This window comes from Clarias gariepinus, chromosome 5, assembly GCF_024256425.1.
Source record: "Clarias gariepinus isolate MV-2021 ecotype Netherlands chromosome 5, CGAR_prim_01v2, whole genome shotgun sequence".
Taxonomy (NCBI): Eukaryota; Metazoa; Chordata; class Actinopteri; order Siluriformes; family Clariidae; genus Clarias; species Clarias gariepinus.
The window spans coordinates 11,914,513-11,986,601 of NC_071104.1; the positions used below are offsets into that span (position 1 = coordinate 11,914,513).

The following is a 72,089-nucleotide window of genomic DNA, read 5'->3' on the forward strand; positions in this document are numbered from 1 at the left end:
ATTGCACTCTCCTACGAGGCGCGTGGGCTCACTTCGCCTCTAGGAAACAGGGCTCATTTAACCAGGGGGATCGCCTCATCTATTGCATTAGCAAGAGGTATTCCCCTGCAGCGAGTGCGAAGCAGGTAGACTCAGTCCACTGCCGAATTGTTTCAGTGCTGGAGTTTCTGCAGGAAAAGTTGTCCTCGGGCTTGTGCTCTAGTACTCTCAGGACGTACGTAACTGCATCCTTACTGAACTATCTTTCGAAAGTTACATAAACCCAACATGCACCCTATTGTTTTTGAAGCCTTCTGTTTACCGCCTTTACAGCTTAGGAGCAGGAGAGACTACACTTACTGTGTTTAGTACGTGCTCTTCATATTTACATTCACCGCATCAGCCAGTGGCGTAAGTCAAAGCAGCCTTTACATGTTTTGGGGCCGTGGGGGGCAGCGGCCACTACACTGGATGAGAGATGCTATTGCCCTCTCCTCTAGGAATCAGGGCTCATTCAACCAGGGGGATCGCCTCATTTATTGCACTAGCAAGAGGTATTCACCTGCAGCAAGTGTGTGACGCGGAGGGTTGGTCCTCTTCGCACACATTTGTTAGATTTATAGTCTGGATGTTCATGCTACTCGGGGCTCATGGGTCCCCGAGTTAGCTGCCCAGGCATAGTTCTGAGACCTCTCGGCCTTGTGCGCACACGCTACACAACCTTGGGGTCCAGATACTTGCAGTGCGGCGGCGTTGGTACTCTCGTTCCCATAGCGTTTTCATGCGGCATCGAGTGTAGCCTTTGAAAGGGAACGTTTCGGGTTACTTTGCTGTAACCCTATTCCCTGAAAAGGCGGGAACGAGATGCTGCGTCCCAATGCCGCACTGCCTAAGTGACCGGACGTCCATTCAGACAAATCAATCTGAGGAATGTTTCCGGCTCACTCCTATTTATAACCTGCAGGTGCGTCTCATCAGATGACGTCACCCGACCGAGGTTATATAAGCCAAAATTTGGCGTGTTTGATACACACATGCTTCACAACCACCAACATGACAAGATGTTCCCATAGCGTTCACGCAGCATCTTGTTCCCGTCTTTTCAGGGAACAGGGTTACAGCAAAGTAACCCAAGACGATTTTCAATAAAATACATTACAACCACTCAGCCACATTTACAATAACCAGTCTTCCAAGTAGCTTAATCACTTTGAAAACAGTACATGCAGATTTACTTCAGGGATTTTGTGAAACAGTACTTAACAGTAAGGTTTTTTCCCCCTCCTTTTGTTAATAACAATAATGTGGTATTATAATGAATTTTCATTTGTGTAATGTGTTACTATTATTATTATTTAGTGACTATTTTGAATGTAATACAGTGGAACCTTGGATTACGAGCATAATTCGTTCAGGAAGTGGGCTTGTATGCCAAAACACTCGTAAACCAAATTAAATTTTCCCATAAAAAATAATGGAAACTTAAATTATTCGTTCTACAGCCCAAAAAATAAACACATAAAAATAATTAATACAAAATATTAAGTAAAAATAAAAAAATTAACCTGCACTTTACCTTTCAAAAAAGTAAAGAAATTAATCCCGGCAGATAAGCGTTTCCCCTTGTGCACGCAGGCGCTGTGTATGTGTGTGTGTGTGAGGCTAGAGTAAGTGGAGACTCTTGCTTTCAGCCCCTCCTGTCTCCCCCTCCTCATCTTACAAATTAAAACTTTCTTCTCTTGTTTAAACAAACTCACACAGACAGTAACGAAAAGACTGTTGTTGTCCTATAAATTATTAAAGCTTCTACACTTTTATTTTAATGTTACTTGCGACAGCGTAACAGCCCGTTAATTCATGCTCGTGTAATGATGAGATGGACAAACTGCTCGATGCCTGTTCCTGTACAAACTTTCGGGTGAATCCTGCACTTAAATCCAACAAAAAAAACTACTGAAGAACAAAACTCAGGCTCTATATCCTAACTTAAATCTCCCATTCGCGTTCTCACACCGGACTGCATTACCCACAATGCACCCCCCGCACTGGATTACACTTCCGTAAACAGCGGTCATAAATCAACGTCTCTCTCCTACTACACTGTTTTATCTAATAAAAATAATTAATAAACATCGCTTATGACTCTCGTGTGAGCGCAAACTAACAATCACTGCTGTAAAGTAAAACAAACAATCAAATGACCCAGCACCTTACCTCTAAAAAGATTTGCGCAGAATTTCTTCGGAGAGCAGAGTGTGTCTCTTGCCTTCATTTCTGTGCGTGCGTGTGTTTTTGTAAATGGGTGGTTTCACACACACACACACACACACACACACAGCCGGCAAGGTGTCTAATTACGCTCGCGCGCGCACACACACACCGCAATAAGAAAGAAAATAGATTTTTAACCTCTGTATTGAGAATTACTTTTGCCTTACTCGCACGCACACACGTGTTATAAGAAACAGTACTCACGCTGTACACACGCGCTTCCGAACACAAGATAAAATGTTTCACACATACACATAGTCACAGTGTTATAGTAAACAGTACAGCCGTGCACAGATGTTGATTATACCAGTAGGAGACGAGCACTACGACCCAGCAGGGGAGACGATTCCGCAGCGCAAGAGAGAGAAAAACTGTTGGCTCAGTTGTGATCTTGTGACGCTCGGCGTCAAAACAAGAAGCGCATGCGTGAAACATGATACTCGGAGCTCGTAAACCAAGACAATGCTCGTTTTTCAAGTAAAATTTATTAAAAATCTTTGCTCGTCTTGCGGAACATTTGTAAACCGCGTTACTCGTGATCCGAGGTTCCACTGTATGAGGAAACCTTTACTTTGAAAGTCTTCAATTGCTTTGCCCTATCGAATCAAATTGTGTGTGCATGTGTTTGCTGAGCATAAAGTGTTTTTGCTAATAAATGTACCCACTATTATATATAACACATTCTTAGATTTTATGCATAAATGTTTAAGTAGAAATGGTAGTAGAAGTAGTAGTAGTCAGAGGTGGGTGGAGCATTAAAAAAATGTACTCAAGTAAGAGTAGCTGTACTTTAAAATAATATTAATATTAAAGTAGAAGTAAAAAGTAGTCACACACACCACACACAATACATATATTATAGTATCATTATAATAATTATATATGCCAACAGTGCAACATTTAATAAAACAGCTAAACTACTGTGACATGTTTCCTCGGGTTAAAAGTTGAGTTTTTATATGTTAAAGTGTGTGCTCTGTAAGAGTAAATCATATCAGTTAGAGTTCATTAATAAAATACTGCACATTCATTTTTTTTTATTCTTTATGATTAAGTTTTTAAAAAAATAAACAAAACACTGAAATGTTATATCTGTTAAAATAAAAATATAAGGAATCAAAATGATGTAATATTAAGTTCAAATAACAACAAAGTTTTTTTTTATTTTTACAATGTTCAGTTCAGGACATCCAAAAACTAAATGAACCAGATGGTGAAATTTAAATCTATATAAATATTTTTGTACAATTTAAATTCTAAAATAAGTTTTTTTTTCCATGTTTTTAAAATCCTTTTAAATAAACTGAGACATTACATTTTTATGTCTTTATTGTATTTATACTTGTTAGTATGTTAATGTGCTGTTAATCTTGGGTGATGATAATATAATAGTGATGGGGTGAAGACCAGAGGTGCAGTAAGTGGAAATTGTAGAGTTCGAAGATAGAACTATTATGGGTGAGTCATCTTTTTCAATAAAAGGTTCACAATTCACGATACCTGTAGAAATAAAATTACAAACAGAACTCCGGAGTGATTTTCACAAAAATGAAACAATGGCTAAAACAGCAACAGCAATGTGAGCATTGAGCAGCTTGGGTTGGATGGTTGGATTCACACTGGTGAAGTTTGCGCTTTCTCACTGCGTCCTGGATGTCCTACACTTTGTATTTGTGACTTGGTATGAAGTTATACAGTATATGTCCATGGTTGCGTAAGTGTATTTTATATTATAAATTATATATAATATAATAATATATAATTTATTTACAGTGGGGCAAAAAAGTATTTAGTCAGCCACCAATTATGCAAGTTAAAAATATAAGAAAGGCCTATAATTTTCATTATAGGTATACCTATACCAAAATAAGAAAAAAAATCTAGAAAATCACATTGTAGGATTTTTAAAGAATTTATTTGGAAATTGTGTTAGAAAATAAGTATTTGGTCACCTACAAACAAGCAAGATTTCTGGCTCTCACAGACCTGTAACTTCTTCTTTAAGAGGCTCGTCTGTCCTCCACTCATTACCTGTATTAATTGCATCTGTTATCAGTATAAAATAGACCTGTCCACAACCTCAAACAGTCACACTTCAAACTCCACTATGGCCAAGACCAAAGATCTGTCAAAGGACACTAGAAACAAAATTGTAGACCTGCACCAGGCTGGAAAGACTGAATCTGCAATAGGTAAGCAGCTTGGTGTGAGTTTGGTTCCCACAACTGTGGGAACAATTATCATAAAATGGAAGACATATAAGACCACTGATAATCTTCCTCGATCTGGGGCTCCACGCAAGATGGAGCCCCATGGGGTCAAAGTGATCACAAGAACTGTGAGCAAAAATCCCAAAACCACACAGGGGAACCTAGTGAATGAGCTGCAAAAAGCTGGGACCAAAGTAACAAAGGCTACAATCAGTAACACACTGCGCCGCCAGGAACTCAAATCCTGCAGTGCCAGACCTGTCCCCCTGCTTAAGCCAGTACATGTCCAGGCCTGTCTGAAGTTTGCTAGAGAGCATTTGGATGATCCAGGAGAGGATTGGGAGAATGTCATATGGTCAGATAAAACCAAAATAGAACTTTCTGTTTGGAGAAGAAAGAATGCTGAGTTGCATCCAAAGAATACCATAGCTACTGTGAAGCATGGGGGTGGAAACATCATGCTTTGGGGCTGTTATTCTGCAAAGAGACCAGGACGACTGATTCGTGTAAACGAAAGAATGAATGGGGCCATGTATCGTGAGATTTTGAGTGAAAACCTCCTTCATCAGCAAAGGCATTGAAGATGAAACGTGGCTGGGTCTTTTAGCATGACAATGATCCCAAACACACCGTCCGGGCAACGAAGGAGTGGCTTCATAAGAAGCATTTCAAGGTCCTGGAGTGGCCTAGCCAGTCTCCAGATCTCAACCCCATAGAAAAGCGCTGGAGGGAGTTGAAAGTCTGTGTTGCCCAGTGACAGCCCCAAAACATCACTGCTCTAGAGGAGATCTGCATGGAGGAATGAGCCAAAATACCAGCAACAGGGTGTGAAAACGTTGTGAAGACTTACAGAAAACTTTCGACCTCTGTCATTGCCAACAAAGGGTATAGAACAAAGTATTAAGATGAAATTTTGTTATTGACCAAATACTTATACAAATACTTATCCACCATAATTTGTGAATAAATTCTTTTAAAATCCTACAATGTGATTTTCTGGATTTCTTTTCTTATTTTGTCTCTCACAGTTAAGGTATACCTATGATAAAACTCATAAGCATCTTTTATCTTTTCAATTGGGAGAATTACATGTATTAAACACATATGTTAAATTGATTATTTGAGATTTATTTATTTTAGCTTTATTGTTTTTATGCAAGCCATTGTTACTGTATTATTATTATTATTATAAAATTTTATCCTATTTAGAAAGTGCCAAATCTAACATAACTGCTGTCCTTTATAAACACAGTGTTTTGTTCTGTTGAGTTCTATCTGAGTCATATTTTCAACATTGTGAGAGGAAGTGATTAGTACATGGACCTACAATGTCATGTGATTAGGTCAAATGAAACCTTAAAATCAGGGCGGGATTACATTTTTGTTTTTCAAAAAAGTGAAAGTGAAACTCTTGTCATTCGGACTAAAGAACAACAACAGCAAAATAAAATGGCTTTAAATTTTTCAGAGGAAGATTTCTCCTGTCCTGTGTGCTCTGGGATCTTTAAGGATCCTGTTCTTCTTAGCTGCAGTCACAGTGTGTGTAAAGTGTGTTTGCAGCGGTTTTGGGAGTCCAAAGAATCCAGGGAATGTCCTATTTGTAAAAGGAATTCGTCTCTGGATCAACCTCCTATAAACCTGGCATTAAAGAACCTCTGTGAGACTTTTATAAGGGAGAAAAAAAAAAGATCTTCATCAGTGTGTGAAACTGTCTGCAGTCTGCACAGTGAGAAACTCAAGTTCTTCTGTCTGGATGATCAGCAGCCAGTGTGTGTGGTGTGTCGGGCTTCAAGAAAACACACAAACCACAAATTTTGTCCCATTGAGAAGCAAGTGACCCAAAGGAAGGTAAACAATGTGTACTGTTGAGATGACATAAAAAAATATATGCGTACATATATAGTATAGATCCTATATGCAATATACAATATCAGTCCATATAGATTTAATGTAAATGGCTATATTAATCATATGTTGTGGGACAGTTGTGACTCAGAGGACTAAGGCAATTAAGTGGCTAAGACTAAGTGAATTACTGATCAGAAGATCGTCGGGTCGATCCCTATGTTGCCACTGGTGGGCCCTTGAGCAAGGCCCTTAACCCTATCTTCTCCAGGGGCGCTTTATTATGGCTGACCCTGCGCTTTGATCCCAGTTATACTGGCATATGCGAAGAAAGAATTTCACTGTGCAGTAATGTATATGTCACAAATAAAGGCTTAACTTAATTACTCTCTAATTAACTTAATTATTTATGTATGTTTCATAAGTGTCTCCTGCATGAACAGGAGCAAATCTTTATTATTAGAATAAAACAGTGTGCACCAATGAACCCACATCCTCTAAGTCTGAGTTAACAATGTGAAAATAAGAGCTGAAACACGGAGTCTTCATGCAGTGTGTTAATTTGTTTCAGGAGGAGCTCAAGACTGCACTGAAGCCACTACAGGAGAAACTAAAGATCTTTAAACGCTGTAAAATAAACTGGAATCAGATTGCAGAACATATAAAGGTTACAATCAATAACATGGTTTTTATAAAATAATTTTTCTTTCATACAGTCATACGTAAACGTTAGTGCCCCCCTTTTTATTCTGGTTTTTGTCTAAAAACATTATAAAAATCAGCTGATCATTTCGAGTCAATATTAGGCAAACAACAACATAACTTTTTTTTATCATGCTATTATTTATTTAACAAAAAGGAAGCCAAAAATAAAAAATGATGCAGGCAATACTACATACCCCTCTTATTCAATAGCTTGTAGATGCACGTTTAGAAGCAATAAGGTTCAATGAGGTTTTTAGGCATTTGTTTATGCACTGTTCTGTTAAGGTCCTACCACAGGGTTTCAATTGGTTTAAGGTCTGGACTTTCCAAAACCTAGAAATTCTGATGTAGATTTACTGTTGTGCTTCAGATTTTCACCCAAGTTTTAGCTGTCGAGCAGCTGCCCTTACATTTGCCTTGAGAATACTCTTGTATACAGAGGACTTTATGGTTGCAAGGTGCCTGCAAGTTGCTGTCATGTTTCTGGTACAAAGGGGTCGGACACAAAAGCAGGTGCAATAACCAAGAGTATTTTTATTAATCTTCTACTAGAAACAAAAAGTCTTTCAAACAAAACTTAGAACGTCTTTGTCCTCTTTGGAAACAAGGATGTGGATTCACTGTCGGTTCACTCCTAAGGAACATGTAAAGGGCTCTTGGTATTAAGGGTTAACTCAGACAGATTCTTACACACTGAACAGTGGACGGAGAAGGAGCTACAGGGTCGACTGGCTCAAATAGGGGAGCACATAAGGGAGACATAGGTGACACTAATTTAGTAATATTAACGAAACACATACACACACAGACACCCCAGGGAGAGACAAAGCAGCGGCTCAGTAGTCCGGAGAGCCTGATCTTCCTCCCTGAGGCTGCGGTGGCACAGGTGTTACAGTTGCTCAGGTCCTGTGGCTGCAAAAACAAACCCAAATCATGACTTCTGTTGGCTTTTTTCTATATATAGGTCTGGGCATTAAGGGCAAACAACTCCACATTTATTATTATGATTATTATTCATTTTTTTTTGTAATTCTCTGAGAATTGCATGGTCTGACCTTCCGTGTTGGAAGTAACACGTAACAAAGTACAAAGTAACGTGTTATAGTACTTGAATTACTTTTTTTGATGTAACGAGTAATCTAACTTGTTAGGTCCGCAATTTAGGTACTATGGTAGTAATTTCTATTTAAGTTTATGTGAATTTACTCACTTTTAGGTACCCATCAGAATATAATGGTCATTTTCTGTAGTCAATTTGAGAAGTGCTTGCCTAGGAATCCAAGCTATACATAGGATGGGGAATTGTACGTGCAAAAACTAACCATATAAGGCCTCCTGGAATGTGCTTGCCCAGGAAGGTGAGGTATACATAGAACGGGGGAATTTAAAGAAACCCACCTGTTGTAAAACATCACTGTATACAGAATCAGCTGCATTGTATGGAGTATTTAAAGGGAAGAGCACTCAAAGATCAGTGTGATCTCTGCAGGCTCCCCCGGCCGTTATTGCATGATAAATAAAGGTCGTTATCTTCTGAAACCAAAGCCTGAGTCTTCAATTAATTTCCACGACATCTTGGCGCTGCGAGCAGGGTGGAAAAGGGGCAAAGGTGTGGCTGATCACCGTGGGCATCCTTGGCAGGCAGCACAAACTGGTGGCCACCTAAAAAAGGTAAGCAACTTTTGCTTATATACTTAGTTTGTGTTGTTTGCTGGGATAACCCGTGGTGGTAAGGACGCCTGATGAATGCCTCTCCAAATTAAGTAGTTTTGGATGGGCTTTGTTTTCAGGAAAGAATGCATGCATCAGCTTACAGTACTAATTGTTATACTGATAGTAATTTGATAAATTAAGCATGCATTGGTCTGTTATGTTGTCAAGAGGGCTTTGATTAGATGGCAGCATGACAAGACAAGTATGAGAGAGCGCATTTGAGCATCTATTTGTGTTAAAGAGAGAGAGTGGCTCGGTATTAATCTGTACCCATTGTCAAGAGGGCCTAGATTGGATGGCAATGGGAAAGAAGCAGTTAATAAGGAATTGCGCTTAATTAGTTATACTGCTTGTGTAAGGGTACACAGCAGCTAAATATTTATAAATAACGTTTATGAGGAACGTACAGATGTATGTCGATAATGTGTAGCCACCGAAAAATTATTGTATGAGGCTGGTGGTGAAGTTTATATAGATAATCTTTTTATGAGCAATATACCGATGTATATGAATTTATATTGATATCTAAGTATGAGGAGCACCGCTGTGTGCCATAAAGTTAAAAAGCAATTGCAATTGGTTGTGTCTAATTGATGTTGTGTCTGTCTAAAGCTGTCTGAGTGCAAGGGAGCTCTTTGTGTGCCTGTGAGAGAGAGAGAGAAAAAGAGAGAGAGAGAGAGAGAGAGAGAGAGAGAGAGAGTGTTTGGTTTAGTGATATTATAAGCTCCGTGTCCAGTGAACAGGGCTTGACCCCTGAGCAGAGGGGGGATAGCTGCTGCCAGACCGGAGACACCTGTGTGTATGAAGGCCTTATTAAAAATAAAATAAAAAATAAAATAAAAAGTAATAAAATAACAAAATAATAAAGAATAAAGAAATAGAAGAAATAAATGAGCCCTTATTAGAAGATAAAAGGGACAAGCATGAATGAATGAGCCCTATTTTCCAGGAAAAAGGGACAAAGTATGGATGTGTAAATAGATAATAAAAAATAGTGTGGAGTTGTCACGGCTAAGTACCAGAGGGCACTATTCGACTCCATTTCTTAGGTTTATGTTCCTTTTGTGTTCAGTTTTGAACTTCATTTCCTAAAATGCACCTCGGTTGGGGGAGCTTCCTCCCAAATTAGGTATTTAACCAGTCAATTATAATTAGCTTTTGTTCTGGTTGCTGTGCATCTGTTGTGTTTAAATGCTGGCTGGTTAAAATTGGTTGTTGAATTTGCTCTGTGTCTGTCTGTTTCATGCTATTTCCACTGTTTCCATGCTATTCAATTAAGTTACTTGAACTGCTTAAATGTTATGCTTTATGTTTTAGTTGTTCTAGTGTTATTTTCTCTTTGTTTCTGAATATAGGTTGCTCAGGTTAAGTTATGATCTTAGGTTATATTTAGGTTCTTGTGTAGATTCAGCTCCTTATTTAGTTCAGCTTCTGGTTGGTTTAGCTCGGGTTCCATTAGCTCCTGGATGATCACGTTCTGTTGCCTTCATTAAGTCCACCTAACCCACCTTGTGATAGGAGGGGTCAAGGTGTCTGATAAAGAGTGGTTATCATTGCTGAGTCTTGGTCTGGAAGGTGGATTGCTCTGTGATTATACCATATTGTGTGTTGTAAGTAAATTTGGTTACGAAAATAAGTGTATAGCATAAGACAAAACAATATATCTAAGTTGTGGTGAATAAGGCTATAAAGCATAATGGCAGCCTCTCCGGTGGATGCATTAGTGTTGAAATATCCCTTGAGTGGAGATCTCATAACTAAGATCTCAAATAAATGGCAAAAGAGAACTAAAGATTTGATTACAAAATGGCCAAGGGAGGGGTCATTTGATCTAGCGTTGTGTCATGAAATGGAGATTTTAGTAAAAAATTACAAGACGGCAGCAAAAGAGAAAAAGTGTGTCCAGAGAGAGTTGAAAAGACAGCAGGAGAGGGTGGTCTTAGATTTGTTTAAGAAAGAAGGAGAGGAACTGGTACGAAAGAAAAAGCAGATGAGGAAAAAGTCAAAAAGGTTAGACAGTGAGGCACGGAATAACCGAGAGGAAGCGTTAGTTACGCCTCCCCCATATGTGCAGACAGAAGGACAATTCCCTATGCTCAAGGGCATGGTGGAAGTTACTGGTGAAATGCAGATGGAAGGGCATGTAGATTTAGAAGAAGACTGCAAAGAGGCAAGTGTAAAGTCAAGAAAGAGGCAGGATAGGAGAATGGATAGAGAGGGCAGCACACCGTTAGATTGTTATAAGGAAGTAAGAGCAGACCTACAGAGAGTAAAGAAGTTATATGGGAAGGGGGATAAAATAGAGGAATCGGAAGATGTGCAGGGATGTGGAGAGAGGTTAGACAGGAATACTAAAACGCCATCACAAGCAAGAAGTAAGATAAATACAACATTAGGAACTGGGGATAGACCTTTGTACAGTGGAGGGGATGACGGTGAGGAGAACTTGTCATTCAATATAGGAAGTTGGAAACAGGGAAGGGACACTGGTAGACTTAGAAACCTAGCTCCACAATTCCCAATTTTAATTAAAGGTGCACGGGGACAATATGTACCATGGGCAACTCAAGATCTCGAGGGGCTTGTCAACCGACTCCCTAACATCCACGAGGGTGCAGGAAAATGGATCAAGGTCCTAGAAGAAGAGACCTCAGGCAGGCTTCTGTCTGTAGGAGATATGAAAGCTTTGTTGGCAAAGATTTTAGGAGGAGGAAAAATGGAAGAAGTCCTCCATTCCTCGGACTTAAGTGAGGCTGTGGATACATATCATATGGATGGAACTGTCTTTGATGCTTATCGTCCTTCTGTGTGGCAAGCCTTGCGTGCAGAATATCCAACTAGAGTCGACCCAAAAGCATTGAAAGGTGATCAGTTGGAAGAAACAGAGAATCCAACACTTTACATTCAAAAGCAGTTAAAGAGGTGGAAGCAAGAAACTGAAAGTGATCCTGAAGGAGATGCACTGTTGTCTACACTGTTCAGACAAACTATAGTAAATGCCATGCCTCAACCGGTGAAAAGTAAACTGGAAGACGTGGTCGGCTTAACCTCCAAATCACACAAAGAATTCTGTGATCATGTCTCACATGCTGTTGAACAGTATAGGAGAAGTGAACAAAAGTTGAAAGCTCAAGAAAAAGAACTGCAAAGAAAGCTGACTCAGTTACAGCTGGAAGAACTAACAAAGAAAAATAAGAGAAAAGTCCAAGCTACCCTGGCAACAGAAGAAGCAGGGCAGATGTCTGTAAGAGGGCCAAATCCTTCACCGAGGATCCAGCCAGCTACAACACCAGCTGCATTTTCCCAAAACCCACACCAGATACCTGCACCTGTCATTAATGTGTTCACTCAGAAACCAGGGCAGAGGGAGTGGAGAGCCAATCAACAACAGAGAGGACAAAGAAATAATCAGTCTAACTTTCCCCTAGGAGTCTGTTGGGGATGTGGACAGGCTGGACATAATCGATCAAGCTGCCAAACGCATCCATGGCCAGTGCCCACGCGGGGTGCGATGGGAGGAGAGTGGCTGCAGCCTCCTCGAGATCAAGTTTCAGGCCCAGTAAACCCATGGGGAGGTCCAAAACAGGGGTATTAGGGGTGCCCAGAGAGTCCTATAGGGGAGAATCAGTTACCAATCTTAACAACTAATGCTGAACAAGAACCCATGTTACACATTGAGGTAGACGGGAAAAATACACCCATGTTAATTGATACAGGAGCAGTTTATACATGCTTAAATTTAAGTCATGCCTCACATCTCCCCTTGTCTGGAAAATTTGCCAAGACAGTAGGATTCTCGGGACAAAAGCAGTTAATTCCTATGACCGCTCCAGTCCGTCTGCAAACTTGCAATAAAAGTGTGACCATACCTGTATTAGTTTCAAGTCAGACGCCAGTTAATTTATTAGGTAGAGATGCATTATGTAAATTAGGACTTCAAATATGGTGTTCCCCAAAAGGTGTGTATGTTGACATGAAAGGTATTCAAAATCAAATGGTAATGACTGAGCCACAAGCAAATGTATATTGGATAGGACAGCTAGAGAGGGACGTAAATCAAATAATTAATAAGTGGGGAAAATTTATTAAAGCGCAGATTCCAGAAGCACAAGTACCCACTGCGGCTTTCCACTGTACAATGATGTATGACCCAACTAAGAATACTGACATAGAACAAACATGGCTGGAAGAAACGAAAGAACACAAGGTTGAATTAATTACACAGCACATCATCATAGGTCGGCAAGGAGCTGCTGTCAGTGTAAATGATTCTGATTTTGTAAAGAGGTGGTTCAATGTAACTAATTCTGTTCCTCATGTGACATTGTATGTAAGTCAAAATAGCAACTCAAAGGATTTAGGCCCAATGATGAAGAAAGCAAAGGAAGTCCAGTGGAAATCAACAACAAATCCGTTAATTTTTCATTCTGAGGATAAAAATTATATCAAGATCTTGTGTGGTAATAGCTTAATTGGTACTCCTCAGGAAGTTGTAGTTAGCCACACGTCACAAACCCAAATGGCATCAGCATCCGAGGTAGTTGAGACGGTCGAAGATGAATTGTTTAGGGAAATGGAGAGTCAGGTCCCACCTGATTTATGGTCTCGTCATGATACAGATGTAGGCCTAATTAAATCTGCCAGCCCGATTCAAGTACAACTTAAATCAAATGTAAAACTGCCCAGAATAAGACAATATCCTTTACGACCTGAGGCAGAGGCAGGCATAAAAACCACTATTGAAGGCCTTGTAAAAGCATCTGTACTAGAAGAAACCATCAGTTGTTGTAATACTCCAATTTTCCCGGTAATTAAGCCAGGTACAAATAAATGGCGTCTTGTGCATGACTTGCGTGCAATTAATAGTATAACAGAGGATTATCCAGCAGATGTTCCAAATCCACACACATTGCTAACCAATGTCCCACCCGAAGCCAAATATTTTACTGTAATTGATCTTTGTTCAGCCTTCTTCAGTATTCCAGTGGCGGAAGAAAGTAGATATTTGTTTGCATTTACATATGCTGGTAAACAATATACGTACCTAAGAATGCCTCAAGGTTACCGCCACGCTCCCCATATATTTAATCAGGTTTTGAAAGCTGATTTAGCAGATTTAATGATAGAAGGTAACCTTCTCCAGTTTATGGATGATTGTTTAATATGCTCGTCATCATTAGAAACCTGTCATAGAGACTCTATTAAAGTACTTAGTAAGTTAGCGCAAGGGGGTCATAAAGTGTCTAAAACTAAACTGCAATATTGTAAACCTCAAGTTGAATATTTAGGGCGGCTAATTTCACATGGTACAATAGCCATAGCGCCTACTCAATTAGAAGGAATAAGTAAAGCACCATTGCCACAAACAGTAAAACAGTTGATGACCTTCCTAGGCTTAACAGGCTTCAGTGCTGACTGGATTGAGGAATATGCAGTAAAAACAGCTCCACTGAGGGAGATAATGAGAGAAGAAGGCATGCAAAATCTAAGTGCTCCATTAAAGTGGAACACAGATGCACGGTTAGCATTTGAATCCATCAAAAAAGAAATGCAGACAGCACCTACTTTAGGTATACCTGATTATACCAAACCGTTCTATTTGTATGTGGCTAATCGAGCTGATGGATATGCCTCAGCTGTGTTGATGCAGGAAACTTGCAGTGGAAGGAGAAAGCAGCCCCTAGCTTACTACAGCACTAAGCTAGATAATGTAGCGCAAGGGTACCCACCATGCCATCAGCAGGGACTTGCAGCAGTACATTATGCATATAACAAAGCATCTACATTGACTATGGGTTATCCAGTAACCATTTATACCCATCATAAAGTTGTAGAACTAATAGAACAAGGGAAATTTGTTCTTACTCAAGCTCGCATTCTAGCATATTCTTCATTGCTTACATATCCCGATATTACTATAAAAAGATGTGACACAGTTAACCCGGCTGATTTAATTTCTTTAGACTATGAAGGAGTGTCTCATGATTGTGTGGCAAATTCATTAGCATTTACTAGGTTACGGCCTGATCTTGAGTCTAAACCGATAGCTGAAGCGGAAGTCATTTACTTTGTGGATGGGTCTAGTTTTAGAGATCACATAGGAAGTCACACAGGCTATGCAGTAATAAGGAAGGATGGAGAAGATTTTAAACTTATCTTATCTCAACACTGTTCACAACCCTGTTCTGCTCAATTGGCCGAGCTAAAAGCTCTCACCGCGGCTTGCCAGCTAGCCAAAGGGCTAGTGGCAAATATATTTACAGATTCAGCCTATTCGCATGGTGTATGTCATCTGTTTGGAGCAGTGTGGAAGCAAAGAGGGTTTAAAAGGAGTGATGGGACTCCCATCCAGCATGCTGAACAGATAAGTAAACTAATGTCTGCTATGATGCTACCAAAACGATTGGCTGTAATTAAATGTCAAGCCCATAAAAAGGGAAATGACTATGTCACTAAAGGTAATAACATAGCAGACTTAGAAGCAAAGCGAGCATCAAAGTGTCAACTGGCAGTACAGGTGCCAATAGTCCTTATAGAACCACAGCCCCAGTTGGAAGATATTATTCGGATTCAACAGCAAGCAGGTCCATACGAGCACTCAATGTGGCTCCAGAGGGGAGCCCAGAAGGATGCACAGGGTATTTGGCGTTCACATGAAGGTCTGATCATAGCATCCACAGCACTGTTGAACATTCTGATTTCAGATGCCCATGGATTTGATCATTGTGCTAGAGGAGAGGTAGTGAGAAAGATCAAGCAACAAGGGTATTGGTCTCCATATCTGCATGCTATGGTTGACGAGTTCCTAGCTTCGTGTGAGATGTGTGCTAAGCATAACGTCAGAAAAGGAACAGCGACACCTATTGGCCATATACCGGTACCAGAAAAACCTTTTAAGCACTTGGTTATGGATTATGTGGACATGATCAAATATGCTCGAGGCAAAAGATACATGCTCGTAATAATTGATAGATTTAGTAGATGGGTAGAAGCAATGCCTTCCGCAAATGAAGGGGCCGGAACAGTTATTAAATTCCTTACAAGGGAAGTGATACCTAGGTTTGGAATTCAGTCATAAATCAGTTCAGATAATGGATCAGCGTTTATTCAGAAAACTGTAAAGCAAGTATTACAACAGTTGAGAATAAAACAAAGATTTGGATGTGTCTATCATCCGCAGTCCCAGGGTATGGTAGAAAGAATAAACGGCACTCTCAAAGCTAAACTTAACAAAATTTGTGCTAGTACAAAACTCAACTGGGTTGATGCTTTACCTCTTGCACTAATGAGCTATCGCATGCAGATTAACCGGAATACACACTTAACCCCGCATGAAATGCTTACGGGTCGACCCATGCCTGTGCCATTCTGTAGAGGACCCTATAAAGGTCCACCGCTAGAACAATTACAATTGGAACTCAGATCATATATGAGGAAACTAACTGCCATACATAAAGCAATCTATGTGCAGGAAAAAAGCAAGGAGACAAAGGAAGAAAAAGACGCTCCGTGTCCCATCACCCCAGGAGATCAGGTCTATCTGCGGGTGTTCAGGAGAAAGTGGCACGAACCCAGGAGGGAGGGACCGTATACAGTTGTAGCTGCCACTCCCACAGCAGTCCAAGTGGAAGGCAAAACCACCTGGTATCATTTAAACCATTGCACAAGAGTCCCTAAAGTAAGTAAGGAAAAAGGTGCAGAAGAAGAGGACCCACCACCTGACGGTGACAACGTACAAGGTCTTGAAATCTGTGTGAAAGGTGGGGTGGAAATAAAGCAAAATTATGGGGAAAATAAAGGGGATAGCATACCTAATGGTCTTTATGTTCCAGATATTAAATCACCCAGTAGTCACCTCACCACTACTCAACTCCAGCCAGACTTCCCAAGAATTGACTTTACAGCAATTGACAGATGATCCAACGGTTCCTAGTACCAAAACTGTTGGCAGGAAAATAAAGGAAAAACTCTTGAACATAGCACACGGTAATGAGTGGTATAAGTGGGCTGCCTACACAGCCAAGGAAAATAAAATAACTAGTTGTTTATTTTGCACCCCATCACCATTAAGGAAAGTTATAGTAGTACCCAACCAATATGACTTTAGACATTGTGCAGAATTTGCCCAGCACTTTTGTCATCTGCATGCCTTCAGAAGACCCCTATGTCCAGCAGAATGTTTAGCAATATTAAGTAGTCCAGATTACTTCAATAGATACCATACACCCGAATGGGGAGAATGGTGTCAGCAATTAGATGTAAGACTAGAGATTAAAAAGATAGAGTTACCTTCGGAGTATGAAATAGATTATACACTTGAGTATGAATGTTTCAATAAAACAAGAGGAAATTACAGCATGGGAGAATTTCAGGGTAATTGCATGATAATGTGGCACCTAGACACGGACTCATTTAGCCGATCTGACGTCCTTAAGAAGACTGTACTTCATGCAACAGCAACAGTGCATGCGAATATAAGTATAACGCATAGATGTAAGAACCAAACATTATTATTTCCACTTAAATTCCGTTACGATGACCAATCAGTACCTGTAGCTGATTTTTTCTGGCTCTGTGGGGGAACACTGTTAAGGGCAACATTACCAAGAGATTGGAAAGGAATCTGTGCTAGAGTACAAATGATTCAAGAAATATCAATAACGAATTGGGATATAGAACAATCTATGAAGAGTGACTTAGAAGCCAATCATAGAGTAAAAAGAGCTTATCAGGCTGATCCCAATGTGTACATAGATTCAGTAGGACAACCCAGAGGTATACCTAATGAATTCAAAGCCAGAGATGAAGTAAAATCTGGATTTGAGTCTATTTTCATATGGATAACTCCTAATAAAAATGCTGAATGGATAAATTATCTTTATTATAACCAACAGCGATTTATTAATTATACTGAAGATGCTTTGGCTGCATTAGGAGAGCAATTAGTAGCTACCAGTACAATGACCTGGCAAAATAGACAAGCATTAAATTGGTTATTGGCTGAAAAAGGAGGTGTGTGCGTCCTGTTCGGTGATCAATGTTGTACATATATACCTAATAATACCGCACCTGATGGATCATTTACCAAAGCCATGAATCAACTGAAAAATCTGAGACGTGAAGTAACTGAAAATGCTGGAAGAGATAATAAAATATGGGACTGGTTAGACCTAAAACTGGGAGCTTGGGGAGCATGGTTTGCTAAATTTGGTATGTTCTTGGGATTTGCTATATTGGTAGGAGGATTATTGTTCTGTTGTGTACTTCCTATATTAAAATCTTTGGTCATAAAAGCTACAGTCCAACAAATGGAGGTATTAAAATGGCAAGATGGAAAAATACCCATAACCAATGATAAAGACATTTACAGCTCTGATGGTGATTCCCAAGAATCAGAAGAGGATTCCGGCACCTCGGACGAGGACGAAGAAGATGATTAATGATGAACCATGCCTTGGGTGAAAGCACTGGCCGGGCCTCTCCCCAAAAGGCGACCCTCTACGATGCGCAAAGTATCTGGGTTGAAGAGTATACTGTATTGCAAGAAGACTGTTAAAAATTAGGTCTACTTTAAAATTGTACTGTGTTATGCATGTTTCATTTTAGATTGTGTACATTATCCAACTAGCATAAGCCGAGAAAGTCACTGTATTAATTGCATTATAAGTCATGTTATAGCTTATGGAAAGTATGATGTCATGGAGGTCAGTCTTTTACTCTTGTCCTAGTTGTCAAAAGTAAGGAAAGAGACGTTTGGCTGATACTCCCCTAGAGTGCGAATACATAGGTTGGGTATTGATAAAATCCAGTGATTTGATTAAATCACCAGATTAGTGTAAGAACAACTAACAAATGGATTTGCACTCTAGATGAAACAATTATTGTGGGACTTGTAAGTCCCAAAGGGGGGATATATGGTAGTAATTTCTATTTAAGTTTATGTGAATTTACTCACTTTTAGGTACCCATCAGAATATAATGGTCATTTTCTGTAGTCAATTTGAGAAGTGCTTGCCTAGGAATCCAAGCTATACATAGGATGGGGAATTGTACGTGCAAAAACTAACCATATAAGGCTCCTGGAATGTTCTTGCCCAGAAAGGTGAGGTATACATAGAACGGGGGAATTTAAAGAAACCCACCTGTTGTAAAACATCACTGTATACGGAATCAGCTGCATTGTATGGAGTATTTAAAGGGAAGAGCACTCAAAGATCAGTGTGATCTCTGCAGGCTCCCCCGGCCGTTATTGCATGATAAATAAAGGTCGTTATCTTCTGAAACCAAAGCCTGAGTCTTCAATTAATTTCCACGACAGTACTCAGTTATTTAGTTCTTTTCTTAAGAATGTAATCCGATATTCAGACAATTTATGTAATCTGTGAGCCAGACAGCAGTCATTCCCAATCCGTTGGTGTGTGTGTGTGTGACAGAGAAAGTTGTCCTACAAGCCTCACCTCCGATAACATGCCCTCCTCTGTTATATCCTGTTATACCCTTATCTCACCTACAGTATGCAGTTTGACTATGCAAAGACCGACCTAATCACAGCATCAAAACTCGCAGTGAATCATGATGAACCATACTTACTGTATGACCATCACGCGAAATTCGGGGTAATAGTAGTTAACAGATTATGGCACGAACTTCGCTGAGTGATAATGGTGGAATAATTATAAAGGTCTTGACTTAAACAACATGCATGAGGAATCACAAAGGAGTTTTTATTTTCTGCAACGGAAAAGTACTCATATTTTTAAGGACATATTTTGGACCTTGTGTTGTTGTATAGTTTATGTATTACTATCAGTAAAATATGCGATGCAGGTATTTCAGATCACATGCTCAGTTTATTCACGGCAGTTGCTACTGGTTCGAAAATTTCCACCTGTGCTGTTGCTTGCAGTGTCCGGGCAATTAACCCTTCAACTGCTTCAGAGTTTTCTAGTGCTTTTAAAGACTCATTGCTGTTCAACGTTGACAATCGTAATTCCAATGTGGAAGAGTTCATTGTCTTATTTGATTGTACATGCACTGGGATATTGGACTCTTTTTAAATTTGATAAACAGATTAGTTCTGTTATAAAAGAAAAATTTTTTCAACTGAGACTGTTGAAAAGTCAAGCCCTACCTTCCATGTAAGGAGTTTGAAAGTGTAATTCATGCTTTTATAATGTCAAGACCAGACTATTGTAACTCTTTATATGTTGGATTGGATCAGTCATCTCTTCAGCGTTTGCAGTTGGTTCAGAATGCGGAAGCTCGGCTCCTAACTGAGACTAAAAAGCGTGAGCTTTACTACACTGGCTTCCTGTCCGTTTCAGGAGTGAGTTTAAGATTTTATTGCTTGTTTTTAAGATTTTAAATGGGTTGGCATCTGTATATTTCAGAGCTTTTACATATCCGCACTCCCGTTATAGCACTAAGGTCGTCTAATTAGTTGCTCTTGGATGTTCCAAGAGCCAGACTGAGCAAGCTTTTTCAGTGGTTGGACCGAAGTTGACGAACGATTTACCTGCTCACATAAGGTCTGTTCAGAGTGTTGAAATTTACTGAAATTTAAGAAGTCATTAATTCAATTCAATTCAATTTTATTTGTATAGCGCTTTTAGCAATTTTCATTGCCGCAAAGCAGCTTTACACAGTCAAAAGAATTATTTAAGTTTGTATGAAATGTGAATTTGTATGAATCAAAAATGGTCAGTTTGTCCCTGGTGAGCAAGCCGAGGGTGACAGTGGCAAGGAAAAACTCCCTGAGATGGTAATAGGAAGAAACCTTGAGAGGAACCAGACTCAACAGGGAACCCATCCTCATTTGGGTGCAACAGAAAGCAGTAAATGATCTGCATTTATACAGTGTGTAGGGTGGGAGGCAGTTCAGCTATAATAGCTGATGTTAATTGATGTTAATATGGAGTCCAAGTAGTTATTGAAGACCCAGGTAGACTTGTAAGAAGTTCCAGTCATGAACTATCGAACTGTCAAGTCCCCAGAGAAACAGTTGCCAACACCAGTCAAGGCCAGAACCGTCTTCTAGGTAGAGAGAACCATCCCCAGACACCAGACGCATCCCAGAGAGGGGCATCCATGTGACGAGATCTTCAGCCAGAAGCGGGGCACCAGGATGGGTCAGACAGGTCCGGAGGGCAGAGGGAGTCTGGATTACTGGCAGCTCAGGAACGACATGTGTAGCTCGACAGAGAGAGAGAAAGAGTGAAAGGGGGAGACAGGAGGAGAGAAGAAAGAGAAAGGGGGGGGGGGAGAAGACGAGGAGAGATGGCAGTTAGGTATGGTCACAGTCACACAATGTATAATGTGAATGTATATTAACTGTAGAGTGCAAGCGGAGACTCCGGCAGAACTAACTATGACAGCATAACTAAAAGGGAGAGCCAGAAGGAAACACAGACATGAGGGCTTCCTGAGATGTAAAGCAAACAATCACCTCACCGTCAGCAAACCTGAGTGATCAACGAGAGTGAGGAAGACAGCATCCAAACATACCAGTTCACCATAATACTCTACGTCCATGAGTCCCCCAGATCTGCTCCTTTACCTATGGAAAATCTATTTATAAAAATGCTTGGCTAAATAAATAGGTTTTTAGCCTGGACTTAAACACTGAGACTGTGTCTGAGTCCCGAACACTATTTGGAAGACTATTCCATAATTTTGGGGCTTTGTAAGAAAAAGCTCTGCCCCCAGCTGTATTTTTCATAATACGCGGTACTGACAAGCAGCCTGCATCCTTTGATCGAAGTAGGCGTGGCGGATCGTAAGACACTAGCAGTTCGCTCAGGTACTGCGGCGCGAACCCATTTAATGCTTTATATGTCAAGAGTAGTATTTTAAAATCAATGCGAAATTTCACAGGGAGCCAATGGAGTGAAGATAAGATAGGGGTGATGTGCTCATATCTTCTGGTTCTAGTGAGGACTCTCGCTGCTGCATTCTGGACTAGCTGAAGCTTATTTATGCATCTAGCTGAACAACCAGACAGTAAGGCATTACAATAGTCCAACCTAGAGGTGATAAAAGCATGAACTAGTTTTTCTGCGTCGTTTAGCGACAATAAATTTCTTATCCTGGCAATATTTCTGAGGTGAAAGAATGCTATCCTGGTAATATTATCTACATGTGCTTCAAATGAAAGGCTGGAATCAATGATCACACCAAGGTCTTTCACTGTTGCATTTGATGGAACAGAAAGGCCATCTAAAGTTACGGTGTGATCTAAAATTTTACTCCTAGCTGTATGCGGTCCTATGACTAGAACTTCTGTCTTATCCGGATTTAGCAGAAGGAAGTTAATTAGCATCCAATTTCTTATGTCCTGCACACATTGCTCAATTTTAGTAAGCTGTTTTTTCTCATCAGGTTTTGCTGAGACATATAACTGTGTATCGTCAGCATAACAATGAAAACTAATACCATGCTTACGGATTATGTTGCCCGTAAGCATGGTATCATTACTTAAGACTCACTTATATTCTTTGGCTTTTATTTTTTATTAGGATGAGTTTTTAAGACATTTTGACAACTTTTAATGTATTGATTGATTGTGTGTGATCTTTTTTTTTGGCATTGTGAAGCACTTTGGTCAACCATGGTTGTTTTTTTAAATGTGCTATATAAATAAATTTAACTAAACTACTCTAACTGTCATGATTCTGTGTAGAAGAATTGGACGCAAAATGCAGGTATAAGTTTGCAAACACACGTGAGTCTTTTATTTAGTCTTTTGTGGGGCAAAAGTCTTCCCACGATTCTCTTCTTATCTTGAAAGAAACAATACCAAAAATTAAACATAAAACAAACGAACAAAAGACAGCCTCCTCAGGCTGGGTCTGCAGGCGGGCACAAAACACTACCAAGCATTAACACCACTGTCACACGGGTCCTGCGCTGCGCTCGGCTGGCGACTTTACCGTGACCTCGCTGCCGGTTCACTACCGGCCTTACCCCGTTCCTGCAGACTCGGCTTACTTCTGAGGAGGAGATGAGGAGAGGGCGGTGAGGTGTGAGTAGCATGTAGCAAACAAAACATGTGAACAACAGTGAACGGACAAGACACTACGGGTTCAGCTGGTTTAAATAAGGACACACAGGGGAGAGACACAGGTGTACGTGATTTGTGATTAAGTGAAGACATACCAACGTAGACACACTAGGGGGAGACAAAGCTTCGGCTCAATAATCCGGGGAACCGGATCTCACTCCCCCGGACTGTGGTGGCACAGATGTGACACTAACTAGTTACTTTTATCAGAAAGTAATGCTGTAATGTACCTGATTTTTTTTTAAAGACAGTAATTTTGTAATGTAATTAGTTACTTTGAAACGTCATCCAACACTGCTGACCTTGGGGTGAATTTCCTGGGACATCCACTGCTGAAAAAAGATCGGCAAATGTCTTAAGTGCTTTTCACAGACTGTTTGGAAATGGTTTTATAACCCTTTCTAGACTGATGTGCAGCAACAATTGCCTCTTTAAGGCAGTTGCTTTTGTCTTTTCCCTTTGGCATTGTGTAAATTTTCACCTGACTTCTCAAGCAAATTGCAAAAAAAAATATTTTTTTAAATTTTTTTTACAGATCTGAATATCTCCCGATAATACGTTAACCGGCTGCTGATGATAAGCAGTACCTGGCAGCAACTTAACTTCTTAAATGCTGTGGAAATAATGCTGTATTTAGTATTGCCTGCATGTCTTATTTTTGGCTTTTTTGGGGGGCAATTTTGCTCAAATAAATAATGACATAGTGAGACAAGCTTTTGCCATATGAATGTGATCAGTTATGTTTTATTTGGTTTTCTCTTTACTGCAGATTCAGGCCCAACACACAGAGTGTCAGATTACTGAGGAGTTTGAGAAGCTTCACCAGTTTCTGCGAGATGAAGAGGCAGCCAGGATCACTGCACTGAGAGAGGAAGAGGAGCAGAAGAGCCAGATGATGAAGAAGAAGATTGAGAGGATAAGCAAAGACATATCATCCCTTTCAAACCCCATCAGAGCCATAGAAGAGGAGATGAGAGCTGAAAACGTCTCATTCTTGCAAGTGAGAATCATTTAGTCAGTATTTATACTGTGAGAAAGAAAATCTTTTTTTCCATCATCAGAAACGTCACATTTCAGTGGTTTAAAAATGTAAATCGTGTCCACTGATGTTTGTCTTATTGTTTTACAGAACTACACGTCCACAGTAAAAAGGTGAGTGATGTGGTTCCTGTCTTTTTTGTTCTCTGTGTTTCTGAATCCAAACCCACAGCAACACTGACTCCTGAATGTTTTTGCAGAGCCCAGTGTACAGTACAGCATCCAGAGGAGATTTCAGGAGCACTGATCCATGTGGCAAGACATCTGTCCAACCTGAAGTTTGAAGTCTGGGAGAAGATGCAGGATGTTGTCCAATACAGTAGGATTTTTTTTTTTTTTTTCATTTCTCTATAATTTTATGCATGTTTTGTAATTGTTTTCTGTTTTTCTCAGCACCTGTAACTTTGGACCCCAACACTGGTCATCCCGAACTTATTGTATCTGATGATCTGACCAGTGTGCGACTAAATGATAAGAAACAGAAGCTGCCAAATAATCCAGAGAGATTTGATGAGTTACTAAGTATCCTGGGCTCTAAAGGATTTAACTCAGGGACACACTGCTGGGATGTTGAAGTTGGAGATTGCACAGTTTGGCTTGTGGGTGTGATGACAGAATCTGCACAGAGGAAGGGAAATGTATACTCCAGCAGTGGAATGTGGTGTGTGTGTTATTATGAAGCTACACATGGAGCATGTTCTATACCAAAGACAGATACCCTCTTCTTAGTAGAACAGAAATTCCAAAGAATCAGAGTGCAGCTAGACTGGGACAGAGGAAAGCTATCGTTCGCCGACCCTCTCTCCAACACACACATATACACTTTTACACACAGATTTACAGATAAATTACTGCCATATCTATTTGTTGGTTGTAGAACATCTCCTTTTAAGATCCTTCCACTGTAGTGCTTCCAATAGATTTAAGGTCAGGCCTCTGTGGTGGTCAATTCATTTGTTCTCATGCTCCCAAAAACACTGTTTTACTATTTAAGTTTTTGCCAATAGTGAAGAAAGAGCCATAGATGTGATAACCTGGTCATTCAATACATTCAGGCTGTCAGCTGTTACGTGGTGCGGTATGGAGAGCCACACAACAAGATGTTTTAATGTGTAATGCAGAGCTTGAAAGGGGTCAATGAAACAGGAGGCTGTGAGAATGCTTATGATAAGAAGGGGAAGACCCTTCCGTTTGGAGATAGCGTGCAGTTATTAATTAGAAACTCAAAAGAAAATAAAAGGAAACTGAAAATACAAAATAAACAGAGCTCTGCCATCTACGCAAGAACACACTGGTAACTGCTAAAAATAAAAACTATATCCTCTCGGGGCTTGTGCCCTTACTGTGGATTTATAGAGAGATTTTGTGTTTTTTGGGTTAAAAATTTATACTTAGCCTGAGAGCGCATGCTTAAAGGACAAAGCACCGCTCTCTCTCTTTTTCTTTCTGTCTGTCTTTCGCCAATGTCTTAGGGAGGCAGACGCTGGGTCTTCGCCTCTGTTTCTCGACTTTCTGCACGCTTGTATTTTCTTTCTGGATACAGTGTCTTTCTTTTCTTTTACTTTCTTTTTTTGACTTGCTTTGTCTTTGGCCCTGATACCTTACCGATGCTACGTAAATCATAGCACAAAGTGCCAAGGTATCAGGACCCTTAAAGGAACATGCCGCCAGGTGAGGTGCGTTCACGTTGATTGCGGCGTTGACTAGCAACCGTGTGTAAAAATGGCCGCGGATTTGCAAAGCATTTTTAAAGTCTAATCTTTTAAGCTTTCTATCAAATTAAACCATTTTTTCTGATTTGTTATTGTGACTGACATGTGACGCAAAGAATCCACGCGCAAAATATTCCATAAAAGCTTGTAATATTTCTTGATCTTTTTTTTTTGGTGACTTTGCTCACTAAACCACAGATCCCTGATCTCATCATACCTTCTTGTCTTACATATTTAAGTGTTCCTTTCTAACACACTTACATGTGTTAATGACCATATTGGTGCAATCTATTTGCAGCATGTCTTTGGGACCATGTAAACTAGACTCCACTTGAAGACATCTTCAATGTACATATTTTTGTATTACATATTTGCAATGTACAGTACTATTGAGGATTTCAATATATTTGTAATACACTAAAGTGTATTTTTTTTCACTGGGGATAGGACAGGAAAAAAATAATGTTGGCCACCTTAGCATTTTAGCTAAGCTAATTATTAAGAAAAAATAAGTTAGCTAGCTTGTGGGAACTGACATGCAGTAGGTAAGCATGTTCCAACCAACAGCCAGGCTTTGTTCATTCTGCTTATTCACCCATGTATGCATAAACCAGGGTTTAGGCGAAGTAAGCTCTGGCTAACATGGCGACAACCAGAGCTTCCACAGTCCCTTCAGTAACCTTATGGGTGATGGGAGTTTGTCAAGTTCTTATACAGCCTATCCGACCCACTTATAAAAAAAAAAACTGCTTAGAAATAAAATTGACATCTGCAGTCTTTATATGGCCGCTAATGCATCATGTTCAGAAATACAATTGTATTGTTAATGCGGACTAAAGATGTATGCACAACAAAAACAAACCCTTGCTATAACAAGAAATTGTGAAATTACAAATCTGCAGTTATGTACATGTATAGCAACCATATTTAAATAAACACTTTTCCAGTGAAAAAAAAAATACACTTTAGTGCATACACAATGAATAAATTTAACAGTTGAAATATACTGTAATGAGAGGTTAATGATATTAAAGCTGCACAACCGTTGTACCTGATTCACATGTTCATGGACTGTTTCATTAATAATTATTAAGCTGTTTAAAAAATGTGAAAAGAATGTCCAATTTATGAGGTTTTCACTATTATGACTGAGTCGACGTTCAGCCCATTGGGAATTAGAGGTTTCTGTTCCCTGTGTTTAAAACTGGAAAAGTGACTTCAACAGCTTCCAGTAATTAAAAATTCAGAAGACTCAGATTCATCACCGGATACATTAGTACCAAAATTTCTATCTGTAGTCAGTGCTTAAATGTACATTCATTAAGATTAGGTCTGTAACAGTCAGATTGATTCAACATTGCAATGATTCCTGCACATGTTTACAAAGCTCCTGTCCACTACTTAAATTGGAGTGTCTGTAAAGAATTCCAGATCAAATGTCAGTTTTTCAAACCAGTGTTTTCAGTGACCTTATAAACTTGTCCAAAGGGTAATCAGATTCCTTTTAACAGGTTAAACGTGTCTATAAACTCCTCCTATTGAGGAAGTGCTGAATCTACTACAGTATGACTGCAGTCCGTCATAAACAGCCTGCTGTGTCCTGCTCTGATAAGGTTAGTTTTATTATCTGTTTCTTTCTTGGAATCACTGTAAAAGGAAGCGATTACTAACTAAACCCACAAAGTCGTGTTTAATTTGAAACAGTCTTGAAATCAGAGTGTGATTTTTCTTTACTGAAAGTGCAATTCTGTGTATTTGGACTGGAAAGAACAACAGCAGTTAAATAAAATGGCTTCAAAGTTTTCAGAGGAGGATTTCTCCTGTCCTGTGTGCTGTGAAATCTTCAAGGATCCTGTTATTCTTCACTGCAGCCACAGTGTGTGTAAAGTGTGTTTGCAGTTGTTCTGGGAGGCCAAAGGATGCAGGGAATGTCCTGTTTGTAGGACGAAGTCGTCTACGGAAACTCCACCTATAAGTCTGACTTTAAAGAACCTGTGTGAGACTTTCTTACAGGAGAGAAGTCAGAGATCTTCATCTGAAACAGTCTGCAGTCTGCACAGTGAGAAACTCAAACTCTTCTGTCTGGATGATCAACATCCAGTGTGTGTGGTGTGTCGGGATTCAAGGAAACCAGCAACCATAGGTTTTGCCCCATCGATGAGGCAGTAACAAATTGTAAGGTAAATAATATGAAACTGTGAGCTCATGTGTCAAATAACAAATAAATGACAGAGAACTTTATTCTGCCTAAAATATATATGGTGTCAATATAAAAATAAGGTGTAATAATTAAGGTATAGTTACTTTTTGATTCGTTTGTTTATATGATAACTACCAAATATGTTATTCTAATATTTCATTAGAGATAGGTGACACATTAGAGTATGAAAACTTTATATATCTGCTGTTTAAATGATCATCTTAAAAAAAGAGAATATAACTATTACATTTATTTTAACTTGCATTCAATACTGTATTTCCAGTCATCTGAGGTAATAATGTGTAAAATAAGAGTGCAGTGTGTTGATTTGTTTCAGGAGGAGCTCAAAACTGCACTCAAGCCACTACAGGATAAACTGAAGATCTTTAACAACTGTAAACTGAACTGGAGTCAGACTGCAGAGCATATAAAGGTTAGAACTAATACCATGGTTTTGATTTTATAATTATATTTTTATAGTTATATTTTATTAGATTTCCTCTTCATTGCAGATTCAGGCCAAATACACAGAGCATCAAATTAAGACAGAGTTTAAGGAGCTTCACCAGTTTCTACAAGATGAAGAGGTAGCCAGGATCGCTGCACTGAGAGAGGAAGAGGAGCAGAAGAGTCAGATGATGAAGAAGGAGATTGAGAAGCTGAGCAGAGACATATCATCTCTTTCAGACACAGTCAGATCCCTAGAAGGGATCTGACTGAGGAGATGAGAGCTGAAGATGTCTCGTTCTTACAAGTGAGGATCATTTAGTCAGTATTTATACTGTAAAAAAGTTAGATTAACTTTTTTCACAAACCAAAACGTCAATGGTGTAAAATGTAAATCGTATCCACTGATGTTTGCTTTGTTGTTTTACAGAACTACAAAGCCACAGTGAAAAGGTGAGTGATGTGATTTCTCTCTCTCTCTCTCTCTCTCTCTCTCTCTCTCTCTCATTCTCTGTGTTTCTGAATCCAAACCCACAGCATCACTGACTCCTGAATGTTTTTGCAGAGCCCAGTGTACACTACAGCATCCAGAGGAGCTTTCAGGAGCACTGATCCATGTGGCAAAACATCTGGCCAACCTGAGGTTCAGAGTCTGGAAGAATATGCAGCACATAGTCCAATTCAGTAAGACTTATTTTGTGTGTGTGTGTGTGTGTGTGTCTCCTTTTTTTTTTCTGGCACTGGTAATAACACTAATGTTGTGTTTATAATGTGTTGTATGTTGTCATATAAAAAGTTATATGTATTGTAGCAAAAAGAACATGTTCCCTTTAAGTAAATCCTCTATGTTTATGCTGTTCTTATTCCTGTTGGCTGTTTTGGTACGTCATTATTATGAGTATGCTCAATGCCATGCAGTTTTATGTAGTCTTTAGGAGAGGTTGCTCGCATGCTCATCGCATGGGTCGGAAATGTTGCCATTCTGTGCCAGAGCAAGAGCACCGTCCATACAAGCTCCCAGCATGCAGTTACTGGATTCACACCGAATAAGCTGATGCTTGGAAGAGAAGTCTTTGGTCCGCAGAGCAGAAGTCTGCAGAGCAGAAGTCAAACAGTTTGAAAATTCCAGATTTTCTGTACTTGGAAAGGGGATTGAAAGAAGCACATGATGTTGCCAGGGAACACCTCCAAACAGTCCAGCAACGCCAAAAAAAGATCTATGATCTCAGAGCCCAGGAGAGGAAGTATGTTGTTGTAGATCCAGTGTATATGTGGGATAGTACAAAGAAAAAAAGTACAAAGCCCGAAACTCTAATCACCTTGGAAAGGTCCCTTTGTGATTTCTACCTGCTGTGTCCCAGTACTTTATGATGTCGCAGTCGTAGGGCTTGAGACGATTGTGATGCATGATTCTCTTGTTTCGTATCCCCTGGACATGATTCCAGCAAGAGTAAAGCATCAAAGGAGCGACATCCTGCAAAAGAGCAAGAATGCCTCTGATGGCTTCATTATACAAGAGCCTCTACAAAAGCCAGAACCACCTGCACCCAAGTGCAGCAGTGAAACAGAATACATTTCTTCTGATTCTAAGCCCCAGGAAAGCGGCAGTCTGCTGCTCGTCGATGTAGAAAAACAAGAAGAGGACTCAAACTTACTGTATGTCAGACAGAACAAGAAACAAACAAGAAAACACATAAAGAAAGGGGGAATCGACGCAACAGTTAAAAAAAAGAAAAAAGTTTTGTGTGTGTTATTAACCTTTTTTTTTGTTTTGTTACATCATTACGCTATGCGCAATGCAAAGCTGTTTTATGTAGTCTTAAGTAGAGGTTGCTCGCATGCTCATCGCACAGTCTGAAAAGCTGCCGTTCTGTGCCGAAGCAAGAGCACCGATCATTCAAGCTGTATGTACTGTATGCAAGTCGTATTGTTGGTGAGTGCACTGTATCATTACGCTGTTCAAAAGTTTAGAAAATGTCTTCTTGTGGTGCATCATTCCGCCCGCATTTCCACACTGACCAACGCATTAAAACCATTGGGGCCAGAGGTAGCTCAGTGGTTAAGGCATTGGACTACGGTTCGGAAGATCCCAGGTTTAAACCCCACAACCACCAAGTTGCCACTGTTGGGCCCTTGAGCAAGGCCCTTAACCCTCAACTGCTCAGATGTATAATGAGATAAAAATGTAAGTCGCTCTGGATAAGAGCGTCTGCTAAATGCCCAAATGTAAATTAAAGCGAAATTAAACTGCACGCACAACAGTATTATTTTTGTTATTAATATTATTATTGTTATTATGCAGTAAACAGATGTGTTCACCTTTAATTTTAAACCCGTGTAATGTGAGGGGGCTTTTATTATGTATTGCTTTGATTGGTGTCAGACTGTTCAGTGTTTGAAGTGTCAGACTGAGTGAAAAATGAAGTGTTTTGGTTTACAAAAGCTTTAGAGTTACAATTATTATAAATATTGTTTATATTTGTATTTTAAGAATATACTGAAAATGGGCATAAAGCATGTTATTAGGTTATACATGATTATTCATTAATTTTCGTCTAAGTTATTATTTCTGTTTAAGTTAGCTAGTGCCATGCTTACATAATGTAAACTTTAACCCAGCCCCGTTCGATTGAAGCTCTCGACTTGCCCATTTTAAAACAATCGGTGTGTGTGTGTGTGTGTGTGTGTTTTCAGCACCTGTAACTCTGGACCCCAACACTGCTAGTCCTAAACTCATTGTATCTGATGATCTGACCAGTGTGAGACTCAGTGATGACGAACAGAAACTTCCTGATAATCCGGAGAGATTTGATGATCGTTGTTGTATCCTGGGCTCTGAGAGCTTTAACTCAGGGATACACTGCTGGGATGTTGAAGTTGGAGACTGCACACGATGGATTGTGGGTGTGATGACAGAATTTGCTCAGAGGAAAGGAGACATAAACTCCAGAAATGAAATCTGGCGTGTGGGGTATTATAAAGGCAAATATGGAGCAGGTTCTACGCCACAGACAAGCACTTTCCTCTCAGTAGCACAGAAACTCCAGAGGATCCGAGTAAAGCTGGACTGGGAAAGAGGAAAACTTTCATTCTCTGACCCTCTCACTGAAACACACCTACACACTTTTACACACAAATTTACTGACAAGTTACGGCCAATCCTAAATGTTGCTGGTAAAGAATCTTCTGTAAAGCTCCTCCCACTTCAGTGCTCTGTAAGAGTGAATAAGTTCATTTAGAGTTCATTAATAAAATATTAAATTTAAAGTTATTAATTTTAATTTAAAGGGATCATCCAGACACATTTTTCATTAAATGTTAATGATCTTTAGGGTCCTAATGAAAAGGTTGTTATATATTTAATTAAAAATTCTCAATGGTTGTGTAAAAAAAACACTACTTTTAACTGGTAAAAACTAGCTCTGTTCTCAGCAACCTGTTTCAGTGCATGTTCCTTTAAATGCTTATGATCTCTGCTGAGACCGCCCCCCCAGTTCTGTGGGGCGTGTCTTCACAACACACGTGGGGTATAGCCACGGGAGTGTAGTCCAGTGCGGGCAATGCTTTGGACTGCATTACCCACAAAGCATTGCCCACACGGGCAATGCTTTGTGGGTAATGCAGTCCAAACTGAAAAACGCTGGAATATAGAGCCTGAGCCTAAGTCGTTTTTGGTTTAATTTAAGTACGGAATCTATGCGGAAGTTTGTAATATCGCCTGACAACGCAAAAATTAAAAGAATGGACATGCATCGACTCGATTTGTCTTTTTCATCACTGCATGGGCATAAATAAACGGGCTGTTGCGCTGCCGCGAGCAACAACAACAAAAGCAGAGAAGCTTAATGAGAGAGATACAAATGCGATGTGTTTACTGATGTGTTTACATGACTTCTTAATCTTCGACAGACATCGTTATAAACCATCTAACGTTACAAAGGTAAGCATAATAGTTTTCCGACTACGTACACAGTTTGCAACTAGACAATCACCTTAATGCGTTGTTTATTATAAACGTGCGATTAGGAATTATATAGAGCCGGATGTACACAGAGAAGAAGCCATAACCATGTTCTATGAGAGTATAAGTTAACTTACACTCCGCATTCATCGTGATTATTAGAAAAGGCGATCTGCAAAGATTCATAGAAAAAGAAATTACTCACTGAGCCTGGTGAAGATGAAGCAGGAACACGAAGCGTTAGTACAGATCCATTTTTTAGGAGCTGCTTCCTAGTAAAACCTGCTTTATATTGACCTGCGTTTATAAAGCAGTCTGGTGAAAAATGAACGTATTTAGGTAAATCGGCGGGGACGTTAGCTTTAAAAACTAAATTCAGCCACTGCGTCCTCAGCGGCTCAGATGTCGGTAGTGAATAATGACTGCTGTGTTCGCTATTACACCCAACAACTGTACACCACACTCGCTTAGGCGACATTTCGCTCCAGTGGCGAAAAACAATGGCCGACAGCTTCTTCTCACTCGGGGCGGGTCTTTGCTAAAACACCAGTGTCAAACAACTAGTGTAGGAGCGGCCTCTTGTGGTGTGGCGTCATAGTGACAGGCATTTGCGATTGGCATGATTTCAGAAGGGGCATGTTATTGTAATAAATGAAAAAAAAAAACACTGGGCGGCTCTTTATCATCTTAGAGTGGTTGTGTACGCACTCTCCTAACACACAGTTCAGTCCAAACAGCTTAAAAAAGTGCATGTAGGCCTGTATGACCCCTATGCACACCTTGTCCCCTTCTCTGTACTTCTTTTTCCATTCCTTACTAAAGTTTTAACCCATTATACAGTGGTGTGAAAAACTATTTGCCCCCTTCCTGATTTCTTATTCTTTTGCATGTTTGTCACACAAAATGTTTCTGATCATCAAACACATTTAACTATTTGTCAAAGATAACACAAGTAAACACAAAATGCAGTTTTTAAATGATGTTTTTTTTTATATTTAGGGAGAAAAAAAAATCCAAACCTACATGGCCCTGTGTGAAAAAGTAATTGCCCCCTGAACCTAATAACTGGTTGGGCCACCCTTAGCAGCAATAACTGCAATCAAGCGTTTGCGATAACTTGCAAAGAGTCTTTTACAGCTCTCTGGAGGAATTTTGGCCCAATCATCTTTGCAGAATTGTTGTAATTCAGCTTTATTTGAGGGTTTTCTAGCATGAACCGCCTTTTTAAGGTCATGCCACAACATCTCAATAGGATTCAGGTCAGGACTTTGACTAGGGCAAGTCTTCATTTTGTTTTTCTTCAGCCATTCAGAGGTGGATTTGCTGGTGTGTTTTGGGTCATTGTCCTGCTGCAGCACCCAAGATTGCTTCAGCTTGAGTTGACGAACAGATGGCCGGACATTCTCCCTCAGGATTTTTTGGTGGACAGTAGAATTCATGGTTCCATCTATCACAGCAAGCCTTCCAGGTCCTGAAGCAGCAAAACAACCCCAGACCATCACACTACCACCACCATATTTTACTGTTGGTATGATGTTCTTTTTTCTGAAATGCTGTGTTACTTTTACGCCAGATGTAACCTTCCAAAAAGTTCAACTTTTTTCTCGTCGGTCCACAAGGTATTTTCCCAAAAGTCTTGGCAATCATTGAGATCAAAAATTGAGACGAGCCTTAATGTTCTTTTTGCTTAAAAGTGGTTTGTGCCTTGGAAATCTGCCATGCAGGCTGTTTTTGCCCAATCTCTTTCTTATGGTGGAGTCGTGAACACTGACCTTAATTGAGGCAAGTGAGGCCTGCAGTTCTTTAGATGTTGTCCTGGGGTCTTTTGTGGCCTCTTGGATGAGTTGTCTCTGCGCTCTTGGGGTAATTTTGGTCGGCCGGCCACTCCTGGGAAGGTTCACCACTGTTCCATGTTTTTGCCATTTGTGGATAATAGCTTTCACTGTGGTTCGCTGAAGTCCCAAAGCTTTAGAAATGGCTTTACAACCTTTACCAGACTGATAGATCTCAATTACTTTTGTTCTCATTTGTTCCAGAATTTCTTTGGATCTTGGCATGATGTCTAGCTTTTGAGGTGTTTTTGGTCTACTTCTCTGTGTCAGGTAGCTCCTATTTAAGTGATTTCTTGATTGAAACAGGTGTGGCAGTAATCAGGCCTGGGGGTGACTACAGAAATTGAACTCAGGTGTGATAAACCACAGTTAAGTTATTTTTTAACAAGGGGGCAATCACTTTTTCACACAGGGCCACGTAGATTTGGAGTTTTTTTCTTCCTTAATAACGTAAACCTTCATTTAAAAACTGCATTTTGTGTTCAATTATGTTATCTTTGACTAATAGTTAACGGTTTTTGATGAGCAGAAACATTTAAGTGTGACAAACATGCTAAAGAATAAGAAATCAGGAAGGGACAAATAATTTTTCACACCACTGTAATCTTTTTTTTTCAATAAATTCACCCATTTTGTTGAATTTTTTTTATTACCATATTATGTTTTTGTTATATACCTTATCATCTGACTCCCTACGTCATCTGTACCAAGTGATTATTTTTTCCCATTATAATTTATTTTTCTTGCAAATTACTTTCCATTATCTTTACACTTCTTTTGCTTGTTGTTGGTCTTTCGGCTGCTCCCAGCAAGGTGTCGCCACAGTGGAATACCCAGTCCGAACTACAACTTGGCACAGGTTTTACGCCGGATGCCCGGACTTGGGACGGGCACTGCATCCAGTGGCTGGGGTTTGGGCACTGGCTGGGAATCAAACCCGGGCCTTCCGCATGGCAGGCCAAACACCTACTACTGTGCCCCTTTACACTTTTTTTGCTTAGTTTACGCTTAGTTTAAAAAAAACAAAAAAAAAATCAGGGCAGTGCATATTTTTTACTACACATTCCTGGTATTTCCTCATTTATTTTACAGTTCTCAAAAGACTGACCATGGATAAACATCTTGGTTTAGTATGTACTGTAGATGCACATTCTAGTTTATTTTTGTGTCTACTCTTATTAAACTCAGTATTCGTGAAACTGATCGTGTGTCTTTTAGTTATTTGTCTATATTTTTACTTAGACATGTGTGCACGACTGCAGGTGCACGTGTAGCACGTGTTTCCAACACATGTTTCAATCCTTCATTACTGTAAGTCTGCTCGTGTCTCTGTCTGGTCTGGCACCTGGCGCCTTATCTTGTCTATTTATCATACACATGACACCTAATTATAAAATAAGCAGAGTTCATGTCGGTTATACACCTAATTAATTCCATTTCCTCTCATTAGAACAGAACCTCCAGAGGATCAGAGTGCATCTGAACTTCTTAAACATAACCTCTTAAAAGATTATGTTGCTGGTTATGGCTTAACTTGCATTGGGTCAATTAATAGATAATTATAAATTAGTACTGTAAATATATAAATTAATTTTAGAAGCAGCCATGTAAGCACAAACCATGACCAATTATTCATGACCAACGAGGTTGTGAGTATTGGATCATGCCTAGCTCCTATACCTTCTCCACAATATAAGTAGATTTGTGATGAAGAAACACTACTCTTACTCCACTACATTTGGTTAAACTCGACTCGTTACTTAACCACATGTAGTGACATGACCACACTCAACCTGGAAACATCATGGGGAATAAAACTCTTTAGCTGGCATCACTGGCATTAAAAAAGCACGTTTCGCTTACAAAAGAATAGCTTCATACTTCCATACTTTATCTGCAGCATAAAACTCAACTTCTAACCTGAGGAAACCGCAGTAAATTAAGCTGTTTCATTAAGTGTTGCAATGTCGGCATATATAATTATTATAATTATAGTATAATATAATACATATACTATAATATAATACATCAAAAATATGACATTATGAGTAAAACAGTTAATCAGTACTTGTGTATCTTTTCACTAAATTTCACTTTTTTACTCTTACTTGAGAGATATTTTGAAATACAGCTACTCTTACTTTAGTAAATTGTTGGCTACTCTACCTACGTCTGTACGTCCTTCTGATACTTTACTATAAATACCTCCAACTTAAGGCAAAAATATTCAGGGCTAATCAGAATAAGTTACTGAAATAAGTTAATACTGTAAGTTGATGAAACTTAAAGTTAATGTCTGAAAGAACTCATTTGAATTGAAATCTAATGAGACACCTGGAAGATTGCACACCTTCATGCTTTTCTGTTTCCTACAAATTATAGGATTTATACAAATGTATGCACAGGCCTCATCAGGTCTTAAAGGAGCAACAACAGTCTAAATGAAGACTATCCACGACCAGCAGTACCATGCTTTACTCAATAATTCTTGAGAAGTGCTACTTTTGTTGAAGAAACAAATGTGCAAAACTTACACTGCCTTCACATAAGTTTTCTCAACTGGATCTTAACCTTCCTCTTATGTTAACTTTTTGTTACTATCTCTTATGTTAACGGGTGGGTTTTGACTCGTGTCTTTAATCAGCCATATTACCCTCAAAACAATTATTTATCATCCAATTTTTTCCTTACCTCTTGGTTACTTTGTTAAGCTACCTTGTCCATTAAAAGAATGTTTTTAATATTTTTGTTGTGACCTCATGAGCTTTTACTTTAACAACATACCTCTCATTTTTAATTTTAAAAAGAATTAAATGAAGCTCAAGAGAATTATTTGAATGAATAAAATGTTGTTATGTTACCTGAATATTACTGAGGGGTATTAGAACACATATACAGTGGAACCTCGGATTACGAGCATAATTTGTTCAGGAAGTGGGCTCGTATTCCAAAACACTCGCAAACCAAATTTAATTTTCCCATAAGAAATAATGTAAACGTAAATTATTCGTTCTACAGCCCAAAAAAATAAATACATAAAAATAATTAATACAAAATATAAGGTAAAAATAAAACAAATTAACCTGCACTTTACCTTTTAAAAAAGAAAAAAATTAATCCCGGCAGATAAGTGTTTCCATTTGTGCACGCAGGCGCTGTGTATGTGTGTCTGTGTATGTGTGTGTGAGAGGCTAGAGTAAGTGGAGACTCTTGCTTTCAGCCCCTCCTGTCTCCCCCGTCTCATCTTACACATTAAAACTTTCTCTTCTTGTTTAAAAACACACACACACACACACATTAACGGAAAGACTGTTGTTCTCTTCTAAATTATTAAAGCTTCTTCGCTTTATTTTATTGTTGCTTGCGACAGCGTAACAGCCCGTTAATTCATGCTCGAGTCATTTTGAGATAGACAAACTGGTCGATGCATGCACGATTCTTTTATTTGCTGCATTGTCAGGTTATAGTACAAACTTTCGGGTGGATCCTGCACTTAAATCCAACTAAAAAAACTACTGAAGAACAAAACTCAGGCTCTATATCCTAGCTCACATCTCGCATTCGCGTTCACACACACTGGACTGCATTACCCACAATGCATCTCCCGCACTGAACAACACTTCCGTAAACAGCGGTCATAAATCAACGTCTCTCTCCCGCTACACTGTTTTATCTGAAAATTAGCAATAAACATCGCTAAAGACACTCGTGTGAGCGCAAACTAACAGAATGACTGCTGTAAAGTAAAACAAACAAACAAATGAACCAGCACCTGTTGTGGAAATTGATTGAAGACCCAGGCTTTGGTTTCAGAAGATCTCGACCTTTATTTATCATGCAATAACGGCCGGGGGAGACTGCAGAATCGCAACACTGTCCCGTCGGCTCCCCACTTATATAGTCAACCAGGACAAAAGAATTCATTTTACATGCAATGATGTCATCCTAAACATCTGGGGTTCATTAAGCTTCCCCAGTCTAGGGGGCCTCAATGTTTATATCAGATGGCTTATGCAAGCAGAATTTCAGGCCTATACGTGCAGCTTCGCACGCACATTTCTGAGTACTTTCATATGGGGTACCATTTATTTCTTAAAAGTAAGTAAAGTTACATAAAATCAAATAAAATTTACTTCCATACCCCCCCCCCCCCCCCCCTGGGGCTTATAAGTCCCATATTAATGGTTATCCAGAGTGCAAATCCATGTGCTAGCCCTTCTTACACTAGCTAGTGATTAATTTAAATCACTGGACTTTTATCAATGACCAACCCATGTATTTGTACTCTAGCGAAGATCGAGCCAAACTTCTCCGCCCTCATTTGACTAGGACAGAGTAAAAGACTCGACCTCCTTTACCTTATACTTTCCATAACACAATAACATGACATGAATATATGAGTAATACAGTGATTTTCTAGGATTACATTAAGCTAAATAACCTGGATAACATAAATATAGTTTAAACTGATCCATGCATAATACAGTACAATTTTAAAAGCAGATATAATTTTAAACAGCCGTGTCCTAATATATGGATCTTTAACCCAGATACTTGGGAGAGGCCCGGCCAGTGCTTTCACCCAAGGCATGGCTCATCGTTAATCATCTTCTTCGCCCTCGTCCGAGGTGCCTGAATCTTCTTCTGATTCTTGTGAATCACAGTCGGAGTCATGAATGTCTTTGTCATTGGTTAGGGGTATTTTTTCATCTTGCCATTTTAATACTTAAATTTGTTGAAGTGTAGCTTTTATGACCAAAGATTTTAATATGGGAAGCACACAACAGAACAACAATCCTCCTATTAATATAGCAAATCCCAAGAACATACAGATCTGGCCTTTAAAAAACGCACGTTTTCGGAAAAAGGATCCCACGGCTTGCCGCGAGTGTGCGCGGCAAGCTGTGAAAATGCCCTTCAATACCTGTAGGGGGCAGTCGTGTTTCAGTCTAAAGTATTGCGTGTCTACTGAAGCCGAAAAATGTTATGTCTCTTAGGCGCCCATTGACGGCAAGCGACAGAGCTCATAAACGTGTCAAGCTCAAACTGTTATGTATTTATTCATCATTTTCATTCAGAATTATAATTATTATTAGTAGTAGTTCTCCGAATTTATTATTATTATTATTGTAACGCACCCGCGCGTGTGCAAAAGGACTACAAAGATGTATGACGTTAGCCTATAACAGTATTTATGCGCTTTAAACGCAGGCAGGTACTAGTGGCTCAGTGGTAGGTGATTCGCCTGCCATGTGGGAGACCCGGGTTCGATTCCCAGCCAGTGCTCAATATGCTGGTGCTATTCGCTAAAATGCCATAGATATAGCCATTACATTATCAACTTATGCTTCAGTACTAAATGCATGTATGCAATTGAGATCTTTTTTTGGCTTAAGCTATGAAACACATTAGCACTCACCTCACAGTTGCTATAATTTAATGATTATCATAAGCAAAAAGTGTAAAACAAAGGATTCACATTTATTACATTTTCACCCAGAGCGGGATTCGAACCAGGGTCTAGACGATTTTATAGGATATACGGATATTATACGGATATTATTTAAGCAACGCCACACCACGTGGAAAGCAACAAAAATGCTTCAATTTCATTGGCTGTCACTGAGTGTCAGCTATTCACGACTGGCCCCCGCGGAACACAGAATCCCCGGGCTTTGACTGCGCTTTCTCCATTCGTTATTACAGGGGCGGACTGGGACCAAAAAGTGTCCCTGGACTTCCTGGCCCACAGCAGCCCACACCATAATACATTGGCTCATTAATGTAGAGATACATTTTTAACACCAGTTACTAGTATAAAAATATAACACAATACAGAAATCAATGCTATTTAAACATGTTATTTGAAGTATCACTGAACATATATTGGGTCAAAGAAACGAAAAAAAAGAACATCAAGACAAACAACATATAAATCTATAAAGACAATATTTTTATTTTATTCTTTAATTATTATGGTAGTCAATATTAACACAAAATAATGCTGAGAAACATTATTTCAATTAACCATCATAATAACTATTTCAATTCCACCATCATAATAACTAGCACAAGTTAATGCTGCTACTAATTTTATTCTGTTTGATTGCCATTCTTTTTACTTGGCTCTGGTAGATCAGGGGAGACGTGTTGGTCATCATCAGCATGTATTATGATGTGGGATGTGGTGCGCTGCTGGATCCAGCCTCACTGTCCCTGACCTGTTATAGGCAGAATCTGTTCATTTAAAGCATTTCACAGTATTTACCTCTAAAGCTTTTTTTTATTTTCGCATAACCTTTTCTTCTTCTTCCTTTTCATTCATGGAAATTATTAATTTGCTCAGAAAATTCGCTGCATCGAGAAAGGATCAATATCTAAAAATTGCCCATGTGGACAAAAAATACAAAAGTGTATAATCTTTAATAAAGTTAATCTATTACAATGTTGTTTTCAATGCTGAAGCAAACATGATTTTGTTTTAGTCTATTCATTGAATACAACGCGACAGCGCGCTCCGAGGTGAAGCGCACCCACAGTTACTGTAATCCCCCATCTCACCTTTACAACAGGTGTGAAGTCATCAAACCGGTTTCGCTGCTGGGGGAATTCACAGAATTGGGGGGTTTAAAACAAATTAACAAGACCGAGCAGACTTCAGACAGGGGGTTTGGTTGGTTAGAAGTGGCGCTGACGGGGGGGCGGGAGGGAGTCTCGCCCGCGGAGCAATTCAGTGTAGAACCGCCACTGCCTATTCTCCACCACATCACGTACTTCCCTGATCTCGGACTAAACTCCGCGCTTTGCTTTTATAATGTGGAGCAAGCCCGAGATCATATTAACGTAGCATTCATCATTCAAAGTTATTCATATCAGTGTATAGTAAGTGTGATTTGAAAAGTGCTATAACTCCACCTGCTACAGTTTCAGCCCAGTGGAACAATCTGACTACACGTGAAGTGCCATGAAAAAGTATTTGTATGGAAGTATAATAGTGCCAAAATCCCTCAAAGCAAAATAGCAGGTTGAATTACATGAACTGAAAAAAACGTGTTGCAATAAATATGTTTGAATTTTTCTGCATTGCAATTTGATCTGAATTGAAAAAAATCCTTAGAGCATTTACAATGATTGAAATTTTTGCCACTGCAATTTATTGTGGTTGTATATTTCAAGTAAAAATGTAATCCAAGCATTTAAAATTCAATGCAAAAAGATTCAAGTTACTAAATTGCAGTTCAAAAATATTTTCAAGTGTTAAAAATACAATCTTCATTATTTTTCAATCTTACAAATTCAGGTCGATAAAATTCAGGTAACAAAATTCAGGTTGCAAAAATTCAGGTAACAAAATTCAGGTTGCAAAAATTCAGGTATTAAAATTCGGGTCGCAAAAATTCAGGTAACAAAATTCAGGTCACAAAATTCAAGTCGCTAAAATGCAGGTCTTTACATCCGGGATATCACAGGCAGAGCAGTGGAGAGCCGATTGCTGCTGTCCGTGCCGCAGTGTACTTTAAAGTGTGCTTCCTGCTCCCTGTGCAGTCTACTTCTCAGAAACTACTTACCGATCGGAACGCAGCCCTCTTAACTAACAGGCCGGGTTGCCAGTTTCACAATAAAGTGTGTATGTGTTAAAATTACTCCTCCTCCGTAAACACTATATTCAAAGCAAAGCCAGCGCTCTTTCATTCACACGCGCGAGCGATGGGTTTCCCGCCCCTGAGCTCGGTGATGTTACAGTCACATTCAGTAACCAGATGTAATTAATTTCCTCAGCAGCAGCAACAACATACATGCTGTTTAGACTTTGTTAAATTTATATTGCTTATAAATAAAGGTAAACACAAAAACTTTGTAATTAAGAAAAACGTAAAGTGTGGATAGTACGGTTTAATGTCAGTCTGATTAAAATATAATATAAATAAATTATATAAATTATTTTATGCAATGCAATTACAACATTTCAGTTTAATATTTAGTATAAAGTCATAAGTCTTCATGTAGTTATTCAAACAGTTAGTAGTATATATGTATATGTGACTGTTTCATATGTGTGTGCATGAGTGAAGTTTGATTTAAGCTTTATACGGCGACTCATAAATACCTGTCGCACTGTGACTTTGTCACATATAACATTGTACATCAATAGCTGCACTGCAATTAACCCCATTTCTATTTTTATTGTAATTTATATTTATTATCTTTATATACTTTTTATATATAGTTTTTGTCCATCACTGCACTAGTAACTCTGGTCAGTTCCCACATTACCCTGTGTATACTGACTGTATACTGACTGTAAGATATACAGTGTGGAGTCTATAACCTGTCTTACTGTTACTGTCTCTATTGCTGTTGGATATCTGGAATTTCCTTCGGGATCAATAAAGTATCTATCTATCTATCTATCTATCTATCTATCTATCTATCGTATATATCTGTCTTTATTCTTTGTCTGGAATTGTCCCTATCAGTTTATTTGCACAGAGTCAGACTTCTGCAGTTACTCTGGTGTCACGCGCTGAACCCATGCTGTTTGACTGCTTCCTAAATTTGTTTCTGCTGCTGTACAGAATTTTTCCACAGACTGTAACATTACCGAGCTCAGGGGCGGGAAACCCATCGCTCGCGCGTGTGAATGAAAGAGCGCTGGCTTTGCTTTGAATGTGTTTACGGAGGAGGAGTAATTTTAACACATACACACTTTATTGTGAAACTGGCAACCCGGCCTGTTAGTTAAGAGGGCTGCGTTCCGATCGGTAAGTAGTTTCTGAGAAGTAGACTGCACAGGGAGCAGGAAGCACACTTTAAAGTACACTGCGGCACGGACAGCAGCAATCGGCTTTCCACTGCTCTGCCTGTGATATCCCGGATGTAAAGACCTGCATTTTAGCGACTTGAATTTTGTGACCTGAATTTTGTTACCTGAATTTTTGCAACCCGAATTTTTGCAACCTGAATTTTATTACCTGAATTTTTGCAACCTGAATTTTGTTACCTGAATTTTTGCAACCTGAATTTTATTACCTGAATTTTTGCAACCTGAATTTTGTTACCTGAATTTTTGCAACCTGAATTTTGTTACCTGAATTTTTGCAACCTGAATTTGTAAGATTGAAAAATAATGAAGATTGTATTTTTAACACTTGAAAATATTTTTGAACTGCAATTTAGTAACTTGAATCTTTTTGCATTGAATTTTAAATGCTTGGATTACATTTTTACTTGAAATATACAACCACAATAAATTGCAGTGGCAAAAATTTCAAACATTGTAAATGCTCTAAGGATTTTTTTCAATTCAGATCAAATTGCAATGCAGAAAAATTCAAACATATTTATTGCAACACGTTTTTTTCAGTTCATGTAATTCAACCTGCTATTTTGCTTTGAGGAATTTTGGCACTATTATACTTCCATATATTTGCCCCTTCCTATTTTTTTTTCTTTGCATATTTGTCACACTTGTATAGGTGGAATTTTACCTAAACACTTCAGGTGAGAACGTATAGGTTAATATGTATAGGTGAGAACAGCTGATTCACACTTGGGGAGAGTGAATAATTTGCATTTGAATGTTGTCTGGCATTGTAAGCACACGCAGTGACACTAAAAGAACAATAGGATTAATAGGAATAGAAGGCACTAAAGAGGAGGATTTTAATTTAGACTATAAAAAAAATAACCTGCGTCTATTTTTAGTCTTATAATGCCCACATGACATGCTGGTACAGAGCTGGACATAGCTCATCCATGCCAATGGGTTTTGCACCCTGCGCTATAAAATACGAGTACGACGGCCATCCGCGGACAGCAGCTCCTGCCTCCGTCCGCTTGCGCTTGCTCTTCTTTGAAGTCTGGGGCGCGTTCCAATTGCCCCATTTGCATGCCGCACTTCCGCGTTGTGTGCGCGCGTCTCACTCACACCGCGTAGTAAAATCCACTGTAAACCAGCAAACCCCGAGTATTTTATAGCGCGGATGAACCCGGGATCATTAGCAAGGAGAGCTCTTCTTCACTATTCGTGCTTAATTCCGCAGCCCCGCTTCTTCGCATATCTGAAGGAGAGGCCGCCTAACTAGTGAGCGAGGAGCGATATTGATTTGGGCGCACGCCGTGACAGGCTGAACAAAAACTATTGTCCTTAAAAATGTAACAGATGAGGACTCTCATTAATGTGCAAAAACTATATAATAAAACTATATAAGACTACATGCCTTTATAAGACTTAACTTTTATTTAAGCGCACTCACAATAACGAAAAAACGTGATTTTATAAATGTTTGAAAGCAAATAAGGTGCGCTGTTCTGTATTGTTTTTGGTGAACTTGAGCGCGTCAGAAAATGAACGCAAACGTTTTTTTAAATGGTCAGAGTCAGTCTGCTTGCTGTTTTTCCGACGCGTTCATAATCATTAGTCTACTTCTGCCGGTGCGCTCATGCGGCTGAGCGCTGATTAAAACTATGGAGTAAATTAAAGAGGAGAATCACGATGCCGAATCGAAGTCCTGAGCCCAAACCTCATTTAAAATAAATTAACAAATGCTATAAAAAAAAAAAAAAACAATAGCCCACGTTTAGAAACCGTTTATAAATTCTTTTCGACATGAGTTGGCCCGGTGTTATGCGCAGAGCGCCGGGAGATTTCCTGAAGTTCCGAAATCACTGGGGCATTTTTTCTAAATAGATGCTATCTTTAATAACTGATGGAGGTTTTGAGCTGTATACACACGCAGTTTTGAGGGGTTTAAAACGAATTAGTCCGAGCAGACCTACATGAAAGGTGAGAAGTGAGTAACTGCGCGCGCTGTCGCGGTGTATATACTGTACAACACACGTTTATCAACCTTTTGATAAAAACGCTGCCTTTTGTAAAGTGAAAGTACTTTACAAAAGACGAACAGCTTTATTTCAGTCATGAATTCACAATCACATCACATTCCAGCTATTATTTCCAGCCGTGGTTAAATAATGTATGAAATAATTATTAAATGCTGGACACAAACAGCAAATGATGATTATTATAAAAAGCCCGAAAAAGTTTGTGGTCATAAGATAATATTTACCTAATAATATAATAAATATAGTTTATTCATGTCTTCTAATGATGTCGACACATTTTTTACGTAATAAGATATGTTGGCATATTCACGAATCAGGACATTCGCATAGTTAAGACTATCAGATAGCCTACTATCAGGAAATTAAATTAATTTCAACACCATGTAAACCGAGACATTGCCATGTCTTTCACTGTTTTGTCCCTGTTAAAACATTACAAAAAATATATAATAAACTTATTAAGAATTTTAAAGCACGAATTTGGGCATCTCATTTCATCATTATGAAAAAAATATGAAGCACATATACACACATTTATCATGAAAGATCTGTTGTAAAGCAAAATAAAATTCATGTTTGCTTCAGCATTGGGAACAATATTGTTTTAGACTAAGTAATTATACACAATTCTTCGTTGTACAGTACTTGGTCCGGCGTTTAAATAAAGTCCTTCCATGCGCCGTCTGGCGGATATTCAGTGAAGCACAACACATTTATTTAAATTCCCGAATGTTGCTTACGGCAAGTTGCGGCGCCCCGCGCGCTAAATTGAGGCATCCCGCGGGAAAACACGCGCAGTCTTAATGACCACATCTGTACCAAATTTAGCAAACCATGCTCCCCAAGCTCCCAGTTTTAGATCTAACCAGTCCCATATTTTATTATCCCTCCCAGCATTTTCAGTTACTTCCCGTCTCAGATTTTTTAGTTGGTTCATGGCTTTAGTAAAAGTTCCCTTGGGTGGTGTGTTATTAGGAATATATGTACAACATTGATCACCAAACAGAATGCATACACCTCCTTTTTCAGCCAATAACCAATTTAATGCTTGTCTATTTTGCCAGGTCATTGTACTAGTAGCTACTAATTGTTCTCCTAAAGCAGCCAAAGCATCTTCAGTATAATTAATAATTCTCTGTTGATTGTAGTAAATATAATTAATCCATTCAGCATTTTTATTAGGTGTTATCCATAAAAAAATAGACTCAAATCCAGATTTTACCTCATCTCTGGCTTTAAATTCATTAGGTATACCCCTGGGTTGGCCTACTGAATCTATGTACACGTTGGGATCTGCCTGATAAGCCCTTCTCATTCTATGATGGTCTTTTGAGTTACGCTTTACAGGCTGGTCTATATTCCAGCCCGCTATTGACATTTCTTGAAGCATCCGGATTCTAGCACAGATTCCTCTCCAACTTTTTGGTAATGTTGCCCTCAAAAATGTTCCTCCACAAAGCCAGAAAAAATCAGCTCCTGGTACTGATTGGTCATCATAACGGAACTTTAGTGGGAACAATAATGTTTGGTTCATGCAGCTATGTGTGATAGTTATATTACCCTGTACTGTGACTGTTGCATGAAGTATAGTTTTCTTATGAACATCCATTCGTGTAAAAGAGCCAGTGTCCAGGTGCCACATTATCATACAATTACCTTGAAATTCCCCCACACTGTTATTTCCCACTGTTTTATTGAATTCATACTCAAGGGTATAATCTATTTCATACTCAGAGGGGATTTCTATCTTTTTTTTCTCAATTCTTACATCTAGCTGCTGGCACCATTCCCCCCATTCAGGTGTATGAAAGTTATTAAAGTAATCTGGACTACTCAATATTGCTAAACATTCAGCTGGACACAGAGGTCTTCGGAAGACATGTAGATGACAAAACTGTTGGGTAAATTTTGCACAATGTCTATAGTCATATGGATTGGGTACCACTATAACCTTTTCTAATGGTAATGGAGTACAAATCAAACAACTAGTTATTTTATTTTCCTGGGCTGTGTAGGCAGCCCATTTATACCACTCATTACTTTGTGCCGTGCCAAGAGTTTTTCCTTTTTCCTGCCCATAGGTTGTTAACTAAGAACCTTTTGACCAACATTCACTTGCTGTCAGGTTAATTCTTGGGAAGTCTGGTTGGATCTTTGTAGAGGTGAGCTGACCACAGCTTGATTTAATACCTGGAAAATAATGATCATTAGGTATGCTGCCCACTCTATTTTTCCCATTTTTTCTGCTTTATTTCCTCCACCCCGTTACACAGATTCCAAGACCTTATACGTTATCACTGTCGGGTGGTGGGTCTTCATCTTCTTCTTCTGCACTTTTTCCCTTACTTACTTTAGAGACTCTTGTGCAATGGTTTAAGTGATACCAGGTGGTTTTGCCTTCCACTTGGACTGCTGTTGGGGTGGCTGCTACAACCTCGTATGGCCCCTCCCTTCTGGGTTCGTGCCACTTCCTCCTGAACACACGCAGATAGACCTGGTCTCCTGGAGTGATGGGACATGGCGCGTCTTTCTCTTTCTCCGGCTCCTTGCTTTTTTCCTGCACATAAATTGCTTTATGTATGGCAGTTAGTTTCTTTATATATGATCTGAGTTCCAGTTGTAATTGTTCTAGAGGTGGGTCTTTATAGGGCCCTCTACAGAATGGCACAGGCATGGGTCGACCTGTAAGCATTTCATGCGGGGTTAAGTGGGTATTTCTGTTAATTTGCATGCGATAGCTCATTAGTGCAAGAGGTAAAGCATCAACCCAGTTAAGTTTTGTACTAGCACAAATCTTTTTAAGCTTAGCTTTGAGCGTTCCATTTATTTTCTCTACCATACCTTGGGACTGCGGATAATAGACACACCCAAATTTTTGCTTTATTCTCAACTGTTGTAATACCTGCTTTACCGTTTTCTGAATGAACACGGATCCGTTGTCTGAACTGATTTCTGACGGAATTCCAAACCTAGGTATCACCTCTCTTGTGAGGAATTTCACAACTGTTCCTGCCCCTTCATCAGCAGATGGCATTGCTTCTACCCATCTACTAAATCTGTCAATTACTACAAGCATGTATCGCTTGCCCCGAGCACACTTTATCATGTCCACATAATCCATAACCAAATACTTAAAAGGTCCCTCTGGTACCGGTATATGGCCAATAGGTGTCGCTGTTCCCTTTCTAACGTTATGCTTAGCACATATCTCACATGAAGCTAGAAACTCATCCACCATAGCATGCAGATATGGAGACTAATATCCTTGTTGCTTGATTTTCCTCACAACCTCTCCTCTAGCGCAATGGTCAAATCCATGAGCCTCTGAAATCAAAATGTTCAACAACGCTGTAGGTGCTATGATCAGACCTTCATGTAAACGCCAGATACTCTGTGCATCCTTCTGAGCTCCCCTCTGGAGCCACATAGAATGCTCATATGGTCCTGCTTGATGTTGAATCAGAATAATATCCTCCAACTGAGGCTGCGGTTCTATAAGGACTATTGGCACTTGTACGGCTAGTTGCCACTTAGATGCTTGCTTTGCTTCTAAGTCTGCTATGTTGTTACCCTTAGTGATATAATCATTTCCCTTTTTATGGGCTTGACATTTAATGATAGCCAATCTTTTTGGTAGCATCATAGCAGACATTAGCTTACTTATTTGTTCAGCATGCTGAATGGGAGTTCCATCGCTTCTTTTAAACCCTCTTTGTTTCCACACTGCTCCAAACAGATGACATACACCATGCGAATAGACTGAAACTGTAAAAATATTTGCCACTAGTCCTTTGGCTAATTGGCAAGCAGCGGTAAGTGCTTTTAGCTCGGCTAACTGAGCCGAACACGGTTGTGAACAGTGCTGAGACAAGATAGGTTTAAAATCTTCTCCATCCTTCATTACTACTAAATACCCAGTGTGACTTTACATGGTCTCTAAAACTAGATCCATCAACGAAGTAAGTGACTTCTGCCTCAGCTATAGGTTTAGACTCAAGATTAGGCCGTAACCTGGTAAATGACAATGAATTTGCCACACAATCATGAGCCACTCCTTCAAAATCTAAAGGAATCAATTCAGCTGGATTAACTGTCACACCTCTTCATAGTAATGTCAGGATATGTGAGCAGTGAAGAATATTCTAGAATGCAAGCTTGAGTAAGAACAAATTTCCCTTGTTCTATTAATTCTACCACCTTATGATGTGTGTAAATGGTTATGTCATGCACACTCAAGCCGCGACCAGCACTAGGACCCGGAAGTAATGCGGTCGCGAACCAGGAAGTATAAAAGGAGTAAACAAACCACAGTACAACGCTCAGTCATTGAGTTGCCCGATGTTGCCTCGTTTGCGGTCATCTAACTGTGAGTACTCACCTTTTTGGCTTCGCTTTCTTGCTGAGTGTGTATTTATAGGACGCGGGTTAGATTGTGTCTTTCCCTTGCTCCCCAATCGTGAGAGTCCTTAGACTAACTGCGTGATTATCCTGCCTATTCGTGTCACTCCGCGTTTGGGTTTACCAGTCACGCTACACAGGGCTAACCGCTAAAGCTACGTCTTCTGGTCATCTCAGGTTAGTTCTTGACAGAATGACTGAGCCTTCCGCGGTGAACCCAGCGGAGCATGCGCGTCTCTGCGGTGTGGTGGATCAGCATGCCGCGCTCATCAATCAGCTAACCGGAGAGCTCGCTACTCTGCGTCAGAGCGTCCAAGACGTCGCGGCCTTGCGCCGCGAGGTGGCGGAGCTCCGGCAGGAGAACGCGGATCTCCGCGCGGCTGTTGCTGACGCGGCGAGCCGGCCCCCCGTCGCGGCGGCCGCAGCGCCGCATCCCCCACCTTCCCCCCCCTTCAGATGTCTTTCTAGCTCTACCAGATAAATGGGACGGCACGGACGGAGGATGTAATGTGTTCTTGACAGCATTAGATCTGGTGTTTGAGTTCAACGCCACCAAGTACTCCACCGATCGACTTCGCATTGCTCTTCTCGTATCGGCAGGCAGCTGAGTGGGTCACGGCAGTGCTTCGAGCAGACACCGATACCGCCCATTCTTACAATGAATTCACCAGCCAGCTCAGACTCACCTTTGAACATCCTGCGGGCGAGGTGGAGACCGACACCAAGCTATGCCACCTGCGGCAGTGAGGATTGTCCGTGAGCCGCTATACTGCCGACTTTCGTACCCTCGCTGTATAGACCTCCTGGGGGGACGTCGTGCTCTGAACATCCTCTTATGAGGGACTGGCTTCACGCATCAAGGATGAACTGGCCGGACGAGAACTCCCCGCCACACTGGAGGGGCTAATCCAGCTTGCCCCACGCCTACACATCACCTCGACCATCCACCACCTTCACTCCCGCCATCACTGAACCCGTCGGATCTCCACCTCCTGCCGTGGTTAACACCGGAGCCGGGGAACCCATGCAATTAGGACGCGCCAAAAAAAGAGCCCGACGTCGACACCGACGCCATTCCACCTGAGTATCGAGACCTGGCTGAAGTGTTCTGCAAAAAAAGAGCCACTCACCTACCACCTCATCGCCCATACGACCTGGCGATTGAGCTTCAGCCAGGCTCCGCTCCCCCCCGTCGCCATCTCTACTCTCTATCGACCACCGAGACCCAGGCTATGGAGGAGTACGTCGCCAACGCCCTGCGCCACGGTACCATCCGGCCCTCCTCCTCACCAGCCGCCGCGGGGTTTTTCTTCGTGAAGAAGAAAGGGGGCGAACTTCGCCCATGTGTCGACTATCGGGGGCTAAACAAGATCACCATAAAAAACCGACATCCGCTGCCACTCACCAACTCTGCCCTGGACGCCCTCTCTGGTGCCACCATTTTCACGAAGTTGGACCTCCGGAGCGCCTACAACTTAGTGCGTATCAGAGAGGGCGATGAGTGGAAGACGGCGTTCATCACACCCACTGGACACTACGAGAGCCTGGTCATACCCTTTGGACTCTGCAACGCACCCTCGGCCTTCCAACAATTTATTAATGACGTCCTCAGAGACATGCTGGGCCGATGGGTGTTCGTCTACCTGGACGATATCCTCATTTATTCCCATAACCTCAAGGAGCACATCCAACATGTTCGGGCGGTTCTTAAGAGATTGCTCGCTCACCAACTGTACTGCCAGCTGGAAAAATGTGCTTTCCACGAGCACTCCACCACGTTCCTGGGTTTTGTCATCTCGCCCCAGGGTGTGGCCATGGATCCTCAGAAGCTCGAAGCTGTGCATCACTGGCCCCTACCCAGGACCCTCAAACAGCTTCAACGTTTTCTGGGGTTTGCGAACTTCTATCGTCGCTTCATCCGGGGCTACAGTACAGTTGCAGCAACATTAACTGCTTTGACCAGGCCCTCGCTTCACCCGTTTCACCTTACACCGGCTGCCATCTCCGCCTTCCAAGATCTGTGTCATTGTTTCACCACCGCTCCCATCCTTCTCCACCCAGACGCCAACCAACCTTTCGTTGTGGAGGTGGACGCGTCGGATGTGGGCGCCGGCGCCGTTCTCTCTCAACGAGGTCCAGACCAGAAATTGCACCCGTGTGGTTTCTTCTCCAAAAAATTCAACCCCACTCAGCAGCGAAACGGGGTAGGGGACCGCGAACTGCTGGGCATAAAGTGGGCCTTGGAGGAATGGCGTCACTGGCTCCAGGGCGCCAGTGAGCCATTCATCGTCTGGACCGACCATCAGAACCTCATCACCAGAGGCCGGACTGGCAGGCATGCCGCCTGGACGACTCTACGTACCCCAGAACGTGAGATCAGACGTCCTCCAATGGGGCCACTCCTCCGCGGTCGCCGGACACCAAGCGACAAGAAGGACCCTTTCGTTCATCCAACGGGCGTTCTGGTGGCCGTCAATGAGAAGGGACATCATCGAGTTCGTCCAGGCGTGCCCGGTGTGCGCCAGGGCCAAAGACACCAATCAGCCACCCCCGGGAGAGCTCCAACCACTTTCTGTTCCTCGGCGGCCCTGGACGCACATCGCCCTGGACTTCATCACGGGCCTGCCGGTTTCCGAAGGGAAGAACACCATCCTCACCATTGTTGACCGGTTTTCCAAGGCTGTGCACCTGGTGGCCCTCATCGGACTCCCATCAGCCAAAACCACCGCTGAACTAATACTGGAACACGTAGTCCGCCTGCATGGGTTCCCCAAAGACATCGTCTCGGACAGTGGGCCCCAGTTCACCGCCCGGTTCTGGAAGGCCTTCTGCCGTCTGATCAACTCCACCAGTAGTCTGTCATCCAGATACCATCCTCAGACTAATGGTCAGACGGAACGGACCAACCAACAACTGGAGCGCTACCTAAGGTGTTTTGTGGCCGACCGCCAGCGCTCCTGGGCCCATACAATACACCACTCAACACCGCCGTTGACACCCTCCGGGACGTTTGTACAGAGTAGGTGACAAGGTATGGTTATCCACAAAGAACCTCCACCTCCATACCGAATCCAGGAAACTCTCACCTCGCTTCATAGGACCATACCGCATCACCCTAAGGATAAACCCTGTCACCTACCGGCTCCAGCTGCCTGCGGCGCTCCGGATCCACCCGGTTTTCCACACATCTCAACTCAAACCCTTCATCACCTCTCCTATGATAGCAAGGTGGATAACCTTGTGCTACATTATCTAGCTTAGTGCTGTAGTAAGCTAGGGGCTGTTTTCTCCTACCACTGCAGGTTTCCTGCATCAACACAGCTGAGGCATATCCATCAGCTTGGTTAGCCACATACAGATAGAACGGTTTGGTATAATCAGGTATACCTAAGGTAGGTGCTGTCTGCATTTCTTTTTGATGGATTTAAAAGCTAACAGTGCATCTGTGTTGCATTTTAAGGGAGCACTTAGATTTTGCACTCCTTCTTCTTTCATAATCTCCCTCAGTGGAACTGTTTTTACTGCATACTCCTCAATCCAGTCAGCACTGAAACCTGTTAAGCCTAGGAAGGTCATCAACTGTTTAACTGTTTGTGGTAACGGTGCTTTACTTATGCCTTCTAACTGGGTAGGCACTATGGCTATTGAACCATGAGAAATTTGCCGCCATAAATATTCAACTTAGAGCTTGCAGTATTGCAACTTAGCTTTAGACACTTTATGACCTCCCTGTGCAAGCTTGTTGAGCACTTTAATGGAATCTCTATGGCATGCTTCTAATGAGGATGAGCAGATTACGAGATCATCCATATATTGCAGAAGGTTACTCTCCATTATTAAATCCGATAAATCAGCTTTTAAAACCTGATTAAAGCTATTTGGTCAGTGTTTGAATCCTTGTGCCATTCTACAATATGTATATTGTTTACCCGCATATGTAAACGCAAACAAATACCTACTCTCTTCCGCCACTGGAATACTGAAAACAGCTGAACAAAGATCAATCACAGTAAAATACTTGGCATCGGGAGGGACCTTAGTCAGCAGTGTGTGTGGATTTGGAACATCGGCTGGGTAATCCTCAGTTATATTATTAATTGCACGCAAATCATGCACAAGACGCCATTTATTTGTACCTGGCTTGATCACAGGGAAAATTGGAGTATAACAACAACTCGTTTTCTCTTCTAGCACAGATGCTTTTACAAGGCCTTCAATAGTGTTCTTTATGCCAGCTTCTGCCTCAGGTCGCAAAGGATATTGTCTTATCCTGGGCAGTTTTACATTTGGTTTAAGTTGTACTTGAATTGGGCTGGCTGACTTAAATAAACCTACATCTGTATCATGCCGAGACCATAATTCAGATGGGACCTGACTCTCCATGTCCCTATACAATTCCTCTTCGGCAGTATCAACTACTTCAGATGCTGATGTCATTTGGGGTTGTGAGTTGCTGCTAATTACCACTTCCTGAGGAGTACCAATCAAGTTATTACCACACAAGATTTTGATATAGTTTTTATCTGCAGAATGAAAAATCAACGGGTTTATGGTTGATTCCCACTGGACCTCTTTAGCTTTTTTCATCATTGATCCTAAGTCCTTTGAGCTGTAGTTTTTTCCTACATACAACGTCACATGAGGAACAGAATCAGTTACATTAAACCACCTTTTTACAAATCACAGTCATCTACACTGATAGCTGCTCCTTGCTGGCCTATGATGATGTACTGTGTAATTAACTCAACCTTGTTCTCTCTTGTCTCTTTCTGCCATGTCTGTTCTAAGTCAGTATCCTTAGCTGGGTCATAAATCATTGTGCAGTGAAAAGCCGAACAAGGTAGCTGTGCTTCAGGAATTTGTGCTTCAATGAACTTTCCCTGTTTACGGATTATTTGACTAACGTCTTTTTCCAGCTGTCCTATCCAATACACATTTGCTTGTGGCTCAATCATTACCATTTGATTTTTAATACCTTTCATGTCAACATACACACCTTCTGGGGAACACCATATTTGCAGTCCTAATTTACATAAAGCATCTCTTCCTAATAAATTTACTGGTGTCTGACTTGAAACTAATACAGGTAGGGTCACACTTTTGTTGTTAGTTTGTAGACGGACTGGAGCAGTCATAGGAATTAACTGCTTTTTTCCAGAGAATCCTACTGTCTTGGCAAATTTTCCAGACATGGGGAGATGTGAGGCATGACTTAAGTTTAAGCATGTATAAACCGCTCCTGTATCAACTAACATGGGTGTACTTTTACCGTCTACCTCAATGTGTAACATGGGTTCTTGTTCTGCACTAGTTGTTAAAATAGGTAACTGATTCTCCCCTGTAGGATTCTCTGGGCACCCCTAATATCCCAGTTTTGGACCCCCCCATGGGTTTACTGGGCCTTGAACCTGATCTCGAGGAGGCTGTTGCCACCCCCCTCCCACCGCACCCCTTTGGGCTTGGGGCCATGGATGGGAAAGGCAGTGTGATCGGTTGTGTCCAGCTTGTCCACACCCCCAACATACGCCTGGGGGAAAGCTAGACTGAGGGTTCCTTTGTCCTCTCTGTTGTTGATTGGCTCTCCACTCCCTCTGCCCTGGCTTTTGAGTGAAAACGTTAATGACAGGCGCAGGCATCTGGTTTGGGTTTGGAGAAAATGCGGCTGGTGCTGTCATCGCAGTAACTGCAACTGGGCCCTCATGGACATTTTCTTGTTTTTCTTTGTTAATTCTTCAAGCTGTAACTGAGCCAGTTTTCTTTGCAGCTCTTTTTCTTGAGCTTTCAACTTTTGCTCCTTTCTTCTATACTGTTCAACAGCATGTGTGACGTGATCACAGAACTCTTTGTGTTATTTAGAAGTTAAGCCGACCACATTTTCCAGTTTACTTTTTACTGGTTGAGGCATGGCATTTACTATGGTTTGTCTGAACAGCGTAGACAACAATGCATCTCCTTCTGGATCACTTTCAGTCTCTTGCTTCCATCTCTTTAGCTGCTTCTGGATGTACAGAGTTGGATTCTCTGTTTCCTCCAACTCTTCCCCCTTTAAAGCTTTTGGGTCCACTCTAGTTGGATATTCAGTATGCAAGGCTTGCCACACAGAAGGACGATAAGCATCAAACACAGTTCCATCCATATGGTATGTATCTATGGCCTCGCTCAGGTCAGAAGCCTGGAGGATCTCCTCCAATTTCCCTCCACCTAAAATCTTTGCCAACAGAGCTTTCATATCCCCCACCGACAAAAGCTTGCCCGAGGTCTCCTCTTCTAAGACCTTAATCCATTTCCCTGCACCCTCGTAAAATGTTAGGGAGGCGGTTGACAAGCCCCTCGAGATCCTGAGTTGCCCATGGTACATATTGTCCCCGTGCACCTTTAATTAAAATTGGAAATTGTGGAGCTAGGTTTCTAAGTCTCCCAGTGTTCGTTCCCAGTTTCCAACTGCCCATGTTAAATGACAAATCCTCTTCACCCCCTTCCTCTTCACTGCACAAAGGCCCACGCCCAGTCCTTAATGTTGTATCTACCTGTATCTGACTTCTTACTGGTGTTTTAGCACTCCTGTTCTCTCTCCACTTGCTTGCACCTCTTCCCGTTCTTCTAACTTATCTTCCTTCTCATACAACCTTTTCACTCTCTGTAGATCTGCCCTTACTTCCTTGTAACAATCTAATGGTGTGCTTTCTTCTCTATCCGTTTTCCTATCCTGCCTCTTTCTTGACTTCACACACGACTCTCTGTAGTCTCCTTCTAAATCTACATGACCTTCCATTTGCATCTCACCAGAAACTTTCACCATGCCTTTAAGCATAGGGAATTGACCTTCAGTCTGCACATAGGGGGGAGGTGTGACTAACATTTCCCCTCCATTACTCTGGGCCTCACTTCCTGACTTTCTAGACTTTTTTCTAGCCTGCTTTTTCTGTTTTACCACTTCCTCCCCCTCCTTCTTAAACAACGCTAGGACCTCTCTCTCCTGCTGTCTTTTCGACTCTCTCTGTACACGCTTTTTCTCTCTTGATAAAAAGAGAGAAATTTCTGATCAAAACTTCCATCTCCGAACACAGTGTCACATCAAATGACCCTCCCTTTGGCCATTTAGTAATCAGATCTTTAGTCCGCTTTTGCCATTTTTTAGAGACCTTAGTTATGAGATCTGCACACAAAGGATGTTTCAGCACTAATATCTCCTCTGGAGAGGCTGCCATTATGCTTTATAGCCTATGTCACCACAACTTATCGTACTTTAACTTGTGCCTATGCACTTATTTAATGATTAAACTTTACTTACAACAACATCCAATATTGTATACTGCCAGAAATATCCACCTTCCTTAACAAGGCTTAAAAATGATAATCGCTTCTTAATGTAAAATATTGCCAAAATCACAGTATTTTTATACACAGTAAACACTTTCATCAATAACCGAGTAATAGCACAGTATTAATATAGGGTTCAAACACACTCACCACTCCACACTATTTATTTATTTATTTATTTATTTATTCAGTCATAGGCTTAAGCATTCATACTTTGTCCCTCTTTTCCTGGAAAATAGGGCTTATTCTTTGCATACTTGTCCCCTTTACTAATTAGGGCTCATTAATACACTCACACGTGTCCCTTTTATTGATTAATGTTTATCTATTTAACTCTTTATTTAGTTATTAAACTAATAAGGGCTCATACACACACCCGACTCCGGTCTGGCAACAAGCTGCCCCCCTCTGAGGGTTGTACACACAATTCCCTCGGGTACGATGGCCCAGAAGGGCAAATCATCTTTCCCGTATGTGTGTGTGTTTTTTCCCTTGTAAGTGTGTTTTTTTTTTCTTGAAAATGTCCGCTTTTTCCCTTATAAATGTCGTTTTTTCCCCTTGAAAATGTCCGCTTTTTCCCTTATAAATGTCGTTTTTTCCCTTATAAATGTGTTTTTTTTTCCTTGAAAATGTCCGCTTTTTCCCTTATAAATGTCGTTTTTTCCCTTATAAATGTAGTTTTTTTTTCCTTGAAAATGTCCGCTTTTTCCCTTATAAATGTCGTTTTTTCCCTTATAAATGTGTTTTTTTTTCCCTTGAAAATGTCCGCTTTTTCCCTTATAAATGTCGTTTTTTCCCTTATAAATGTCGTTTTTTTTCCTTGAAAATGTCCGCTTTTTCCCTTATAAATGTCGTTTTTTCCCTTATAAATGTGGTTTTTTTTCCCTTGAAAATGTCCGCTTTTTCCCTTATAAATGTCGTTTTTTCCATTGAAAATGTGCAACTACTTCTTTCCAGTGTGAGAACTCTTTCTCCAGTATTTTGCAAGCTAACAGCTAAAGCTAATGCACAAAGGACTATGGGAGTGGGGTCAAAACGCAACTGAACACGGAACCTTTCCGGATATCAGCTCCAGGACTCAACATCATGGAGTATACAGTGAATTATAGCGTGATAAAGTTATAATTTTCACTAAATTTTCAACTGCACACACTTACCAGGTAATGTTTAATATATTGTGGCGTTTTTATCGCCTGAAAGGATGGTGAAGAGACGAGCGAGCTTATCTTGCTGCCCAATGCAAATGGCTGGGAGTATTTTATTCAAGCACACAATCTCACAACACGAACACATGAGACGGCTTAAAAGAAGAACACCCTATCACACATACCCTGGCTGAAGCCACTAAACCAAACACCTTTCCCCAACACGGTGAACACATAAACAGTCCCTCCCGCAGAGCATGATGGTTGTTACCCGAAACCCCGCCCACGCCACAATATAAAATTAATCAGATTTTACTGTTTTAGGCACTAATGATAACTTTGTAGCAGTGTTAATACTATTGGAGTGTTTGGGGGAAATGCCGAGCCGAGTGAAAATGGCAGTGATTAAAAGGAATATTATCTCATTTAGACCATTAAACACTGATGTAAACCATCAGCTCCATGGCATCTCTGTAATATACATCCACATATGGATTTATAAGCAAGCTAATATCACTATGCTAACCGCTAGCGCTTAGCATGGGGAAACTAGCTTGTTTATTAATATATATTAGTTTAATAGTGTATTTGGACACCTATACGTGATGTAAACAGTTAGCTCCATTGTTTTTGTAAAATGCCTGTCCAAATATGGATCTATAAGCAAGCTAATATCACTATGCTAACCGCTAACGCTTAGCATGGGGAAACTATGTGCTCTGAAGTATTTACCTCTCTTTTCAAGAACACCACTGAGCACATCTTAATCAGGGGACAGGGACACATTTCTCTTCATGAACATGTGTGTGTTAATGAATGGTGGAGATGGGGCCAAATTTTGCAGCAATCCTTAATAGCAAAACCAAATAATTGGTTTTAATACACAGCATTACTAAAAGCTTGCATTCTATGAAATTTTGTGTGCGTGCCTGCCTGCGTGTGTCAAACTGATGTCATATGATGTCAAACATCATGAAGTGATATTAACTTGCTTATAAACCCATATGTGGATTTATATTACAGAGATGCCATGGAGCTGCATAGTAACACCATAAAGTCTTTTTACTAGACACTTATAATAACATGTCTTTATTTCTCCCCTGTTGTAGATTGTCGTGGAGAGGACGGACCCTTGATGCTCTGCCTTTTTGCACCAACAATACATACATGTATTTTATTAATTTGTAAATAAAGTCTTTAATATAATTTTATAGTTGAGTATTTATTTCTAGTTTGCTTATTATTTAGCAAAACAGTTAAAGTGCATGTAAAGCATTGCTGCAAATGACACTGAATAGAATCAGATGTTACTCCACTCTGTGTGAGGGTACAGGCTTATATACAGTATGTGATTTTAGCATCAATAATGTTTTTCTACTAACTAAAGCATGCTGCCTTGGAGATATTAGTGACATCTCTGTTTCAGTTCGAACAACATATTCCATAATATTTATGAATACATTAATCCCATATGTTCAGCAGTTAAAACAGAGGTTCTTAAACATTTTACAGCGAAGGACTCCTTCAACTGTAAAACAAACACCTCTGCATACATTTACTTATAGTGCATTTCCAAAATTACATTTTTATGTTATTCAAAAAGTAAAACCTTTTGTTTTCATTTAAATGATTAAATGATCCATGAAAATCAAAAATCTAGTATGTCAAAATATTAGAATATTTCACTTCGATCATGGGGAAGACTGCTGACCTAACAAGTTGTCCAGAAGATGATCATCTACACCTTCCAGAAGGAGTGTAGGCCCTCAAGGTCAAACTTTACCACCAACTATTTCACTGACCATGTTGTTGCTTGATTTGCCAGCCATCTCACCTGACCTTAGGTTTCATGGGAAAGATGAGCTGAAATCTGAGATAAATTTCAAGCTGAATGCTTCAAGTGTGATCTGCAAACATAACCAGGGTGTCATGTTTAACAGCTTAATGCAATGGGTTACATAAAAACACCAACTATTTGAAAATATGTAGGCTTATGAATAGTGGCAACGTATATCTACTGTATGTACAGTGAATGTATGTTCAAGAATAAGAGTATCATAAATTGACCAATAATTAAAATACACATGTAAACAATAAGTCTGTCATTTGAAATGCCGTTTATCTAAAAAAATTTGAATATTGTGCAAAAGTGTTTAAGTTTTAAAATTATTGGGGGGGAAACACATTCACAAGGGAAACGTCATACACATAGAAAAAAAATCATAGAGCACAATAAAAAAATTATATATTCACAAGGAAAAAAATTATAAATTTACAAGGGAAAATAATACACTAACAAGGAAAAATTTATATACTTATAGGTGAAAAATAATACATTTACGAGGGAAAAATTATACACATTTAAAAGGGAAAAGTACTATATTCACCAGGGAAAAATAATATACTTACATGAGAAAAAGTACACATTTTCAAGGTGAAAAAGTAATATAAGTACACGTGAAAAAGCACACATTTACAAGAAAAAAATAATATACGTACACGGGAAAAAGTACACATTTACAAGGGAAAAAGCACACATTTACAAGGGTAAAAAACACATTTATAAGAAAAAAAAGCATACATTTTTAGGGGAAAAAAGGACATTTACAAGGGTAAAAAAACACATTTACAAGGGTAAAAAAAACACATTTCTAAGGGGAAAAAAAGGACATTTACAAGGGTAAAAAAGCACATTTATAAGGGACAAAGCACACATTTATAAGGGAAAAAGCACACATTTATTAAAGGAAAAAAGCACAATTATAAGGGAAAAAGCACACATTTCAAGGGGGAAAATGACATTTATAATGGAAAAAGCATACATTTTCAAGGGAAAAAGCACACACTTACAAGGGAAAAAAACACATTTACAAGGGAAACAGCATATATTATCAAGGGGGAATTTTTCCCTTGTAGGTATATAATTTTTCCCTTGTAAATGTATTATTTTTCACCTATAAGTATATACATTTTCCCTTGTGAATGTATTATTTTTCCCTTGTTAGCACATTATTTTTCCCTTGTTAGTGTATTATTTTTCCCTTGTAAGTGCATTATTTTTCCCTTGTAAGTGCATTATTTTTCCCTTGTTAGTGTATTATTTTCCCTTGTAAATTTATAATTTTTTTCCTTGTGAATATATAATTTTTTTATTGTGCTCTATGATTTTTTTTTCTATGTGTATGACGTTTCCCTTGTGAATGTTTTTCCCCCCCAATAATTTTAAAACTTAAACACTTTTGCACAATATTCAAATTTTTTTAGATAAACGGCATTTCAAATGACAGACTTATTGTTTACATGTGTATTTTAATTATTGGTCAATTTATGATACTCTTATTCTTGAACATACATTCACTGTACATACAGTAGATATACGTTGCCACTATTCATAAGCCTACATATTTTCAAATAGTTGGTGTTTTTATGTAACCCATTGCATTAAGCTGTTAAACATGACACCCTGGTTATGTTTGCAGATCACACTTGAAGCATTCAGCTTGAAATTTATCTCAGATTTCAGCTCATCTTTCCCATGAAACCTAAGGTCAGGTGAGATGGCTGGCAAATCAAGCAACAACATGGTCAGTGAAATAGTTGGTGGTAAAGTTTGACCTTGAGGGCCTACACTCCTTCTGGAAGGTGTAGATGATCATCTTCTGGACAACTTGTTAGGTCAGCAGTCTTCCCCATGATCGAAGTGAAATATTCTAATATTTTGACATACTAGATTTTTGATTTTCATGGATCATTTAATCATTTAAATGAAAACAAAAGGTTTTACTTTTTGAATAACATAAAAATGTAATTTTGGAAATGCACTATAAGTAAATGTATGCAGAGGTGTTTGTTTTACAGTTGAAGGAGTTCTTCGCTGTAAAATGTTTAAGAACCTCTGTTTTAACTGCTGAACATATGGGATTAATGTATTCATAAATATTATGGAATATGTTGTTCGAACTGAAACAGAGATGTCACTAATATCTCCAAGGCAGCATGCTTTAGTTAGTAGAAAAACATTATTGATGCTAAAATCACATACTGTATATAAGCCTGTACCCTCGCACAGAGTGGAGTAACATCTGATTCTATTCAGTGTCATTTGCAGCAATGCTTTACATGCACTTTAACTGTTTTGCTAAATAATAAGCAAACTAGAAATAAATACTCAACTATAAAATTATATTAAAGACTTTATTTACAAATTAATAAAATACATGTATGTATTGTTGGTGCAAAAAGGCAGAGCATCAAGGGTCCGTCCTCTCCACGACAATCTACAACAGGGGAGAAATAAAGACGTTATTATAAGTGTCTAGTAGAAAGACTTCATGGTGTTACTATGCAGCTCCATGGCATCTCTGTAATATAAATCCACATATGGGTTTATAAGCAAGTTAATATCACTTCATGATGTTTGACATCATATGACATCAGTTTGACACACGCAGGCAGGCACGCACACAAAATTTCATAGAATGCAAGCTTTTAGTAATGCTGTGTATTAAAACCAATTATTTGGTTTTGCTATTAAGGATTGCTGCAAAATTTGGCCCCATCTCCACCATTCATTAACACACACATGTTCATGAAGAGAAATGTGTCCCTGTCCCCTGATTAAGATGTGCTCAGTGGTGTTCTTGAAAAGAGAGGTAAATACTTCAGAGCACTCACCTTCTGCTCAGGGTGTAAAGCTGGTGTAGAAATTAGCTGATACACAGGCAGTTGATGATTTACACACAGTTCACTGTGAGAAGAAAAACACACAATCATACATATTATAAGGAGTATAAACATATATTTAATGACTTTAATGACTAGAATAGATAGAACCTGAACAAAAGCCCCTTTTCTTGACTGTTACATACATTGTGTAAGCACATAACTAACTATTCAGAAGATCTCTAGCTATGATAAAACCACTACATTATACAGCAGTATACATTATATGGCACTCAGGAGCTCCAATAAACTACATACAACAATTCGTTAATCATCTGTAACATTTAGCACATAACAGGAGCAGCTCAGGGATAATTAGCAATAGTTGCTGCTATCTTAGCTCTTTTAGTAAGCTAGCGCTTAGCATAATTATATTAGCTTGCTTATAGATTCATATTTGGACAGGCATTTTACAAAAACAATAGAGCTAACTGTTTACATCACGTATATGTGTCCAAATACACTATTAAACTAATATATATTAATAAACAAGCTAGTTTCCCCATGCTAAGCGTTAGCGGTTAGCATAGTGATATTAGCTTGCTTATAGATCCATATTTGGACAGGCATTTTACAAAAACAATAGAGCTAACTGTTTACATCACGTATAGGTGTCCAAATACACTATTAAACTAATATATATTAATAAACAAGCTAGTTTCCCCATGCTAAGCGCTAGCGGTTAGCATAGTGATATTAGCTTGATTATAAATCCATATGTGGATGTATATTACAGAGATGCCATGGAGCTGATGGTTTACATCAGTGTTTTTTTGGTCTAAATGAAATAATATTGCTTTTAATCAGTGCCATTTACACTCGGCTCGGCATTTCCCCCAAACACTCCAATAGTATTAACACTGCTACAAAGTTATCATTAGTGCCTAAAACAGTAAAATCTGATTAATTTTATATATTAAACATTACCTGGTAAGTGTGTGCAGTTGAAAATTTAGTGAAAATTATAACTTTATCACGCTATAATTCACTGTATACTCCATGATGTTGAGTCCTGGAGCTGATATCCGGAAAGGTTCCGTGTTCAGTTGCGTTTTGACCCCACTCCCATAGTCCTTTGCGCATTAGCTTTAGCTTTTAGCTTGCAAAATACTGGAGAAAGAGTTCTCACACGGGAAAGAAGTAGTTGCGCACAAACGGAAAAGAGCAGACATTTACACGGGAACAAGCGCACAGTTACACGGGAAAAAGCGCACATTTTCAATGGAAAAAAAACACATTTATAAGGGAAAAAACGACATTTATAAGGGAAAAAAACGGACATTTTCAATGAAAAAAAAAACACATTTATAAGGGAAAAAACGACATTTATAAGGGAAAAAGCGGACATTTTCAAGAAAAAAAAAACACATTTATAAGGGAAAAAGCAACATTTATAAGGGGAAAAAAACGACATTTATAAGGGAAAAAACGACATTTATAAGGGAAAAAGCGGACATTTTCAAGGGAAAAAAAACGACATTTATAAGGGAAAAAGCGGACATTTTCAAGGAAAAAAAAAAAAACACTTACAAGGGAAAAAACACACACATATACGGGAAAGATGATTTGCCCTTCTGGGCCACCGTACTCGGGAGGTCCAGGCCGGTTTGCTGGACACAAAGCTTATGGTTTCACTCAACCAGCCTCTCTCTCTCAGACACACTCAGGCACACATAGAGCTCTCACACACTCAAACAGTAATAGACAGACACAACATCAATTAGACACAAACAATTGCAATTGCATTCAACTTAATGGCACAAAATAGTGCTCCACATAGAAAGTTATGAAATAAAAGCCACAAAAACTCATACAATACCTTTTTTTGGGTGGCTACACAATGCTTATGATGTACAACCATACATTCCTCATAGGAAAATATATTGTGGCGTGGGTGGGGTTTGAGTAATAACCATCATGCTTTGCGGGAGGGACTGTTATGTGTTCACCGTGTTGGGGAAATGTGTCTGGGGTAGTGGCTTCGGCCAGGGTGTGTGTGTGTGAATCAGAAGTGTGTCTTGTTGATTGTTTGTGTGACTTTCGTGCTATGGAAAATAAAGTACTCCCAGCCATTTGCATTGGGCAGCAAGGAAGCTCACTCGTCTCTCCACGCTCATTGGTAGCTGTGAAAAACGCTACAATTGGTGTCAGAAGTCGGATGGAGAGTAGCGGGTTAGAGCGGCGACCAGAGCGGAGCTGCACGTTCCAGGTTCCGGCACGGGACCTTGGGGGGGATTCCTCCAGTGACGCAGCACCGGAGCAAGCTACAGCTCCGTGCCCCGTCCGCCAGCGAAGCGACCTGCAGCTGCGCCTGCCGGCCTACAACAGCGACGTCGATCCCCACACGTTCCTCGCCCAGGTAGAGCTAGCCGCCGACTTCGCGGGCTGGTCCTCGGCGGAAACAGCCGTCCGGGTGGCCCTCTCGTTGGAGGGTGACGAGCTGCGGGCGTTGGAAGACCTCCGGGCTGATGAGCGGAAGGACTGGGCGAAGCTGCGGGAGTCGCTCCGCTTCCGGTTCAGCGCAGGTGACCGTAAGGAGGCCGCGTGCGAGGAGCTGGCAACCCGCGTGCGGAGCGCCTCCGAGCCACTGGGGGCGTTCGCCATGGAACTGAGGTCTCTCGCGCGCAGAGGCTACCCGGAGTTCGGGTCCGTCCAGCAGGAGGAGCTAGCGCGCCGTGCGTTCCTGCGGGGAATCCGGCCGTGGCGGCTGCGCGAGCACATCCGGTTAGCGGCATCGGCTTCCTTGGCTAAGGCGCTGCGCGAGGCTGAGCGCGCCGAACCCATCATGGCAGAACGCCACGGCGAAAGAGCCGAGCGACCTCCCGTGACTCAGGGCCGCTCGGTAGGTGAACCTAGCCGGGGACAGGGCAACCCGACCCAGCTTCCGAGATTTCGCGACGTCGCCGAGGCCAGGGACCGCCGGATTTCCGCTGCAGTGTTCTCAGGCCTGAGGACAACGTACCCCAGCAGCCGTTAAAACTAGCTTCGGGGGGCGCCGAGGTGAAGCCGGCTCCCACAGCCTTCTTTGTTTCCCCAACTACCGGGTTCAACCTCCGGTCAGGACGTGCAGGAAATCGCTCGGGGGTCTACGTTAACTGTGGCCTGGACAACGTTTCGCTGCGGGCGCTCGTGGACACTGGCTCCACAGTTTCGCTGCTGCGCTGGGGAGTACTAGGACAAGACGATCGCGGTTGTATGCTGCCGGCCCCAGCCGTGAGCATTCGCACCGTGTCGGGGAGCTATCTAGAGATACGGGCCTGTCGCACAGTGTGCATACAAGTAGGTGCAATCATTCTTTTTCATCCATTCTTGGTGGCCGACATTGAGGATGATTGTATCTTGGGGTTGGATATTTTGGAAAGGTGGGGTGCAGTACTTAATCTCGTTGACGGAACGTTGCGTGGTAGCTTCAGGTTAGCCAGGTTGCTAGTGCCCAAAGCGCAGCCGGACATGTTAGTGGAGCACACCAGGGGGGCGGAACTTCCGGCGGGCGCGCCATGTAAACATCCGGTAGCAGACCGAACGAGAATAATGGCCGAGCTTATGCAGCGTAGCAGCGTACGGCTCAGTCAGACACAGGCCAACACCGTGAAATGCCTGCTACACGAGTTCGCAGACATTTTCGCGGTTGATGAGAGCGAGTGCACACATACCAATTTGGTGCAGCACACGATTAATACAGGTAACGCGGATCCTGTTCGGTTACATCCAAGACGTCTTCCCTTAGCTAAACGAGCTATCGCCGAACAAAAGCTACGTGAGATGGCCGACTCGGGCGTCATAGAGCCAGCGTCCGGACCGTGGTCTTCACCGGTTGTGTTGGTGCGCAAAAAGGATGAATCGTGGCGGTTTTGTGTCGATTACCGGCGGTTAAACGAGGTGACGCGCAAAGATTCCTATCCGTTGCCGCGTATAGATGATGCGCTGGAACACATTGCGGGCTCGGCGTGGTTTAGCTCGTTAGATCTGCGAAGCGGGTACTGGCAAGTAGAGCTCGCCCCGGAAGCGCGACCTAAAACTGCGTTCTCGATCGGGCAAGGGCTATGGCAATTCCGGCGCATGCCGTTCGGCCTATGTAACGCTCCAGCTACGTTCGAACGGTTGATGGAGAAGGTATTAGCCGATATTCCTCGCAACCGTTGTGTCATTTACCTGGACGATTTACTGGTGCACGGCAGGGAGTTTGAGGTCGCTCTAGCTAACCTACGGGAAGTATTTCTGGCTATCCGGCGGGCGAATTTGCGACTCAACCCTAAAAAGGGTCAGCTGCTGCGGCGGGAGACCGGCTTCCTAGGACATGTAATTAGTGCTAGAGGGATTGCCACCGATCCGACAAAAATAGCGGCGGTACAGAATTGGCCTGAACCGCTAAATGTGTCCCAGCTACGCACCTTCCTCGGGTTAGCTTCTTACTATCGCCGGTTCGTGAAGGATTTTGCCACGATCGCCAGTCCGCTGCACGGCCTAACGAAAAAGAATCAGCCGTTCCGCTGGGACAGGGCGCACGCGCATGCTTTCACTCGGTTACGGGAAGCTCTGGTCACGTCGCCCGTTCTCGGATACCCTGACGCGTCTCGTATGTTTATCCTTGACACGGACGCAAGCGATGTAGGGCTGGGGGCTGTCCTGTCTCAGGTGTCCGAGGGTAAAGAGCGTGTTATCGCCTACTTCAGCCGCGCATTGTCTGGACCTGAGAAAAATTACTGCGTCACGCGGCGCGAGCTGTTAGCGGTCGTCGCGGCCCTAAAACATTTTAGGCCGTATTTATACGGGCAATCCTTCTCGCTGCGGACCGATCACGCTTCGCTGGTGTGGCTACTTAGTTTTAAAGAGCCCGAGGGGCAGTTGGCGCGCTGGTTAGAGCGGTTGCAGGACTACGACTTTACCGTCCAGCACCGAGCTGGAAAACTGCATGGTAACGCGGACGCTTTATCCCGTCGGCCGTGTAGCAAAGAGCATTGTCGGCACTGCGAGCGGGTTGAAGAGCGCGTGCGTGGTCGCGACATCGAACACTCCCCGACCCCCGTGAATCGGAACATTCTCCCTGCGCAGTACTTCGGAGTCTCCGTCGGTAATCCGCCGTCCGAGCCAGCGTGCAGCCGAGTTACCGCGTCGCCTAAAGCATCGCCTGTAGTCGTTCGGCCTGTGCCACAGATGAACCGTGATCAGCTCATTGCCGAGCAGGAGAAGGATCCGGCGCTGCAACGGGTACTGGGTTGGGTTAACGCGGGCCAGAGACCGGATTATGCCGCGGTTGCTCACTTGGGACAAGAGGAAAAAGCTCTCCACTCGTAGTTTAATCGACTAGCGTTGCGGGGGGGGTTTACTCTACCGCCACTGGGAACGGCCGTGTGGCGCTGGCGAATCTTTTCAGCTGCTGGTGCCGCGGACTCTGCGGGCACGAGTGTTGGGAATGATTCACAGGCATGCGGGTGTGGGACACTTCGGAGTCACCAAAACGCTGCAGCGGTTGCGCGCCCACTTCTACTGGCCGGGCTGTCACACCGATAGTGAACTCTTTGTTCACAGATGCGACGTCTGCACGGCAAAGAAGGGCCCTACCCAGCGCTCGCGAGCACCTTTGCAAGACTTTCGGGTGGGGGCACCCATGGAGCGTATGGGCGTGGACATTCTTGGGCCTTTTCCCATCTCCGATCGCGGGAACCGGTATGTGCTGGTAGCCATGGATTATTTCACCAAGTGGCCGGAGGCGTTTGCTGTTCCTGACCAGAGCGCTTCCACCACGGCCCGAGTGTTGGTGGATGAGGTGTTCAGCCGATTCGGCGCCCCGGAGCAGTTGCACAGCGACCAGGGGCGTAACTTCGAGGCGGAGGTATTCGCAGCGGTGTGTGAGCGCCTCGGGGTGAAAAAGACCCGCACCACGCCCCTTCATCCGCAAAGTGACGGCCTTGTGGAACGTTTTAATCGAACGCTCACCACCCAACTCGCCGTGCTTACCAGCGACCGGCAAAAGGACTGGGACGAACATTTGCCTCTCGTGCTTTGGGCTTATCGCACAGCGGTGCAGGAGTCCTCACAGCTCACGCCAGCTGCGTTAATGTTCGGTCGCGAGTTGCGCACGCCCGTGGACCTTGTGTTCGGGCCTCCTCCACAAGTGGATTTACCCGCGAAGCCGGGGATGGATTACTTTTGTTCTTTAAAAGACAAACTGTTTCGTGTCCACGAGCTGGCGCGTAGACACTTGGCGAACGCCGGGGTGAAGCAGCGCCGCTTGTATGATACTCACAGCCGGGGGCGAGACTTTGCTGCTGGGGAGCAGGTTTGGGTGTATTCCCCCGGAAGAAAAAGGGGGCTCTCGCCTAAGCTTATGTCGCACTGGGTGGGCCCCTGCACGGTCGTTGCTCAGCTCTCCGACGTAGTCTACCGGGTGCGGTTGACGGGGCGGTCGCGATTGGTCGTGCTCCACCGGGACCGGCTCGCTCCCTACCAGCCCCACGTCAGCAAAACATCGAGCTCTGTGGAGGCCGGTCCGCCTCAGGAAGAGGGCTGCGCCCCGCCTTCCCCCGCAAAAAGACTCCGGCGTTCACAACGCCAGCGCCGACCACCGTCACGCCTGCTAGACTGATTTCGCCATGGTGACCGGGGACGGTCGCGGCTCGGGTGGGGGCAGTGTGGCGTGGGTGGGGTTTGAGTAATAACCATCATGCTTTGCGGGAGGGACTGTTATGTGTTCACCGTGTTGGGGAAATGTGTCTGGGGTAGTGGCTTCGGCCAGGGTGTGTGTGTGTGAATCAGAAGTGTGTCTTGTTGATTGTTTGTGTGACTTTCGTGCTATGGAAAATAAAGTACTCCCAGCCATTTGCATTGGGCAGCAAGGAAGCTCACTCGTCTCTCCACGCTCATTGGTAGCTGTGAAAAACGCTACAATATCAATAAAACCACAAAACCCCATACAATACAAATTTTAAAGTGGCTACCAAATGCTTACGACACCGAAAGGTGTTCCTCATACAAAAGGGTATTCTTTTATTAATTGTTGCGTATCCTCACACAAACAATATTACTAATTATGCGCAACTCCGTATTAACTTGCTTTCCCCTATTGCCATCCAATCAAGGCCCACTTGACAATGAGTACAAATTAATATCAAGACTATCTACCTTTTTACATTGCCCTCTTAGCAACTCAAATAGACACTCAAATGCGCTCTCTCATACCACCTGTTATTGCTGCCATCAATCAATGCCCTCTTGAGAACAAAACAGACAAATGCAATGCTTACTTTATCAATTTACTATCAGTACAACAGTTAGTGAGCTGATGCATGCATTTCTTTCTGGAACCAAAGCCCATGTAGAGACTACTTAATTTGGAGAGGTCTTTATCAGGTGTACTTACCACCATGGGTTATTCCAGCAAACAACACAAACTAAGTCTATAAGCAAAAGTCGCTTACCTTTTTTAGGTGGCCACCTGTTTGTGCTGCCCGCCAAGGATGCCCACGGTGATCAGACACACCTTTGCCCCTTCACCACCCTGCTCGCAGCGCCAAGATGTTGTGGAAATTGATTGAAGACCCAGGCTTTGGTTTCAGAAGATCTCGACCTTTATTTATCATGCAATAACGGCCGGGGGAGACTGCAGAATCGCAACACTGTCCCGTCGGCTCCCCACTTATATAGTCAACCAGGACAAAAGAATTTATTCTACATGCAATGATGTCATCCCAAACATCTGGGGTTCATTAAGCTTCCCCAGTCTAGGGGACCTCAACATATATATCAGATCGCTTATGCAAGCAGAATTTCAGGCCTATACGTGCAGCTTCGCACGCACATTTTTGAGTACTTTCATATGGGGTACCATTCATTTCTTTAAAGTAAGTAAAGTAATTAACTAACTTAATTAATTAACTTTAATATAAATGGAAAGCTAAACAAGAAAATCTTAAAATGTGGATTTGCAAGGTCAAACAAACAATGAACAATCAAGCAAATTAATCCAATAGAAATGAAGCACTAGTTTCAAAAAGTGTCTTTGTGTGCAAGAACATGCATGTGCATTTAGATGCATGTGTGGCAAAAAGTCACACTTTTAATGTGTACTCTACTTTGCAAATATCTTTTTTTGCAGTAGAAGCAGAGTACGTTTGTCCTTCTGTCTTTACTGCTAGGACAGACCTGACACCTCTTTTTTTTTTTTTAGAATCAGGTGGCCTTTAGTGGGGTTGTGGCTGTGGCTGTGTAGGTTGATGTTAAGGCAGTGCTGGGCGAAAAGGATGCTGACACGGATGCTGTGTTGTTGATGGTGTGGAAGGAGTGCTACATGGACTCCTCAAGAAACATTCTCTGCTTGTTTTTTCTGGTTGAGTTCCACCATAGGTGAATGTGGGTCCACAACACAAATGCATTGTATGCAGACACATCTAGAATGTTATAAAACACAACCATTGGCCATCTCCTGGTCATTCTCTGGCAGGTGTGTCTGTCAGCTTGTCCAGGTTGTCCACTCCACCTTTGTTTTTAATATAGTTCAAGATAATTATGAGCGTCTTTGTGAAAAGTGGACATAAGTATCACACTCCGGTGTTTTTTTGGACAATATGAAACAACCGTGGTGGTGTCTGTAAAAGCAAATTTTAAAGAAAGTGGAGCCCTGTCCTTCACCTGCAAAATTTTGGCAGGCAGCTCAGGTTTATTTTTTTTTTCCGTGCCCACCATGGTAAGTTTCCACCTGAAAAGTTCTTGTCCAAGGTCATAGCTGGTAAAGAAATTTTCACATGTGATATTGTGACCCCGCAGTCCAGTAGTCATATCAAGGACTACACATTTTCCTTAATTTTTCTCAGGAATGCCACTGGCATGTTTGCCTGTGTAAATCTGCAGATTACATGCATAGCTGGTTTTTGCATCACAGGCTGCCCAAAATTATCCCGTATTTCCCTGTACATGTACTCCCGGAATGGGCATTTTCCACAGAAAGAGACAAAACGTTCATCTACTGTTACCTTTGGCCCTGGGTTGAACATCAGTGGAAGGAGCTGCACCCACCTTTTCCAGACATCCCTGATGGGAGCAGTCTTGTCAGATTTTTCTCTAGTTTTTCTGTCGTCAAATCTAAGAACTCTTAATAGCGTTCGAAATGACTGAAGTGACATTGTTACCGGAAAATATTTCTGTGGCCTCATTGCTGGATTTGTAAACACCAGCAAGAAGAAGAACACCAATATAAGCATCAGGTATTCCTCATTAATGTCATTCCACATGTCGCCATGAACCTTTTTTTCTTCAGGGGTTTGTAATAGCAATCATGACTTTCTTTACTGACAATGGCATAAACAGATCAAAATGTGCCTTGATGTCACTTACTCTCATCACAGCAAACCTTGTGATTCCAGGGGTCATTTTGATGACATTTGCAGCAGCTGCCCTGCCATGTAAGTCAGGAGTTACTGAGCTCCAACAGATGTTGCCACTTTTGTTCACTTTTGGATTTGAACGTTTTATCAGGAGTGAGTGCAGCTTCAGCGTCGGTGAGCTCCCCTTCAGACTCATCAGATGTGTCTGTGCCTTCTGGTAGATACTCTACAATGTCTTCCTACTCGAAACCCTGCTCATCTGTATCACTATGCTGTTCTGTGTCCTCTGCCTCATTTTCTGAAAATATATAATCCAGAGCTTGGCTTATTGTAAATCGTCTTCTCGATAGATAAAGTGGATAAACTC

The 72,089-nt window shown here is 41.2% G+C and overlaps 1 protein-coding gene, 1 long non-coding RNA gene and 2 pseudogenes across 2 annotated transcripts; 2 read left to right on the forward strand and 2 right to left on the reverse strand.

The window, feature by feature from the left end:
* The first annotated feature begins 5,894 nt into the window (after positions 1-5,894).
* Positions 5,895-25,120, forward strand: LOC128523859 (zinc-binding protein A33-like). Its single transcript, XM_053496010.1, has 6 exons — positions 5,895-6,308; positions 6,877-6,972; positions 23,552-23,782; positions 23,912-23,934; positions 24,021-24,139; positions 24,214-25,120. The coding sequence occupies exons 1-6, from the start codon at positions 5,910-5,912 to the stop codon at positions 24,726-24,728; spliced, it is 1,383 nt and encodes a 460-aa protein (XP_053351985.1). The 5' UTR covers positions 5,895-5,909; the 3' UTR covers positions 24,729-25,120.
* A 94-nt stretch (positions 25,121-25,214) lies between these two features.
* On the forward strand, positions 25,215-31,896 carry LOC128523856 (zinc-binding protein A33-like; annotated as a pseudogene).
* Positions 31,897-61,855: 29,959 nt separating this feature from the next.
* LOC128523866 (uncharacterized) lies at positions 61,856-63,572 on the reverse strand. Its single transcript, XR_008360464.1, has 2 exons — positions 63,330-63,572; positions 61,856-62,427 (listed from the first exon to the last, which is right to left on the reverse strand). It is a non-coding gene; the product is annotated as an uncharacterized LOC128523866 (long non-coding RNA).
* A 6,493-nt stretch (positions 63,573-70,065) lies between these two features.
* On the reverse strand, positions 70,066-71,918 carry LOC128524011 (uncharacterized; annotated as a pseudogene).
* Between the last annotated feature and the right edge of the window lie 171 nt (positions 71,919-72,089).

What these genes read in the sequence shown, in the direction of transcription:
- LOC128523859 (XM_053496010.1), top strand. Translation starts at nt 5,910, where the DNA reads ATGGCTTTAAATTTTTCAGAGGAAGATTTCTCCTGTCCTGTGTGCTCT. An exon ending in AGCAAGTGACCCAAAGGAAG is followed by an intron (nt 6,309 to 6,876) that starts GTAAACAATGTG and finishes AATTTGTTTCAG; the next exon opens with GAGGAGCTCAAGACTGCACT. An exon ending in AAAACGTCTCATTCTTGCAA is followed by an intron (nt 23,783 to 23,911) that starts GTGAGAATCATT and finishes ATTGTTTTACAG; the next exon opens with AACTACACGTCCACAGTAAA.